At 34.1% G+C, this 72,089-nt stretch overlaps 1 protein-coding gene, 2 non-coding genes and 1 pseudogene across 8 annotated transcripts; 2 read left to right on the top strand and 2 right to left on the bottom strand.

Annotated features, from left to right (window-relative positions):
• The first annotated feature begins 5,513 nt into the window (after positions 1-5,513).
• LOC120076273 lies at positions 5,514-6,106 on the top strand (annotated as a pseudogene).
• Positions 6,107-20,467: 14,361 nt separating this feature from the next.
• TRNAL-CAA lies at positions 20,468-20,551 on the bottom strand. The gene has a single exon. It is a non-coding gene; the product is annotated as a tRNA-Leu (tRNA).
• Positions 20,552-29,286: 8,735 nt separating this feature from the next.
• TRNAL-UAA lies at positions 29,287-29,370 on the bottom strand. The gene has a single exon. It is a non-coding gene; the product is annotated as a tRNA-Leu (tRNA).
• Positions 29,371-39,939: 10,569 nt separating this feature from the next.
• Positions 39,940-67,318, top strand: LOC120075732 (30S ribosomal protein S1, chloroplastic-like). Of its 6 annotated transcripts, none has more exons than XM_039029371.1 (8): positions 39,940-40,340; positions 40,962-41,234; positions 41,430-41,510; positions 41,734-42,015; positions 42,095-42,205; positions 43,140-43,226; positions 50,806-50,903; positions 67,084-67,318. In XM_039029371.1, the coding sequence occupies exons 1-7, from the start codon at positions 40,038-40,040 to the stop codon at positions 50,863-50,865; spliced, it is 1,197 nt and encodes a 398-aa protein (XP_038885299.1). In that variant the 5' UTR covers positions 39,940-40,037; the 3' UTR covers positions 50,866-50,903; positions 67,084-67,318. The 6 variants fall into 6 exon arrangements, with proteins under 6 accessions (XP_038885299.1, XP_038885298.1, XP_038885302.1 ...); XM_039029370.1 differs by lacking the exon at positions 67,084-67,318 and adding an exon at positions 62,738-62,902; XM_039029374.1 differs by lacking the exon at positions 67,084-67,318 and adding an exon at positions 62,717-62,902.
• The last annotated feature ends 4,771 nt before the right edge of the window (positions 67,319-72,089 follow it).

The raw sequence follows: 72,089 nt of genomic DNA, 5'->3' as shown, positions 1-72,089 counted from the left end.
TAAAAAAGAACTTGTACATATTAAAACCAACTGAGGTCAAAGTTGTTTTGAACATAGAGATGTTTAAAACTGTTGTGCCTCATAAGAAGAGGAAGATTTCTCTAAATGCCTATCTTTAGCACTTGAGACTGGGTCACATAAATCTCAACAGAATTGAGAGATTGGTTAAGAACGGTCATCTAAATAAGTTGGAAGACAGTTCATTACCACCATGTGAGTCTTGTCTCGAGGGTAAAATGAAAAAAAGATCTTTTTTTGGAAAAGGTTTTAGAGCCAAAGAACCCCAAGAGCTGATTCACTCGAACCTTTGTGGCCTTTAAATGTTAGAGCGAGAGAAGGGTATGAATATTTCATCAGTTTTATAGATGATTATTCCAGGTATGGGCATATTTACCTAATGCATTAAAAGTCTGAAACTTTTGAAAAGATCAAAGAGTATAAGGTTGAGGTTGAGAACCAATTAAGTAAAAAGATTAAAACACTTCGATCGGATCGAGGTGGTGAGTATATGGACATAGAATTCCAGAACTATTTGATAGAATGTGGAATTCAGTCTCAACTCACAGCCACTGGCACACCTCAGTAGAACAGTCACTAGAAGAAATTCGGGCTTTAATGTCGGTTGACAACCGACATTAAAGACCTTCTGTGAAATTTCCAACCCACATTAAAGCCTGTGTTTTTTTTTTTAAATTCTTAACCGACATTGAAGCCTGAATCTGTCCGTTTTTTTAAATTTTGTTGCTGAATCCATTTTTTTGGTCAAAAAGTATAACATGACACATCATCATCGAACGCTGTGGCTATGACATATTATTCATGTATGGATTGTAAATCTATTACATTTAATCCACAAGTTCTGCTATAAAATTATAATTTAAAAGGTCGTACAATAATTCAGGCCTTGAAAACACAAACTATAAGTAATACAAACATTATGATTTTACAAACATTATGAGATTACTGTCCCTCTCCACTTGGTAAGTATGGATCCCTTCATAATTATTCTTGAACAAACCTCCTAGCTTCAGCAGTGTCTGGTTATGGGCATCTTTGTCTGACCATTGTTGTTCAAAGGATCACAAACAAAAAAGGTTTAAGATAAAAGATTGAAAGTGAAAATGTGATAAGAATTCATATTCAACTAATCGTGTTTGTTGGGAATGTGCATAAATGGTACATTCAAGGCAAAATTCTTGTAGTGGATGTGTTGGATCTAAAGTTCCCCAAGAAAAAGCATAAAGAGGTTGCGATACCAAATATTTACTCCTTTGTTGCACCTGCAAAACAAGAAAACTCAATAGTTGAATAAATGAGAGAATCTTCTTTTTCAAGATCTTGAAGAAGAGAAGCTTGGTTACCTAGATATGAGATACGAAGATGATGGAAAATTTTTGGTAGCACAACGATGCTACCACAACAAAACCAAAAATTTACTTTGAACTTGTTCAAAGAAACATACTCCCAAAATATTTCACAACCACTTGTTCTCAATAGAACTATCAAAATTCCCAAAAAATGAATATTCAATAACACATACATCAATAAACAAATTTACCTCACAATGTACTTCAAACCTCAAAAGTTGTCACAAAGACTACCATAGTGCATGAATAACTCACAAACTACTATAGTGTGACCTACAAACTCGAGCACCTTGAATCAAATCTAAACTATAAATAAATAGTACCCATGAGTCGTAAACTACAAACCTCCCTATGAGGATTGCACCCATCCCATTCCTATTTGCCAATGGAGTTCATAATTTCAGCTAACATGAGCTATTAGGCAAGGGGGTTACACATAGAACTGTTGTCTAGTCAAGTAGCCCAATTTGCAAGTAAATGAGTGTCCAGACAAGACAATACACATTAAAAATTCCCTAGGTTTCACAATTAGTTTCTTCAACTTGCTTGCTTCTGAAATCATAATGTTCTAATATATCTTATTTTGATGATTTTTCGTACTAATTATCAAAACTTTATATACACAACTCTTTGGGGCTAATTTTGAAATCTTGAATACAAGACTATGAAATAAATTATGATTTACCATCTTGAAAAATAGAAAAGGTGATAAGATTTCAAGTAACAACAGAGGATAAAAGCAAAGTAGATTGATTACGGGCTTATCTTCGTACTTGTAGAGAACACTACGACATGAAAAATTAATCAAGTATATCTACCTAGACAAAATGGGAAGGGTTTGGAAGTTCATGTATTGTTGGAAAGCACAATCACTAATCACTATATACCCAGGTGGCTAAAACTTTGGCATTTCTATGCACAGGTGTAGAAATCTCATCATCTTTTCCATCATAAACTAAAGGTCCATTCAAGGTCTTTTTCTATAAACATCTGAGTACGTCTATGTAGACTTGAGAAGTCACAGGCAAACCAAATAGATTATAGGAGCTTAGAGATAATTTGAAGAAAGAAGTTGGCTATCGTGTTCATTACCTTCTTTAAAAAAGTTGGATATGTATTGTCCCAAATCAACTTGTAGTCCCCAGCAATGCAAGTGCATAATCTTTAACGATACTTCCATCAATTTATGTTTGTAATTTCAACACTAAATAAAAGCAAGATGTTACCATTAACTCACTTGGTCAGACTCGTAACATTTATGAGGCAATATCAACTGCAAGAAAACAGTTCAAATCCATCATATAATTTGAAGTAAAAGAGTATGAATGGAAAAGACTCTAACAGGAATTTAAGGACCAAATTAAATGATCGAAAACAATTAAACACAAGGAAATTACTAGTATGCTTGGAACTTACAGGGTCACTAATCAATTTACTGTCTTTACCCCTCCAGGACTTTCACACTCCACACAGAATCCAATATCCTGAGCAAGCATAAAATGCAACTCCACTTTAATAAGAACATACAAACATTCAACCAAAATGACTATGATGGAGACAAACGACCATAAAAAGAACACGAATTTGGTGGATCTGAACAATGACAAAGAAAATGGCATCTTTTAGATTTGGTCGACGAGCGACGAAACAGAGGTCGAATCGACAACCAACGAAGATCGAATCAACGAACGGAGGCTGGAACCACAGCAAACCTGCACGATCGACGATAAACAGAGGCAAATCGACGAACGGAATAGTTTTTAAGAGTACCTTTACATCTCATTTGGAAAAATTTCTCATTAGTGAATCGAGAACAAAGCACCTGCAATGTAACTTTAAAACATCAATTGATCGTTATAAAATGTGTACAATATTATCATGTAATTAATAGTAACCTAAAAGTTCATAAAATACATATATCTCAAATAGAACTGTTAGAATTGGTCTTAAAGAGTTCATCAAAGATAATATAATAAAATGGATAGGAAGCATACACTTATAGCTAAAGGTAGTTACTTGGTTAAACACATGACTCATGCATAAAAATCAATGTTGTTTTGTGGTGTGAACATACCTAGTTGAAAGAATCCACCAAAATTAAGTTGATTACTTCAAGTATTGTGAAGAAAACCAAATGCTGACTACAGAAGATCTAAGCACTCAAGTTTGTAGCCATAATGAATTTACATAATACAATTGTTTGGAAGAAATTCATGGTAGAAGACTTAAGAGAATGAATTGCAGAAGACTTAAGAGAATTGTTGCTAAAAGAAGAAACAGAGAAGCTTTAAACATGTTTCCTTAGCAATGCTCATCCAAAAGTTAAAAAAAAAATGTCTTCTTAACTTTTAGGAGCTTAGATTTTCAATTTATCTCCAATTAAACTACTACTAGCTAATCCAAGTCTAAGTAAAACTTCAACAAAACAATATCCAAAGGGTTAAATCCAATTGATAAGAATAAATTCAGACAACAAATAAGATTACTTCTCAATTTTAGCCTATCAGCTTATGCACTAATCACTAAAGAAACAAGATCTTGATGGAAAAAAATAAGAGAATACAATAACCTCAACAAAGTAGATGAAGAAGATGAAGAAAATTCAACTGCACAAACAAACAATTCCAAGAATTAGAAACAAACCAATCTTAAACAGGACTCTCTCACAAAACACTTGAAACCACACAAAATCAACCTAATCTTTACCAGTTGCTTTGGTCAATAGTTGCTTATTCCAATTGCTAGAACCAAGCCCTATGAATCACTTAACTTTATGAGTATAACATATTTCTTAAACAAAACAAATGTAAAATGGTAAAGAGATATACCTAGTATAGATGAGAATGCTTTGTTTCGACATTACATGGTGGAAGACTATCTAGTATGTATAAGTACAATCAGGAAACATACAAATGTAAAAATGTTTCAGAGTTTAAAAAATACAAGTAGCCAAAAGAAAATATAACCAAATGTTCTAAATTTAATTGATTTAACATATAAGGGTAAGAACATTCTTAATGAATTTTTTCCCCACTCGACTCTTTTACATGGAGAAGTATACTCACCCTCTTTCAAGATTCAAATCCAATCGTTGTCCAGCTATGACTCTATCAATTTCATACCTACACTGTAGTTAAAGGTCTTTGCACAAATAAGATTAATTTAGGAGAGTACAAGATAATGTCTAGATTCAAAGCTAGTATACATTTGATACAAACTGAGGTACAGTAAAACATACCTCAACTCACTACACATCTTCTCAATATTGAGTTTTTCAGACCTCAACTCATTGCACATCTTCTCAAATGTAACTAAATATAACAAAAAGATAGCATTATAGAGTCAACCTTGCATTCAATGAATCAAAATTATAAATGCACTTTACCAATAAAATCTATGGAATATGACCAAGATTTTTGAGTATGTAGTTCAATTAAAACGAGTTTTAATATTAAGATGAGTACTTGCACTTATTGAGGAACCATATTCCAATGCATTGTTAAATTGTTTATTTTGCCAATGTAGCTTATATATTTAAAATCCGAGATCGACTTCCAATATGCTATATTTAAAACAAGCTAAATAGAGATGAGTGAAACCTTTTTAGGTGTGCTTATGGATCATCTTTTACACAGCGCATGCTTCCAGTAAAAATATGCACTCCATATCCCTTTTGTTCAACTAAAAACTGTGGGAAAATATGCAATCCATAAGATAAAATTGTATGGGAATTTTAGGGGCATAGTTAAAATTTGCCTTTACAAGGAGAGAAGAAATACCTGTCCTTATAAGTTGAAGATAAATTATCATGAGCTTCAGCCATAGTAGGCCGAATATTGGAGTTTAGGGCAAAAAGAGACATAAGAAAAGAAGAAATGGGAAAGGAGTTCTGAAGTCATAATATTGAAATAACCCCTTGTTTAAAGCCAAGAGATTGAGCAAAAAAATCGAACTAGAAACAAGCTACAAACAAACTCACCATGTTGTTGAAAAGAAGAACCACGACTTTTACTTGAGCACAGAATGGTCAATTTGTAGTTGGATAAAAGGATTAAAAAAGAGATGCGTAGATTCGAACTAACCGGTAGGGTGAGATCAGACTTCAGAGAGAGAGAGAGACAGAGAGGTGCTTCTCACTCCTTAATCATGCCCGTCTTTAAGACTCACTTCAATAGCTACTTCATCAAGTCTATCCCCTTCTACGAATCCCGCATTGTCGTCGCCACCGCTCAAAAATTTGGAATCCTTGGATATGGTTGCCATCAAGTCCTCGATCTCAATCCCGTCGGTCCCATATCCGAGCACATCGTCTTCGACACTGCCGATGGAGTCTACGACGTCTCTTGGTCTGAATCTCACGACTTCTTCTCGTCGTCGCCATCGCCGATGGCTCTAACAAGCTTTATGACCTCGATCTTTCCCCCACATCTAATCCTATTCGTTCCTTCCACGAACATACTCGCGAGGTTCACTCTGCTGACTACAACCCCGTTCGTCGCGACTCCTTTTTCACTTCCTCTTGGGATGATACCACCAAGCCCTGGACCTTAGACCGCCCCACCAGTGTTACAACATTCAAAGAGCGTGTCTATTGCATCTATTCCTCCGTCTGGAACCTTCGTCACGATGATGTCTTTGCTTCCACCTCTAGCGATTGCACCATTCGCATTTGGGATGTGAGAGAACCAGGCTCCACCATGGAGAGACCTAAGAAGATACCCAAACGTGATGGAGACTGATAGACGGCAGACACCCTGATTCGCACAGCCAAGGAGAGATAGGGTTTGGGTAAGAGAGAAATGAAAGAGTTTGGGTAGGAGAGATAGGCGCAAGAGTGTTGAAAAATGAAAGGGATTTTTTAGTAAAGTAAGAGAAAAAAATAAATACATTAGACCTTTAATGTTGGTTTAAAACCGACATTAAAGCCCATTTTCAATGTCGGTTTAAAATCGACATTAAAGATCCGTTTTTTTTGTATAAAACCGACATTATACATCTGATTTCACTTTTTCCAACCAACATTAAAGCCCAAAATTCTTATAGTGAGTGTGGCAGAGAAGAGAAACAAAACCTTGTTGGGTATGGTTCATTCCATGATGAGTTATACTCAGTTACCAAATTCTTTTTGGGGACACACAGTTGAGACTGCGGTGTATATTTTGAACATAGTTCCCTCGAAAACCCTTTTTGAAATGTCTTACGAGCTCTAGATGGGACGTAAAGGAAATTTATGTCACTTCAGGATTTGGGGTTGTCCAGCACATGTGTTGGTGCAAAATCCTAGAAAGTTGGAACGCCGTTCATAAGTGTACCTATTTATAGGCTACCCAAAAGAAACAAAAGATGGTTTCTTTTATGATCCCTAGGAAAATAAAGTATTTATATCGACAAATACAACCTTCCTAGAGGAAGACTATATAAAGAATCACTCACCTCACAGTAAGCTAGTAATAGAAGAAATGTCTAGAGAAACGAAAAATGTATCAACAAGAGCTGTTGATAGGGCAGGTCCTTCAACAAGAGTTGTTGATCGAGCAGGTCCATCAATAAGAGTTGTTGATGAAACTGATACTTCACATCTTTCTCAAGAGTTGGGAATGCCTCGTCGTAGTGGGAGGGTTGTGCAACAACCTGACCGGTACATGGGTTTAACTGAAACTAAACTCATCATACCAGATGATTGTTTAGAGAATCCATTGTCTTTTAACCAAGCAATGAATGATTGGATAAAGACCAATAGATTAAAGCCATGGACCTTGAAATGGAATCTATGTATTTCAATTATGTCTGGGATATTGTAGATCAACCAGAAGGGGTAAAACCCATCGGTTGCAAATGGATCTACAAGAAAAAACAAGACCAAGCTGGTAAGGTACAGACCTACAAAGCTAGACTTGTGGCAAAAGGGTTTACCTAAAGAGAGAGGGTAGATTTTGAAGAAACCTTCTCTCCAGTTGCCATGATAAAGTCTATTAGAATACTCTTGTCCATAGTCACATTTTATGATTAGGAAATATGGCAAATGGATGTCAAGACAGCTTTTCTGAATGGCTATCTTGAAGAGAGTATCTATATGTCTCAACCAGAAGGGTTTATATAGCAGGGTCAAGAGCAAAAGGTTTGCAAGCTTAATCGATCAATTTACGGATTAAAATAAGCTTTTAGATCTTGGAATATAAAATTTGACGCTGCGATCAAATCTTATGGCTTTGAACAAAATGTTGACGAACCTTGTGTATACAAGAAAATTGTCAACAAAATTGTCGTTTTTCTGGTGTTGTATGTTGATGATATTCTACTCATTGGGAAAGAGGTAGAATATCTAGTTGATGTTAAGAGATGGATGGCTTCACAATTCCAAATGAAAGATTTGGAAGAAGCACAGTATGTTCTTGGAATCCAAATAGTTTGGAATCGCAAGAATAGAACATTAGCATTATCTCAAGCATCTTATATAGACAAGATGTTGTCTAGGTATAAAATACAAAATTACAAGAAAGGATTTTTACCTTTCAGGCATGGAATTCACCTATCTAAGGAACAGATTCCTAAGACACCTCAAGAGCTTGAGGAGATAAATCGAATTCCATATACATCTACAGTTGGGAGTTTGATGTATGCAATGTTGTGTACTCGTCCCGATATATGCTATGCCATAGGAATTGTCAGCGGATTTCAGTCCAATCCTAGTCTTAATCATTGGATTGCTGTTAAAAAATTTCTTAAGTATCTTCGGAGAACGAGAGATTATATGCTCGTGTATGGTGCTAAAGATCTGTCCTTACTAGATACACTGATTCTGACTTTCAGACCGATATTGATTCGAGGAAATCAACTTCGGGGTCAGTATTCACTCTTAACGGAGGTGCAGTTCTGTGGAGAAGCATCAAATAAAGTTGTATTGCAGACTCCATAATGGAAGCTGAGTATGTAGCTGCAAGTGAAGCAACAAAAGAAGCAATATGGCTCAGAAATTTCCTGACAAATCTAGAAGTAGTTCCTAATATGCACCTGTCTGTCACTCTCTATTGTGACAACAGTGGAGCAGTTGCAAATTCAAAGGAACCACAAAGCCATAAAAGGGGAAATCATATTGAGCGGAAGTACCATCTGATCAGGGAGATTGTACACAGAGGAGGCGTAATCGTCACCCAGATTGCTTCCCAAGATAACTTAGCTGATCCATTTACGAAGGCTCTCTCGGCTAAAGTGTTTGAGGGTCACCTAGTAAGACTAGTTCTACGAGTTTTGTATCACTAGGCCAAGTGAGAGAATTTATGGGTATTGATTGTAATGCCCTAGTTTATTGTATTTGTACATTTTATTCTCTCCATGTAAACTCAACATTGTATATATTTATATATATTGATCCACTGGAGTTTTAGTCCAAGTGGAAGTATTGTTGGGTTTTATGTCCTAAAACTCGCAGTTTTTAAAATGATAAACATTTTCTATAATCAATATATTTATTATTGATTTCATAAATTATATGAACGTCTAAATCCAATAAACTAAGACCTATGACTATTGTATGAGTATTTGAACTTTATGTGGAGACATAAGAGTATATCAGATTTGAGTAAATAGACAAAATGATCTATGGTACATGAATAAGGTTGGGTACCTTATTCTACCTTATTTTAGTAACACCATTGGATGCGGTCTACTCTGTAGTTGTTACAAAAAGTTGTAAAGTGCAACATACGATGTGATCCTAATTCATACATGTTATGACATGAGGAGTGGGTGCATCCTATGCAATGAGTCACTCTTACTTTATAACGTTGTTTACTGTTTAAGTCTGACTATTTCGCCTAGATGACCTAGGTAACTTGATCTTAATCCTAAGCTAACTATGAATTCCTCTTTATTCAGGATTGCCCTTAGATTTGCATAGGTGAGGGTTGGCTCAACAGCGCCGACTCAATAAGACTCCCATTTCATGGGTAAGACCGGATAGATAGTTGGGGATATAGGGTACAAGACGGAGTTCACGCCTACCCGATTTAGGGATAGGAGAAAGGTTGTTCTCTCAAGTACTGAATCCAGGACTTGAACAAGGGGCCCCACCCTCTCACTGGGCTAAGAGAATTTGATTTAGTGATTGGATCACAAACCAGTTGTTCATTAGAGGATTAGTAGGGACTTGAGGAATAAGATGTAATTTCGAGGGTAAAACAGATATTTGACCCAGCCGTTATTAAGAACAACCTGTGAAGGGTCGACTTACTGATTATGGTTAAATCATGTGGACATAATATATCTACAATGAAAGGAGTGCAACTATGGGCTTTAGTGGAGTGACCCATTATTTAACGAATGGGGATTAATATGGTCTAATGAGTTTAGCCAATTAATCTCAGATCGTTGGAGCCCATGATCTGTAGGTCCGCAAGGTCCCCCTACTAGCTCGTAATGGACTAGCTCTATAATAACGTGATAAGTTAATTTGAAATGTTCAAATTAGAATTAAGGGAATTAGTAATTATATGAGATATAATTACGTGTCTAATTTGAGAATTAAACGGAATAGGAGAATTTATATATTTAAATATGATTTAAATATATAAAGATTGATATGTGTTAAAATTATGTTAATATTTGATATTAAATTAATTAAGTTTTATTTAATAATTAATTTATGAAATTAATTAAAATTTTTAGTTTTAAAATCGAAATAGATTTTATAAAATAGAATTTTTATTTTTGATAAAATTAGAAAATAGAAGATCAAAAACACAAATGGAAAAACCTTGTTTTCCATTATCCATCTTTCAAGTTGCTCACACAAAATGCATTCAACTTTGCCTTGTCTTCTCCAAGCATGAGCTGCAACTCATGCAACTCTCTCCTTTGCATGTTGATATGCAATATAATGAAGAGTTTGGAGTGAAATTTTGTGATGCAATCTATAGTGAATTTTAGAGAAAGTTCGGGTTGAGGAAAGGGTTATTCGACAAGATTACTGCAGTGAGCATTTCTCCTTCATCCGTTGATTCAAGCTTGTTTTGAGTCCCACAACTCAATCTAGAGTACCAAGAGAATAGTGAGGAAGATCTTGAGGTGGTCTGCAACAAGATTTGGAGAAGATAGTAGCTGGAGAAGGAGTTTTGAAGACGTTCTACAAGAGGTATGTCTTGAAACTCACTTGTTTTCTGTAAGAGCATGCTTTATATTTTTCCAAAATTAGTGAATTAAAGTGCTTAGATGATCCTTATGCTTCTACTGTTCCTGGTACAATCCTACAATTGGTATCAGAGCATCATATAAGCATTTAATTCGGTTTAATTTTGGTTTGGTGGGTGTTTTATATGAGAAATATGAAACTGATGCACTGATATGGTTTTCTGAGATTTGGCTTTTTAATTCTCTTTAATTTCTAATTTAATTTGTAATTGGCTCTTGTTTGATGAGCTTTTATGTGTTAGCAAAAGTCTGTAATTTATTTGGAGTCATTAGAGTTGAAATTAAGATGTAATAGAAGAAACAAGTGAAGGAGGTCAAGCTGTTGTTCCAGTTTTTTCAGCTTCTGCTCAAAATCGTTGTTGAGGTTCAGTTGCTAAACGATCGTCTAGCTCCAGATGCTACACGATGTGAAGAAAAGCTAGACAATCATATAGCAATGGGTGCTGGTCGTTGTGATGTTGATGAAGGATCTCTTAATGAAGAGTATCCATGAGCGCATTCGGATCTTTCCGATTTCATTATGATCGAAATACAACATATACATTCTAACATATAGTTATGCAAACAAACAGTAATTAGTGGCATGCTTTGAACACTAAAGAATAGAGAAAGAGTTCTCATATCAGTTGAAGACCCTCTTCAAGCTTTAGAACTCAGATGCAGGGAAGAACCTCCACCCGTACTCTATCACCCAGTAAACGTGTCTTTGGTAGCAGCACGATCAGTCACAAACAAGTGAATGCAGTGGGGACGACACCACCAAAATGGAGCCCTTGGTATTCTCGGAGTGAGAACCCAAGGTGTGGTCTTTGGTGAGTTTGGTAGAGGTTGGAGAATGAACTAATCGTGTAGACGATAAGCAAGTGGGAGAGAAAAGGAAGCTAATGTATAGCTAAGTGCTTATCATTTAGAAGAAGCTACACGACCGTGTAGGTTTTACTAAGCGATCGTTTAGTAAAAAGTGGACAATCGTTTAAAAAATATGACAAACTATGCGATCGTTTAGGAAAGCAAAGTGATCGTTTAGGAACTAGCGTGCGATCGTTTAGGCGCGAAGTGTGCGACAATTAGGCGTTGAGCGACTATCGTATAGGCTCACGACTTATGCGATCATTTACGTTTCCACACTGATGCCAAATTTTTTCGAACGTTTGTAAAATGAAATCAATTTTTATTTTATCCTTCGGTTACAATGACCGAAGTGGCTTCTCCCACTAACGCATGTCCGAGAGAACTTTTAGGCCAATTATCAAATAATTAACCAATTCAATCATTAATAAATATAATCATATTATATTTTTACCCTATAGTTTGATATCACATATCTACTATAGTAATTTCTCCTCTACTTGATATAAATTATATTTATATCTAATTTTCTCCAAAATAATGTATCTCATACATTTAGTTAATTATATCATATATAATTAACGAGTTCGATTAATATAATCGAAATCCCTCTTGTCAATTTGAACATTTCAAATTGACCCAAATATTGATTCTCGACTTTATCCAAGCTACCTAGGGACCTAATGGACCTGTGGCTCGAAGCTTCAACGGTACGTGAATAGCTGACTAAACTCTTTAGCCACAAGATCCACCATCCGTTAACTGTCAGGCATTCCACTAAAGACCAACAGCTAAACTCTTCTTACCATAGATGTATTTTTGTGTCCATCGGATATAACCAATCATGAGTACGATGACCCTTCACAGATGCCCATAAGTACAGCTGGGCCAATTTACCATTTTCCCCTGTAGTTACATCTCACTCCTTAAGTACCACTGATTCCTCTAATGAACAATACAACATAGTCCCATGTAGTTACATTATTCAAGCCCTGGAATCAGCCCTTAAGGGAGCTATCTATCTACTTGTCCCTGCCTCGGGGAAGGAGTGAATTTTATCTTGTGTAGCTGAGTTCCCAGCTCCCAAATCAGACAAATCCCCAAAATGGTAGGTTTGAATCGGCGACCTGGCCGCTCGCACTCATACAAGTCAAAGGACCGCCCTCAATGGCAGGAGTTCCCAACTCACTCAGGATTGAGGTCATGTTACCTATGGTCATCCTAGTGAAGTGAAGTCTCTGTCATGAACGGTGTTATATAACGAGACGTTAACACTTCGTGATCAGGTATTATACAAACTCTTTGTATAGGACGCCACCGCTCGCATGTCCCCAACACGAATGATCAAGATCAGATCATCTGTGACAAGTCATAACATTTGTGACCATTCTACAAAGCGGGTCGCATCCGTACCATTACCAGGATAAGGTTTCCATCCCATATCCATATACTACAGACCATTTTGGTTATCACTCAAGACATGATCCACTTGTATGTCACTACATACATGCTTGAGTTACATAAAGATAACCAAGGATTTTATGTTTATTGGTTTGTTGTAAAGTAAATAAAACATGCAACTGAGTAAAAAAACAAGATGTGAAGTAAATATCATGTATTATACAACACAAGCATTCCTACAAACTGTTTACAAACTACAGAACACGAGACTTTAGGGCATCAACCCCAACCAACGCTAGACGATCGTGTACCTGCGGGACCTAAACGATGCGTTCCATTTGCTATACAATAGCACTAAGCGATCGTTTAGCTTTGCGTGGGAACTAAATGAACGTTGAATTTACTATATGATGGTACTACACGACCGTTTAGCTACAATGCACGCTAAGTGATGCGATGAAGTGCTATGCGATAGCGCTGAGCGATCGTTTAGATGCGAAGCTAAGCGATCATGTAGATGAAATGCTAAGCGACGCGATGATCTTCTATACGATGGAGCTAAGCGATCGTTTAGCTACGGTAGATACTAAACGATGACATGAAACGGTATGCGATGGTGTTAAATGATTGTTTAGTTCTATACGATAGAGCTAAGCGATGGAGTTGAGGGATTGTGTAGTTCTATACGATAGAGTTAAGCGATCATGTAGTTCTATGTGATGGAGCTAAACGGTTATTTAGTTAAGGCAAACACTAAGCGATCGTGTACCACTTCACAACATAAGGCGATGGAGCTAGACGATTTCCTTCAGCGCTACACGATCAGCCTTAGCAAGACTTTGAGATTAGATCGAGAGCAGCCAATTCGACCGATTTTCTCAAGGTCCAATCCAGTTCAGCCTGAAAGTGTTTTTGGCTGGTCCGGTTCAAACTCATCCAGTCCGGTTCAAGGTGCTTGGGTCCGGTTTGGAGCGGTTTGAGCGGTTTAAAGACGGTTTGAAGCTGATTGTAATAGTTAGGCTTTTGTTTGCTTGATTTTGCCAAAACTAAAACCATATCAGTCTGTGTTTAATAGATTTATAAAAATTTCAATTATGAATGAAAGTCATGGTATTTAATGTGTTATGAAGTATTTAATATGTACGGGTTGAGCTCCAGTTAGGAGTTTAGTTTTAACACAAATATAAAAACTGATATACAAATTAGGGGCCTTTTTAAATATAAAAAAATATCTAAAAATATTTATACATTATAACAAAAAATTCTAGAGTACAAACCACTTTGGGATCTTTTTTTTATAAAGTGTAAATATTTTTTGAATTTTTCTATTTATAAGAATTTTCCTACAAAACTACTCTTGTTGAGAAAAAAAAGTGTACCTTTTATAGCCATGAGCAAAGCTATAACAAAATTTATATAGTGAACAAAAATGCTATCAAAAGATTATTATAGTAATTATAACTATTAGAAAAGACTAAATAACCTTACTGAACCATAAGATTAAAGCTATAAATACTATATTATAATGTTAAAAAATGTGCTATTATAAGTTAAAGATAGCATATTATTTTAGCTATATTAACATACTATAGCTTTAATAAAAGGCGATATTAAATGTTTTTATAGCAAAGGAAATAAGCTATACCTTCATACTTTATTATAGCTATATAAAAACGCTACAAAAATTCTCAGACTTTTAATGACATGGGTTGTCAAGACCTTTGAAAAAGGCTATAAAAGATCTTTTATAGCCTTTTTCATCAGCTATCATATCCATTATTTCTTGTAGTGATTCATACCTTTTCGTCGAAAAAAAAATAAGTTTATGGATTACCTAGATTTCACTTCGTCATGATCCAATATTTTCTTCACGATTAATGAAAACTTCAATTATCATTATACAATTCTTTCTATCATGACATTCTTAAAATGGAGATAATGCCAAAGAAAAGAGGAGAACTTGTATTTATTCTTTAAAAAATATTTAGTTATTATGTGAAAGGTTGTGTACTATTTTGTAAGGGATGTGTCTATTTGAATTTTAGTTTTTATATAAAGGGTGTTGGGGTTGATGCCCTAAATCTTGTAGGGTCTTGTAGTTTGTAAACGCCTCTATGAACAAACACTTGTAATGTAATAATATGAGATATTTTCTTCATTGTTGTCTATGAAATATGGGATATTTTAATTGCATTAACGATAAACCAATAAACTAAGATCCTTGGTTATCGTTGTAACTTAACATGTATATGGAGACATACAAGTGGATCATGCCTTAAGTGATAACCTAAATGGCATGTGGTATATGGATAAAGGAGGGAAACCTTATCCTAGTGACACTACGGATACGGCTCGCTTTGTAGATGTTACAAGTATTATAAAGTGCTACAGGTGGTCTGATCCTGATCATTCATGTGGAGACATGCAAGCGGGGGTATCCTATACAAAGGAGTTTGTATAAGATCGGACCATAAAATGTTTAGTCTCGTTATATAACACCGTTCATGACAGCGACTTTCATTTCACTAGGATGACCATAGGCAACATGACTTTAATCCTAAGTGAGTTGGGAACTCCTGCCTATAAGGGCGGTTCTTTGATTTGCATGGGTGTGAGTGGCCAGATTACAGACTCAAACCTACCACTTTGGGGATTCATCTAATTGGGAAGCTGGGAACTCAGCTACACAAGATGGAGTTCATTCCTTCTCTGAAGCAGGGGTAACTAGATAGATTGCTTCCTTAAGGGCTGATTCCAGAACTTGAATGATGTGGCGCACACACTTTCTCATGACCCGAGAAGTGTTCACTCATAATAGGACTATGATGTATTGTTCATTAGAGGAATTAGTGGTACTTAAGGAGTTAAATGTAACTATAGGGGTAAAACGGTAAATTGGCCCAGCTGTACTTACGAACGATCTGTGAAGGGTTATCATACTGTTGATTGGTTATATCCAATGGACATAGAAATATATCTGTAGTGAAAAGAGTGCACCTGTCGATCTTTAGTGGAGTGTCCAATAGTTAACGAATGGTGGATTTCGTGATTAAAGAGTTTAGTCAGTTATTCGCATACCGTTGGAGCTTCAAGCTACAAGTCCATAAGGTCCCCTTGGTAACTCAATGGATTCATGTTGAGAATCAGTTTGTGGGTTAGTTTGAAGTGTTCAAATTAACAAAAGGGAATTTGATTATATATGATAAAATTAAATTGGTTCAATTATGTGATATAATTGATTTGATGTATTAGATATTGGGGATGATGCCCTAAACTCTCGTTGGGTCCTGTAGTTTGTAAACACAGTTTTGAACAAACAATTGTGATGTAATAATATATGATATTTTCTTCACTTTTGTCTATAAATATTGGATGTTTTTAATTGCTTTACCACAAACCAATAAACTAAGATCCCTAATTGTCATTTGTAACTTAAGCATGTATGTAGAGATATACAGGTGGATCATGTCTTAAGTGATAACCAAAATGGTTTGTAGTATATGGATATAGGAGGGAAACCTTATCCTGGTAATGCTACGGATGTGGCCCGCTTTGCAGAATAGTTATAAGTGTTGTGAATTGCTATAAATGGTCTAATCCTGACCATTCATGTGGAGACATGTGAGCAGGGGCATCCTATACAAAGAAGTTTGTATAAGACTGGATCACGAAGTGTTATAGTCTCGTTATATAACGTCGTTCATGACAGAGACTTCACTTCACTAGGATAACCATAGATAACATGACCTCAATCCTGAGTAAGTTGGGAACTTCTGTCTTTGAAGGCGGTTTTTTTTTATTTGCATGGGTACGAGTGGCCAGATCGCCGACTCAAACCTACCACTTTGGGGATTCGTCTGATTTGGGAGCTGGGAACTCAGTTACACAAGATGGAATTCACTTTTTCCCCAAAGCAGAGGTAAGTAGATAGATTGCTCCCTTAAGGGTTGATTCCGGAGCTTGAACGATGTGGCGCCACACATTTTCTCATGGCCCGAGAGGTGTCCACACATAGTAGGACATGTTGTATTGTTCATTAGAGAGATCAGTGGTACTTAAGAAGTTAAATGTAACTACAGGGGCAAAACGGTAAATTGGCCCAGCTGTACTTACGAGCATCTGTGGAGGGTTATCGTACTGTTGATTGGTTATATCCTATGGACATAGAAATATATCTGTGGTGAGAAGACTGCAGTTGTCGGTCTTTAGTAGAATGCCTAGCAATTAACGAATGGTGGATCTCGTGGCTAAAGAGTTTAGTCAGTTATTCACATATCATTAGAGCTTTGAGCCATAGGTTCATAAGGTCCCCTTGGTAGCTCAATGGATTCAAGTTGAGAATCAGTTTTTGGGTCAGTTTAAAGTTTCAAATTGACAAGAGGGAGTTCGATTATATATGATATGATTGAACGTGTCAATTATATATGATATAGTTGACATGATGTATGAGATACATTAATTGGAGGAAATGGATATAAATATGATTTATATCTAGTGGAGGAGAAAAGAATATGGTTCATATGTTGCATTTGATATGATATTAAACCATAGGTTAATAAATATAATATGATTATATTTATTATTTAATTTTGACAATTATAGGATATTGTTGTTCGGATTTTTCTCGGTAACCGAATGAGATAGTGGGAGGTTTCTTTCAGTTTTCGTAACTGAAGGATAAAAAAAAAAATGTTTTCATTTTGCAATGAATCAAACAATTCGCTCACGAGTGGTGTATACTACCTATCGCATAGCAAACTGAGAGCCTACATGATAGCTCAAAGTTTCTAAACGATCGTATACACGCACACGGTTTACTAAACGATCGCATAGGTTTTACTAAACAATCATCTAGCTTTTTCCTACACGATCGCACGCCCGAGCATTTACTAAATGATCGTTTATACGATCGTGCCCCTTTTACTTAACAATCGTGTACCTTTACTTAAACGATCAAGCATCGTCTATACAGTAGGCACCCGATATTCTCCCACTTACTTGGTTGTGATATCCGATCATCTCTTCCTCCTTCCCTCTACCAAATCCAACAGAGCCCACACCTTCTGTATTTTCACACCGAGAATACCGAGGGTTCCAAGTGGTGGTTTCTTCCTTGCTGCCAAGTTTGTGAGGAGTTCGTTCGTAGGTAGACGATTTGGTGGACGATTGCGACGATCTCAGCGAGAGCGAGAGGAGCAGTCCTTGGACGAGAACGAGATTTGAGGCGAAGAAGGGTTCTGGTATGTATTTTGTTCTCTTGTTGTTTAAAGTTTCAAAGCATGCCTGTAATTTGTTATATATTGCATAACTAGTCTATTTGATTGTGAATGCGGTAATTCTGTCACAATGAGTTTAGAACGATCTTACTTCCGCTCGGAGGTACTCTTTGATAAGAGTTCCTTCATTAGATACATTTATTGGAGGAATTGATATAAATATGATTTATATTAAATAAAAGAGAAAAGAATTATGTTTTAAATATTATAGATGATGTGATATTAAAACTATAGGTTATAAATATAATATGATAAGTTAGTTATTATATTTATTTATAATAAAAACAATTATAAGATAATTGTTTTAGTTGGTTATTCTTTTCTCCAATTAACCATGCAAGTGGGAGGTTAATTTCAGTTTTCAATAACTAAAGAATAAAATGAAAAGTGTTTTCATTTTATTGAACGATCGCTCCATTATTGATTTACTAATCGATCGCTCATGAGAGACTATACGATAGTCCTCACAAGAGACTAAACGATCGAGCAAGAGACTAAACAATTGAGCGAGAGATTATTAGACGATTGGCTAGATGATTGCTCACGAGAGTGAGAGATTACTAGACGATGTTAGACGATTGACTAGACTTGTTGTACAATCTCACAAGAGCGAGAGATTTCAAACGATGCTCATGAAAGCGAAAATATACTAAACGATCAAGTACCCACTGTCTATACGATAAACAAAATCTTTCTCCAACTTACTTGATCGTGTAGTTCGATCGTATACTTCCTCCTTCCCTCTACCAAATTCACATAGAGCCCACACCTCCAGATTCTCACTTCGAGAATACCAAGGTTGCCGAGTGGTAGTGTCAAGGGTTGTTTGTTCGAGGATCAGATAGTTCGTGTAGCGAGGGTTGCTAGACGATTGCTCACGAGAGCGAGATATTGTTGGACGATTGCTCACGAGAGCGAGATATTGTTGTACAATCTCACAAGAGCGAGAGATTTCCAGAAGAAGGGTTTTTCAAAGGTATGTCTCTCAATTCCTTTTGTTTTAGTAAGAAGGCATGCTGTAATTTTTCTCTATAATGCATAACTGTTCTTGTATGTTTGTGAATGTGTTTATTCTTTCACAATGTGTTTGGAAAGATCTTGCTTCCGCTCACTGGTTCTCTTGAATAAGAGTTCCTTCAAAGGGATACACTAAGAAGATCCCATGACATATGAAAATATGTGATTATTATTTATTTAAAAGATATTTAGTTATTATGTGAAGTTAAAATTAAATTACTTATTCACAGCACAAAGTGATACAATTTTTTTAATTATTATATTTTTCTGAATGTATAAAAGTTGGGAAAAAAGTTAAAAATATCAATAAAAACTTTGCGGGGTACAAATAAAACTATTTTTAATTATAAAGGGGAATATAATTTATAGTTAATTCTCTCCCCTCTTAATATTGTTTTCCTCTCTTCTCCACTCATATGATACCTCTTCCTAGAAGGCTATTTGTTGAAAACAAAAAAATAATAAAAAATAAAAAATAAATTTTAAAAATTATAGGAGAAAAGGCACATATAATTAATGGGAAGGGTATAATGGCATTTAACAAAAAATGAAGTATAAAATGGGAAGAGCAAGATTCTCTCCATATTACCCCTTTTAATATAGTAGAGATATGTAGGACATATTAACTTAGGGGTAAACATAATCCAGGAATGAAAGTTCTTAATTGTGGGACTCATGCAATCATGTTCCAACTAGTGTTTATCAATAGTATGCAATCAAAATCAATTATGGGCTCCATATAGTCTGATTACGCCCAATCCCTTGATGGGATTCACCCAAATGTAGGTGTGAATCTAACTCCCATTCTTTGTTACAAAATTCCTGCCATTTTTGTGTTAACTTTACACCATTTTTCATTTCTTTCTCTTTTGCTATTCTAGGTGAATATTTTTCTTCTTCTTCTTCCTTCACTTGGATTTCTCGGGTTCAACTCATTATTTTGACAAGTATGCTCTTCTTGCTTCCAATATTTTCCTAATCTTTTCACATATTTTACCTTATAAATAATGTTTAGATTTTTCCCTTGCTCTATTTAATAATGTGGTTTCTTTTAAAATGAAGGGAATCATATATGGTTTATGGAACTAACATGTGCTTAATAAAAGAAATTATATATGATTTCTAATTTTGTTATGTAGTAAGTAGAAAACATGGGATTGGAGTTTGGGACGATAGTATGTTAAGTAATATGTGATTAAAAGAGATAGTAACTTAAAAAATATGTGATCCAATGCGATAGTTTACTTTAATTCTCACTTTTGTTATTTGCTTAAATGTAATATGTTGACTATCTCAAAATAACTTATTTCTAAGTAAATCACTTTATTTGATAATAAATGGTTTCATATTTATTTATTGAAAAAATGTGAATGTCAGAAGTGGGATTTGAACCCACGCCCTCTCTCGAAGACCAGAACTTGAGTCTGGCGCCTTAGACCACTCGGCCATCCTGACAATTTGTTTACAAAATTTATTGTTAATATAATTATTTTAGTATTCTTTTACTTATATTAAAAATAAATTGTTAGTACTACCATTAAAACTTACATCTGCTTTAAGTATTCATATTAAACTTAAGATTAACGCTAATTTGGTTTTTTTTTTTTTTACAAATCTATATATTATAAGTAAATAGATGTTCTTGCTTAGTGTCTTCCAAGAAATGTCTTTCCCCATGCGTCCTAAAAAATACAAATGGTTTATCTCCTATTGTTCTATTTGTCTCAGGGCATATAATCTATGTGTCTTATGAGTACACATCCTTAGTATTCAAGTAATTTCACCTCCTACTTACTAAATTATCTATAAACATTGGCTTTTGACAGTTTTTTATGGTATGTAATTGTGAGAGGAAATTTCAAAGAAAATGCTTAATTTGACATCCACTTTCAATTTTCTACAATTTCCTTTTCAATTTTCTTTTCGTTTATTTTGCTATTATATTTATCATAATTTCTTTATTTGAAGGAAATAAGAGATTAGATTTTATGATATCTGAGAACAAATACAGAAAAGACATATGATAGGTATATCAAAAATCTATAACTCAATCATGCTTTTCTAGAAGACTTATTTGGTTGGTCTTGTCATTTGTAGAAGCTAGAGCATTGGAAGCTCCGGCTATTTTTCCTTATGCTTTTTCTTTATAGTATAGTAGATGATATTGGGTGTTGTTCGATTTTCAAAGTTTGGTTATTGTTATTTATCATAGGTTTTTTTTTAAGATGCAGTGATTGTTATGTGCTTTTTCTTTCGTGGATTCCTAAGAGGTAATCCATGCAAATCATGGGCATCAATCTACTTTCTATGTTATCTAAGGTTGTTATGTTTCACTATTTAATTACGGTAACTATAAAATACGTGCAATATACATTGCTAAAGATCTTTAGAGCATGAATGTTGTCGGTGAAATTTCAATAACAAATTAATATAAATCTTATTAAGTTTAAGTAATAAATATCTGACATAAAAATTAAAAATAGTAAAATAGTTAATAGTCAAAACTATATATATATATATGTTAATTCACAATAAATATAAAAATGAGTTATATGTGTTTGAGGATCTTTGGAATACTTAGAACATAAATTTTTATGGTCACATAAATTTTGAATCAATATACTTTTGATGAGAGTAATATAAATTGTGAATTTGTTATAAGAAATTAAAAGGTGATGGAATAATAATATAAATCATCAACTAACTCAAGAATAATATCTTTGATGAATGTTGGTTTTGTAAACATGCTTGTGTAGTTCAAGGTTAGAGATATATATGATACTAATACCTTTGTTTTAGATATTTTGAATCTATAAAATTTGATTTTGTTGCTCATTGTGATAGTTTTCATGGGTAATTCTCCTAACACAATGAATAAACATGTTAAATTCAAATACATGAAAAACTGTTAAAATATATTGTTCAAACAAATAAATAAGATATCTAAGATTTTGATAAAGTTGAAACTATAGAAATCTAATCAAGGATCTAATTCAAACTAATAAAATAATAATGATATAAAATTTCAAGTGCTAACAAAAACTATATACTCAACATTTAAATTTTAGAATAACACAAATATGTAAATCTTGATATGGTGGAAAAGGAATACAGTTTATATTATTTCTTACAAATTGAAAATTTAAAAGTGCTACCGCCCTTTGATTGAATTCAACTACTATATTTCTAAATCCAAAATAATAGTCATTGTTAATAACACTCCCTTCTGAACCTTTTCCTTTAGTTTCACATCCGTTCTTTTCCCCTTTCTCATTCAACAAACCCACTCACATTTCTTATCTACCGAATAATTCTTGTTTTATTTTTGTTTCTTGTAATTTATCTCACCCGTTTCTTTATAAAAGAAATTTAAAAAATAAAGAAAATTAAACTAAATTTCCTATAAAATCAAATTTTAAATTTGAGAATAACCTAAATATTTCCATCAAATATAACGATAAATCAAAATTTAAATATGAAAATAACATTCACCACGACAAATTTAACTCGTTATAGCTTTTGGACATAGCTTTTTTGAAAATAGGCTATGAAATGTCACCCAAAAAAAGCGGAAAATGATTAAAAATGAATTCTCAAAATTTGGGAATTATCTGCCTGACGCCACTAGCCTCAACCCATTCTCCAGTGCGCAAAATCCTTCATTTCTTTTCTTCCTTCTCTCAAATCTTAACCATTAATTCTCTCAAATCCCAACTTTCAGAACTTGAAGCACATTCTTCTTCTCCTAGAACCCAACCTTCATCATCGATATGAGAACGTTAAAGTTGCAACTGAACCCACAATGGACTCCTGTTTCTGCTACTTCTTTTTTAGAGCAGCCATCACCACCAATCTTGGCAGCGGTGCGATTGTCCACTTTTGGGTGCTAAAATTCAGAAGAGAGACGAAACCTAATTGCACCTCCTCCATGGATTTTGGAGCCAACGCAATATGGCAATGGAATGAATTCATATCACCATTGATTCGATTCTTCAACATCAACGTTTCTGATCTAATTTTCTTTGGCATTTCCTACACAACTCACGCGAGGAGGTCCGTGAGTCCTTTCAGGCTCTCTGTATGATATCATGGCTACCAGCCTCCAACAAACACCAAAGAAGCTTCTTCCGGCGTTGATATTCATTTTCTAAAGTCAGTGTAATCCATCTTCCTTGTCACCTTTCAATTACAATAATCTTTCAGGTATGCCTTCATTCTCCGTTTGTTTTCACAGTTTCTCATTGCTATAGAAGCACACCACCTCCATCACCTCTTGTTTACCTGTGTTTCGAGGTTCACTTGCTTTGTAATTTCATTATTGAGTTCCTTTATATTTTGATCGATGAAGTTGTGGATTGAGTATTTCTTTGTATTGTATTGAGCTTGTAGATCATTTACTCAAAAATCAGAGTTGTGATGTGACAATGATGTTCTAACATGCTCAGTTTATGATTGATACTAGAGTTTGCTATGTTGATATTGTTTAGGGTTTAGTAACTTTAAACTATGTTCATGATCTTTTACCGTTTCTTATAATTTCAAAACCAAGTACTATTCAACGTCCTCTGTTTTCTCTTATTAATCATGAAAGTGTTTCCATATGTCGTGTTTTCTTCACTTGTTTCCCCTGATTTTCTGCGTTTTATTCGTGTGATTTTCTGTGTTTTATTCGTGTTCCATTTCAATTGGCAAATGAAGATACTGAGATTGGGCCGCCGCATGATAGATTTATTGGAACAAGAAATTTGATTTCCAAAGAATTTGTCACTTCTAGCGGTTGTAGAAAGTTTGAAAAGCTCAACTTAGGCTGATATGAGTTAGACTTATAGAGAAGTGTTTGATCGTGCTTGCAACTTTGCATCTGGGCTTGTTAGGTTTAGCCACTATGTTGATACTCATGTTGCCATTTATATAGAAACTTGTGCTGAGTGGTTTATTGTTGTGTTGAGTGGTTTACTGCCTTTCAGTTTTTCTTATTATTGTGCTCCAATATTTTTTTTCTCTAGAACTTGCACTTGGTTTCAAGCATTAGATCTTTAATTTTCTGTTCTATTCTTAGACTAATTCAGAAATACAGTTGATCTCTTTCCGGTATGCTTTAGACAGGACATTAGTTGATGTATACTAGGCATTCCAAAACTTGTTTATGGGTATTGTTCAATTTCTATTCAATGCTTTGCATTTGCTCTATTTATCACCTACCAGTTTATTTTTTTTCAACCTCATTGATCTCTTTTCTTTAAATTGACACCCATTTGTTTCTCTTTTCAGTTTGCAAAGCAAGTGGTTTGTACCTCAACGTCCACCCTAAGGTAGGTTTTATTCAACTTCGTTGTACTGCAATCATTGAGAATAACAATCAATTAGACGTAATAAGGGTTAGGGTTGTACCAGTAGCATTTGAATGTGACATTTTTGTTTCAGAATCCAACTTTTCTCTTCATAATGATACACAATGCACATGTTGGTACTATGCATGTAAATTTCTGTTAGTTTTGATGTTCTCCTGTCTCTTATTGAATCCCCCTTAAATGATTTTTTGCTTCTATCCGATGTATAAAAAGGTCCTCGATCCAAAACCATATTTCCTTTCTCGTATGTATACAAGTAATTGAATCATTTATATGAGTATTTATGAAGGTGTTTGTAAATGGTTTGGTTCTCATTCCAAGTATTTTTTGCAGTTTCCAGGGTTGAGAGCTAATAATGTTGGTCTAATCCATCTTTTTCTAGCCACACATATCAATGTGGTTGTTGAAGGCTTTGCTTCTAAAGAGCAAGAACTTCTTTGCCTGTCTCATTCAAACTTTTGTTCTTTATGGGCCGTTTGGATTAAGGTTTTCTCAATGCCCATAAATTAAGGATGCCTGGAAATTATATATCTGGGAATAAAATTACTGGAAATCAAGAATGACTATATTTGGTTGTGCATAGAAAAACAATGTTTGGGAGGAAATGTTATCAACTTTTCCTGAAAATAAGTAATATATGTATTTGGTGTTGCATGGAAATATTATTAGATCACCCAAGTAAATGTTATTTTTGTTTAAATTGTGTGATCACTTTCAAAATTTTGTACAATTATAAAGCATATAACTAATTAAAAAAACTTGCCTTAATTGATTTTAAATAATTAATTTGTGCAGCTTTTTTATTATACAATGGAAGGCAACACTAAGCTGCTGGAAGGAAGAAAATGGTGAGTGAAAACCTACACTTCTCAATGGGTATGTAATTCCTTTACTTATGTGGTTAAAATATATCTGGGAATTGTCTTTTCTAAGATAAATAAACAAAGCCCACCAACCAAACATGGGCTTTATAAGTCCATTCCCATTCCCATTCCCACCCTCTTTTCCCTCTAACCAAACAGTCTATGTTTTAAGTTGCATATTGAACTGTTGTAATTATGTTGATTTGTTTGGAGTAGTGAATCCATTTGATGTGCAGACATGGTGGCACCTTTTTTTCTAATGTGGTGGTTGTCTTGTTATTTCAGTAGTGACCACTGATGTGCATTGCTAGTGCTAGTCCTTTTTTTTTTCCATCTTAAATTTAAGCTTTTCTCAAGAAATGCTCATGCTCCTCAGGTAAACAATAATCTGATTTATTTTATGTCATTTCTTTTTTGATGTTGTAGTTTGATTCTTTCTTTCACTAATTCCGTTAATTAGTATCTTAAATTGATTCTTTGATCATGTTTTGTGTATTAAGCAATAAAAATACTACATGACATGCAACATGATATTGTTAAAGACTAGAAATTTGATACACAAGAAGGAAAATGTCATTTACGACTTATTTTATTACAGATCGATTTTATTTTGAATGGCATGACATGCCAACAATTCAAGAAGGTTACATGACATGCCAACAACTCGTCCATAAGAATTGTTTAATACTTTGAGTTTACCAATTTTATTTTGAATTCTTTATTTGTTTACTTATTTTCTATGAGAACGTGATTGGAAAGATTGTCGATTCCCTCACTGTCTCTTTCATTTTTCCTTCTTTTATTCATTTTCTTCGCTTCTTAAGGTACAATCCTCTTTCAATTTGCTTTTGTTTAGAGATTCCTTACCTTGGGTTCAATCAAGATTTTGATTTGCTTTTTGCTGCTATTTCTGTTTTTTTAGCACTCTTATAAGCTTTGATCTGGCTATTATTATTATCTTTTTATCAATGTTTGCTTTGGTTTTCATTTATGATGAGATTTATTAGGTATATTTTTTTTAGTTTTGTGATGTGAATCATTTGATTTGTATATATAATGTTGTTTCTTTTGCGGCCATCAATATGGCAGTGGGAAGTTGAATCTTGTTGTGAAGGGAAGCATAGGGGCATAATTAGTTGGCCTCTAAATGAAAGAAGGGGAATACAAATTGATAAAAACCAAGTTCAAGACTATGATGGAAGCAGAAACAACTTAGATTTGGCCTTGTGCTTGAATGGTAAAAAGTAGAGATGCAAGATTTTATCGGTAATAATTGTTTGAAGTTGTTACTGTATAGATAATAAAACTGTATAAGATTGTTAAAAATGAGCGATGGCATACTCGATTAGGAGTTTTACAATATGCTTGGAGCAATGGCGCATGTGTTTTGTGGAAAAATTAACATGAGCATTTTAACATTTACATTTTGTTGGAGTTTTAGGTGTTAATAAAAATGTGTTGGGTTTATAAGTCTGAGATGTTCAACTATGTAATTTCGTGTTTTGATTTGATGTCAGTGGATTTTTAAATGACTTGTGCTATTAATTCAATAGGTTTCTTTTGTTATGTTTGTTTATTTAATATATGTCTATATTTTTTTATTTAATAGGTGTCCATCAAAAGGTACAAATCAACCTTTAAAAGAAATGTCCATTGGCAGATCAAGAAAATCTTAGGAATTACAAGTGAACAATGAAGGCTTGCAAAATATTTTATGTACTTGCAAAAATAAACATGAAAAATATATTATTTTATTTTGTGTCATCTATATAGTTTGTTCTAGGAAATGATTACATTGTTTTTTTTTGTAATGTTAACTAATTTATAAAAAATTCAATTATGAATGAAAGTCATGGTATTTAATGTGTTATAAAGAATTTAATATGTGCGGGTTGAGCTCTAGTTAGGAGTTTATTTTTAACACAAATATAAAAAATGATATACAAATTAGGTGCATTTTTAAATATAAAACAATATCTAAAGTACAAATCACTTTTGGAACTTTTTGTTATAAAGTGTAAATATTTTTGGAATTTTTCTATTTATAAGAATTTTCTTACAAAATTACTCTTGTTGAGAAAAAAAATTTGTATCTTTTATAGCCATGAGCAAAGCTATAACAAAATTTATATAATGAAAAAAAAGTGCTATCAAAAGATTATTATAGTAATTATAGCTATTAGAAAAGACTAAATAACCTTACTATAGCATAAGATTAAAGCTATAAATACTATATTATAATGTTAAAAAAGTGCTATTTTAAATTAAAGATAGCATATTATTTTAGCTATATAAACATACTATAGCTTTAATAAAAGGCGCTATTAAATGTTTTTATAGCAAAGTAAATAAGCTATACCTTCATAGTTTATTATAGCATCCAATATAGCTCTACAAAAACACTATAAAAAGTCTCAGACTTTTAATAACATGGGCTGTCAAAACATTTGAAAAATGCTATAAAAGGTGTTTTATAGTCTTTTTCATCACTATCATATCAATTATTTCTTGTAGTGATTCATACGTTTTCGTCGAAAAAAATAAGTTTATGGATTATCTAGACTTCACTTTGTCATGATCCAATATTTTCTTTACGATTAATGAAAACTTCAATTATCATTCTATAATTCTTTCTATCATGACATTCTTAAAATGGAGATGAGGCTAAAGAAAATAGGAAAAGTTGTATTTATTCTTTAAAAAATATTTAGTTATTATGTGAAGGGTTGTGTACTATTTTGTAAGTGATGTATCTATTTAAATTTTAGTTTTTATGTAAAAGATACACTAATAACATCCCATGACATATAAAAAGGTGTGATTATTATTTATTTAAAAAATATTTAATTATTATGTGAAGTTAAAACTAAATTACTCATTCACAGTACAAAGTGATAAAAAAAAATTTAATTATTATATTTTTCTGAAAAGTATAAAATTGGGAAGAAAAGTTAAAAATATCAACAAAAACTCTGGGGTACAAATAAAACTATTTTTTATTATAAAGGGGTATAATATAATTTATACTTAAGTTACTTTTTCACTTTCTTCTCTCTCCCCTCTTCATATTGTTTTTCTCTCTTCTCCACTCATATGATACCTCTTCCTAGAAGGCTATTTGTTGAAAACAAAAATCTTTCCAAAAAAAAAAAAAAAAGAAAAAAAAAAGAAAACAAAGAGGAGAAAAGGCATACATAATTAATGGAAAGGGTATAATGGCATTTAACAAAAAATGAAGTATAAAATGGGAAGAGCAAGATTATCTCCATATTACCCCTTTTAATATAGTAGTGATATGTAGAACCTATTAACTTAGGGGTAAACATAATCCAGGAATGAAAGTTCCTAATTGTGGGAGTCATGCAATCACGTTTCACTAGTGTTTAACAATAGTCTGCAATCAAAATCAATTATGGGCTCCATATAGTCTGATTATGCCCAATCCCTTGAGGGGATTCACCCAAATGTACGTGTGAATCTAACTCCCATTCTTTGTTACAAAATCCATGTCATTTTTGTGTTAACTTTACACCATTTTTCATTTCTCTCTCTTTCGTTATTCTGGTGAATATTTGTGTTAACTTTACACATATAGGTGAATATTTTTCTTCTTCTTCTTCCTTCACCTGGATTTTTCGGGTTCAACTCACTATCTTAACAACCATGCTCTTCTTGCTTCCAATATTTTCCTAATTTTTTCACTATCTTAACAAGCATGCTCTTCTTGTTTAGTTTGGGACGATGGTATGTTAAGTAATATGTGATTAAGAGAGATAGTAACTTGAAAAATATGTGATCCAAAGTGTTATATGTTGACTATCTCAAAATAACTTATTTCTAAATCTCATTTTTTTAAAAGTTATTGCCTTTGGTACTTATTTTCTATTATAAACTTGAAGAAGACAATCCAAATTGAAGTCTAAAAGTCATTTATCAGATAATTAATCGTTTCAAATTTATTTATATAATATTTGATTGTCAGAAGTGGGATTTGAACCCACACCCTCTCTCGAAGACCAGAACTTAAGTCTGGCGTCTTAGACCACTCGGCCATCCTGACAATTTGGTTATTAAATTTATTGTTAAAACAATTATTTTAGTATTCTTTAGCTTATATTAAAAATAAATAGTTAGTACTACCATTAAAACTTACATCCGCTTTAAGTATTCATATTAAACTTAAGATTAACGCTAATTTGGTTCGCTTTTTTTTTTTCATTTTTTTTTTACAAATCTATATATTATAAGTAAATAGATGGTCATGCTTAGTGTCTTACAAGAAATGTCTTTCCCCATGCGTCCTAAAAAATACAAATGGTTTATCTCCTATTGTTCTATTTGTCTCAGTGCATATAATCTATGTGTCTTATAAGTACCCATCCTTAGTATCCAAGTAATTCCATCCTACTTGTCAAATTGCCTATAAACAGTGGCTTTTGACAGTTTTGATGGTATGTAATTGTGAGAGGAAATTTCAAAGAAAAAAATTGTCATCCACTTTCAATTTTCTACAATTTCCTTTTCACTTTTCTTTTATTTTATTTCTTTATTATAATTATCCTAATTTCTTTATTGGAAGGAAATAAGAGATTAGATTTTATGATATCTGAGAACAAATATGGAAAGGACATATGATAGGTATATCCAAAATCTAAGACCCATTCATGCTTTTCTAGGGGACTTACTTGGTTGGCCTTGTCATTTATAGAAGCTACAACATTGAAATAGAAGTATGAGTCTTCAACTATGGAAGCTCCTGGTTGTTTTTCCTTATGTTCTTTCTCTCTCTCTCTCTCTCTTTTTTTTTTTTATTGATTTTTCCTCTTTAAATTGTAGCAATCTCTCATAAGATTGAAGGAAATGAATTCCCGAAGTAGAAGTGTGTGAACGCATTGTGTCTCTATTTTTTTTTTTATATAGAACTTTAAATATGCAGTCTGATGGAAACAACAAGATAAACAATAGACTAATAACAAGTTTCTACTAAGAAAACACAGAGATGAAAGGGAAGAGATATCACATATCCTTTGAAGGGATCAAATCCAGCAATGAAAGCATTTGTGTGAGAACGCCTTGCATCTCGCAATTCGATTTTTACATAAAAAAATCCATTATACTAAAACAAAATATAAACATGTAAATTCTCATGCTTTGAGGAAAAGATTAGAACCATTCCTACTTTTGTAGATTCCCAAGCTTCATGAACAATCCTCTTGAAGTTCCAACAAATAACTCGTCCTACGATCTTGATCATGAACGATTTCTTGAACAATTTTGAACATTACCACGAGAGTAACCTCGTTATTCTCTAGGATTCCAATAGAGGGATAGATGGTATCCAACTATTGGGAGAGGAGGAGGAGAAAAGGGTTTTGAAGGGTAGAGAGGATTCTCTTTGTGACTTAGGAAAAATTTTACACAATAATACATGTGTGTTGTGTATTGTTAGTATATCCCGAATGGGCCATAAAAAGATCTTTATATGGAGAAGGATCAATCTCTTTTTCTAATCCTTTTCCTATTTCCCTTTTCCACAATTAATTAATTAATTAATTAATGCTTATTTAATTAATTAGCCCAATTAATTGAATAAAACTTATTTAATGAATTAGCACAATTAAATAATACTTATTTAATTTAATTTTCACCTTAATTAAATAACTATTTATACATTAAATCTAATTTAATGTATATACATTTAATTATCATAAACATAGTATGTATATGTGAAATACCTCTCTATTAATTAATTCTTTGTGAATCTAATTCACTTGATTAGTTAATTGAATTTTATTAAAATATTACTTTCCAATTTAATTTGAATTATAGATCATATCAATAATCAATTATATATTAATCACATAAATATATAGTTTCCTCAAATTAATTTGAACAATTCAAATCATCCTCTTAAATATCCTCTAGTGAGCTAACAATGGGATCTGGGTGGACCTATAGATCAGAAGCTCCAATGATATGAGATTAATTGGCTAAACTCATTAACCAAGTTAATCAATATTCATTAACTTTGGGTACACTCCACTAAAGACTCACAATTGCACTTTTCTCACTACAGATATATTTTTGTGTCCACGCATATAGATCAATAACAGCAAGCTAGTCCTTCACGAGTGTTCTAACTTCAACTGAGTCAAATTACCGTTTTACCTTGGGTTACCTCTAACTTCTTAAGTATCAATGCTTCTCTAATGAACAACCTGTTTATGGTCCAACCAATAAACAAAAATCCCTCTCTGGCCAATGAGAGGGTAGGGCTTTTTATTCAAATTCCAAAGGCACCATTTAAGGGAACACTCATCTACTTACCCTTAAGGCAAGAAGGAGCGAATTCCATCTTGTATTATTATGTTCCCAGCTTCCCACTCGGTCTTGTCCCCAAAATGGTTGACATATTAGGTCAGCGAACTAGCCATCCTCTCTCATACAAATCAAAAGACAATCCCTCGAGAATAGAAGCCCATAATATACCCAAGATTAAGACTAAGTTTCCTAGGTCATCCTATTGAAATAAGAACCTAACTAGTTAACAGTGTTACATCTAATGGTTACTATTATGCGATTCAGTCTTATGCAAACTCATTACATAGGATACCCCCACTCGCGTGTTAATTATACGAACACGTTGGATCATTGCGTTTGTATCAAATATAAAGTGGGTCATATCCATAGTGTTACAAGGATAAGGTACCCAACTTTATTCTTATACTATAGACCCTTTAGATTGTATCTTGAACATTGATTCCTATATGTCTCCACATACAGTTCAAGACTCATAAGACAGTCTTGGATGTTAGTTTATTGGATTTAAGATTATTAAGACAAAACAAACAAACAACACAAACAATAACATTTATTGAATTAACATCTATAACTCTTTATTGATGACGGTTAATTAATAACATTTACTATTTGCGAGTTTTAAGGCATAAAACCCCACAAACTCCCACTTGAACTAAAACTTTAGTCAATGGGTTGTACATAATATCAGAATCTAAAAGGCAGGATTATTGTAAATAAAGACAATAAACTAGGGCATCCATAAACTCATTACACATTTTCCACTTGCCCTAGATTATACAATGTACATGTCTCATAGACCTAGACTTTCTAATTGACCCTCAAACATTTACCCAAGAGAGAGCCTTCATAAATGAATCAGTAATGGCTATTGCAACGTTGTTGTCACAGTATAAGGTGATGGGTAAATCCATATTTGGAACCACTTCCAAATCACTTAGGAACTTCTTGAGCCATATTGTTTCATTTGTTGCTTCACAAGCAACTACATACTCAACTTCCATAGTGGAATCTGTAATACATCCTTGTTTAATGCTATGCCACACTACAACTCCTCTGTTTAGGGTAAACACTGATCCTGACATGGATTTCCTAGAATCCTTGTCAGTTTGAAAATTAGAGTCAGTGTATCCTGTAAGGATCAAATCCTTGGCTCCATACACCAGCTTATAGTCCATCATTCTCCTAAGATACTTGAGGATGCTTTTAACCGCAGTCTAGTAGTCTAACACTAGATTAGACTGGTACCTACTGACTATTCCCACTACATGAAAAATGTTTGACCTAATGTAGAATATAACATATATTAAGCTGCCCACAATTGAGGCATATGGAATACATCTCATGTCCTTAACTTCTTGAGGTGTTTTAGGATACTGTTCCTTAATGTTAGTAAGGTACCCTACATCATTCCTTATGAGTGGGATATCGTCTACCTAAAGTACTAGAAAAGCTACTTTATCGTTAATGACTTTCTTGTAGATACAAGGTTCATCAACGTTTTAATCAAAACCAAAAGATTTGATCGTTGTACCAATTCTAATATTTCAAGATTTGGATGTCTGTTTCAATCCATAAATGGATTGGTTCAACTTGCAAACTTCTTGCTTCTGACCTTGGGCTATGAACCTTTGGGGCTGAGACATAAAGATATTATCTTCAAGATTGTCACTTAGAAAAGCAGTCTTGACATCCATTTGCCATATCTCATAGTCATAATATGTGGCTATGGACAAGAGAATTCTTATAAACTTAAGCATAGCAACAGGGAAAAAAGTTTCTTCATAGTTAACCCCTTCCCTCTGAGTATAACCCTTTACTACAAGTCTAACTTTAAAGGTCTGTACCTTTCCAGCTACATCTCTCTTTCTTTTATAAATCCATTTGCACTCTATGGGTTTCACCCCTTCAGGTGGATCTATAAGATCCCATACTAAATTAGAGTACATAGACTCCATTTCATGGTTCATGGCTTTGACCTATTGGTCCTTATCTACGTCATTTATTGCCTGTTTATAGGATAATGGATCCTCAACACCATCATCTAGAATGACAACCTGAGTTTCAGTTAAACCTAAGTAGCGATCAGGTTGCATCACGACCCTTCCACTGCGTCGATGGACTCTCAACGATTGAGAAGGATGAGACTGACCTAAAGTGTTGGCTTCTTCATTAACTTCTGATGAAGGACCAATTGCATCGACAACCCTTGTTGATTCTTCAGTAGTTTCACTTAATACCATTTTCCTTCGTGGTTTATGATCTCTCATGTGGTATTCCTCTAAAAATGTAGCATTTGTTGTACAAACTCTTTATTTTCTTGAGGGTCATAGAACAGACCACCTCTTGTTTCCTTAAAGTAACCAACAAATTGGCATAATCTTGAACGAGGTTCCAACTTCTTGAGATTTGTCACTAATACATGTACAAGACAATGTCAGATTTTGAAGTAACGTAAACTCGGTTTACGCCCTCTCCATAACTCGAAAGGTATTTCAAAAACACTCTTCGAGGAAACATTCTTCAATCAGATAGTCCAGAAATTCTAGATGTGAACTGCAGTCTCTACTGCGTACCCCCAAAACGAGTTAGGAAATTGAGCATAACTCATCATAGAATGAACCATATCTAATAAGGTTATATTTCTCCTTTTTGATACACCGTTCTACCGAGGTGTACCAGGTACTGAGAGTTGAGATTGAATTCCATATTCTATCATATAGTCCAGGAATTCTAAACCCATGTACTCTCCACCCCGATCATATCGGAGTATTTTAATTATTTTACCTAATAGGTTTTTAACTTCAGCCTTATACTTTTTGAACTTTTCAAAAACTTCAGACTTATGTTCCATTAGGTATAAGTAACCATACCTTGAATAATCATCTATGAAAGAGATGAAGTATTCGTACCATTCTCTGACCTTTACATTAATTGGACAACAAAGATTCGAATGTATGAGCTCTAAGGACTCGTTGTCTCTATAACCTTTTCCACTTAAAGCACTTTTAATCATTTTTCCTTCGAGATAGGATTCACATGAAGGTAATGAATCATCTTCTAACTTGCTTACAAGTCCATTCTTACCAATCTCCCAATCTTATCAAGATTTATGTTGCCTAATCTCAAATGCCGAAGATAGGTATCATTGTTACTTGGAGAAATTCTTTGCCTGTTTGTTTGAGTATTTGCAGTTTTAAACATCTCATGATTTAAAAGTACTTTTGATTCAGTTGGTCATAACACATGTAAGTTGTCTTCTAGTTTAGCTGAACAAATAATCACATCGTTTTTCATAATGAACGCTACATTTGAATTCAAAGAAACAAAGTACGATTGTTCAATTAAACAGGAAATAGAAACAAGGTTCCTCCCCATCTAGGGAACAATGTATAAATTTTCTAAAAACAAAAATCAACTTCCAAAAAACAACTTAGCAGCTCCCACTGCACGAGCTGAAACCTTGAGCGTCATTTCACCCTCTCCGAGCTGCTGGAAGGAACTAATTCCCTGTAAAAAAAAAAAAAAAACAAACAAACAAACATGATTAGTGGCTTCTGAATCAAGTATCCAAGAATCATGGTCGTTTTCCACTAAACAAGTTTTTAGAACAAGTAAATCATATTTACCTTCTTTCTCTTTCTTCTTCTCAACAAGGTACTTTAGGCAATTGCATTTCCAGTGATCATCCACATTATAATGGAAGCATTTTTCCTTATCAGCTTCAGCTTTGCCCCTGCCTTTCCCAGCAACGAGAGTCTTCCCTTTCCCTCCTTTTTTTCTATGGATCTTCTTAGAACCAGAGCTAGAAGGAACAAACTTAGTTCCAGAGGATAAACCCTTATGGAACTTTTTGGAATGGGTAACATTTGCCTCTCTTTCTATTGGTCTCTCACCTTTCATAAGAGAATCAAAGTCTGTAACTCATTTAAAAAGGTAGTCAGATTGTATTGTTTTTTGTTCATAACCGCATTGCTGTGGAATTGAAGAAAACTCTTTGAAAGAGATTCTAAAATAAATTACACTTGATCTGCTTGTCGGTGACCACACCGTTCATTTCGGCAACATTGAACTGAACCATTAGGCCAAGGACATGTTCTCTTACTGATTGACTTTTTTTTCATGTGCACATTGTAAATGTACTTGAGGGTCTCGTGTCGAATCTGAGTGGATGGTTGTCCAAACATCTCTTGGAAGGACTCCATGATCTGACGTGTAGACATCATGGCCTCATGCTTCTTGGTAAAAACATCAGACAGACTTGCCAAGATGTAGACTTGAGCCTTATCATTGGCCTTCGTCCAACAATCATAAGTATCCTTCAACGCTTAGGATGCATTTCGAGTGGGGATTGGAGGATATTCCTTTGTTAAGACAAACCACAGATCATCAATAACTAGAATCGTATTCAAGTTAGATTTCCACGTCACATAGCTTTCACCGGTTAATTTCTCATTTTCAAGCAAAGATATGATTGTGGAAGACATACTGAAACATACAACAATCAATTGACCATATTAGTTATATTTGTCATAACCCATTACTTAATGATCCAATCAATTTAGCAAAAAATATATGAAATCATATAACCCTAATTAAACTATTGATTTTCGTTTTTGCAACGATACTTCAAAGGTTTAGAGCAACAGCCACAAAGGGTGATCGACTCCCCTGAATTGAAACAATCTCAGCCAATCACTGACACCAGAATAACTCTTATTTCTATAGTTTTAGCTACCGTTGTTTCATTCAATGATTTATTAACTAACTTAATTCCTCCCACAAGTGTGACCCTCCCATTTCTGGATCCCATAGGTACGCTTCAACAGGCTACCGAAGGGAAAGATAACTATTGAAGATTAACCCAAGAAACCCTATCCATTGTTGGAGTTTGCGTTGTTCCAACCCCTATGATCAAGCCCTCCGAAGGGATGGTCGCTCAAAGACGACACGCAGGTGGACCATAGGAATTTTACGGTGCAACCTAATGGAGGAGACCATAATATACGTTGACACATGTCCCTTTTCTACTACTATGAACACTTTCCCCATTCACCTTGTTATTGACCCATGAAAACACTTTCCGAAGAGAGGCCGCGCCCAGGGCGACACGAAACCGAGCATGAATCTCACAGTGTGAACTCTTAGGGATGCGAGACCTGAAATTTGATATATTACATATACCAATATCCTCCCACTAAAGTATTCAAATATTTTTAGGCTTTTATTATACTTAGTTCAAACCTTGCTAATGAATTTATCTATAGTCCTTTTAGTTTGCTTAATATAACATTTATATTGAATAATTTAACAATATTTGATTCCATTTATTAAACTCATTTAATAAAATCAATCATTTATTGCATGCTTATAAAATATTTTCTCAATTCACCTTCTAGGTCAGTTCTCGGGTGGAGATGTTCCGTTTCCGTCAGCTTAAATACCCTCTCCTAGATAGAAGCTTCCTTAGACAAAGGTCCCTTATGGGCAATTATTTTATAAATTTAATATTTTAATTAAATTCATTTTAATCCTACTAAAACAAATTAAAAAGATTAACATATTCTTAATCCCATTAGAAATAACATAAGTCTATGGTGATTAATTTTAAACTATTTAAAATTAATTTGGACCTATGTTTACATGCAACTCTTGATTATAGATTTCAAACTCATCTCATTAAAACTATAACACTTATATTTTAATAATTTATTAAAACCTATAGATTTGCATCTAAAGACATCGATTAAATACATCAATTATATTTATTTAAGTAATATCATGCTCAATGCAAATTCAATTTTCACTTGATAAATATAACACTCATATAAATCATTCATGAAAAACAAGGATTCACATACATCATTCCACTATTTATTATAACAATTTTAATCTATAGTATGATGCATGAACATGCTTAGGTTGATCATACATCACTAATATAACACTTATATCATGATGCATGAGCACGCTAATTTAAGCATACATCTATAAAATATAACCCTTATATTTAATTATGATGCATGTACATGTTTATCCTTAGGTGAGTATTTTTGAATTTATATGACATACAATATGTAATATGAATTTAAAATTAATTTAAACATACATCCAATGTATAGTTAAATTAAACAGCAAAAATTGGACCGATTTTGACACTCTAATGCAAAAATAATTGATTAGATTAATATAAATATTATAATAATTTAATTAATTAAAAATAATTTAAAAAATATAAACAAAATTAGGGTAAACTGCTCCAGCCAGATGGTCTCACGTGCACTTCTGCTTTTCGTCAACACTCGGAGCTATGCAATGTTGCGACTACTACACGTTGTGTTTGCCTTTCAGCATTGCAACGTTGCGATAGTAGCGTCGCGATGCTGAGCGGTAGAACGCTCATGTTCTGCACGTTTTCAGCTCCAAACTTGTCCCGAACACCTCATTTTATTCCCAATCTCCTCAGCAACAGTTGCTCTTTCAGTCGATAGGGACTTACAGACTCAAAGCAAGAATTAAATTGCCCAAAAAATACAACGTGTCTTCACAATTTAATCAAATTAAAAGTAATCTAGTGTCAAAATAAAAAATATCCAATTTTGCAAACCGACATTCAAACATTCCAAATACATAATATTAAACCGACCTCTAAGCTGATTTTGTTTTGAAAAATACGAAGAATGAAGATGCAAGAAATTAGTTCTGATACCAATGAAGGGATTGGATCCCGCAACGGAAGCATTTGTGTAAGATCCTTGCATCCCACAATTCGATTTTTACATAAACAAACTCATTATACTAAATCAGAATATAAATATGTAAACTAACATGATTTGAGAAAAAGATTAGAACCATTCTTACTTTTGTTGATTACCAAGCTTCAGGAGCAATCCCCTTGAAATTCCAACAATTTTGATCACAAACGATTTCTTAAACAATCTCGAATACTACCACGAGAGTAACCTTGTTATTCTCTAGGATCCTAATAGAGGGATAGGTGGTATCCAACTATTGAGAGAAGGAGAGGAGGGGTTTTGGAAAGTAGAGAGAAATCTCTTTGTGGGTTAAGAAAAATTTTGCATAATAACACTTGTATATTGTGTATTGTCAGTGTATCTCAAAGGGGCCATAGGAAGGTCTTTATATAGAGAAGGGCCAAACCCTTTTCCTAATCATTTTCCTATTTCCCTTTTCTACAATTAATTAATTGAATAACATTTATTTAATTAATTAGCACAATTAATAACACTTATTTCATTTAATTTGCACATTAAATTACTATTTATACATTGATAGATCAACTATAACGGGCCTAAATCGCAAACGGAATTAGATTGCTTTTGATTGCATTTATTAAGAATTATGACTTTGTCCCATTTACTGTTACCGTTATCTTTACTATTACTGTTTGACCATGATGGTAAATATAGCAGTAAATGTAATAGGTTCATAATTCTCATATTGTTACAATAATAGTATTAGTAACGATAACGATAAAGGTAGCGGATCCCACGTAATTTTCAAACACAATCAAATTGAACACCATCAATTTCTCAATTAAATTGTAGTTTTGATTACAGATTTGGAGGTGGGCCCCACAGTTCATTACGATTATGAAACATGAGTAAACAACAACTAAGGTAATCAAATGGAGCACACTTTTTAGATTACTATTAATGACTTATGTTTCACCTGAGGAAAACATTTATCAAATCGTAATGAATATTAGTGTAATCGGAATGAGATTTCATTGATGGATGAATTGTATAAGCCTGAATCACAAACATAATTGGATTAATCACATTTACCTAGAATTATGAATCTGTCACATTTTACTATTATCGTTATTACTATCGTTACTGCTTGACCTTAACGAGGTAATAATAATAGTAACCGTAATGGTAAAGGTAAAGGTAACAATAAATGTGGCAAATTCATAATAACAATATCTGGTAACGATAAAGGTAATAAGTCCCACATAATTTTTAACCACAATAGATTGAGCATCATCATTCCTCAATTAAATTACATGATTTAATTACAAATTTCAAGGTGGACCCTACATCTCATTACAATTACGAAGAGTAGGTAAACAACAATAAAAGTAATCAATTGGGACTCATTTTCTACATTATCATTGATGGGTTACCTTTTAACAGGTATAAATGTGGTAGAAAATATGTAGCATTTTAAAATTTAGGGATAAAATAGAAATTAGAAAGAAAGGAATATTTTTTCTAAAGAAAAAGAAAAAAAAAATTATACATTTTACTTTCAAAATGTATGTTAAAAGCGCATTTGGTGGTGAAATTTGGGTCGACACTTTCAATATCTAAACAAAGTGGGTCCATTAGCAACCCTATAGTGGAGCCTGGGAAACGCCGCGGAAGGAAGACGAAGACGCCATTGATGGCTCAGCAATGCACAGGTCTGAGATGTGAGCCTCGGTTTTCAATCTCCTCGTGTTTATCTAAGCCACTTCGTCCGAGCCATATGCAAAACATGGTGGTCCGTTCATTCCCTGTTGTGGCTGCAGTAATATCGGGCCCTATTCCCACTCCTCAGACCACAGAGCGTTTCAAGCTCAAACAGACCTTCAACGATGCGGCCGATCGCTGCCGTAATGCTCCCATGGAAGGTGTCTCCTTCACTCTCCAAGACTTCCTTGCGTCTCTTGAGAAATACTACTTCGATCCTCAGTTGGGAGCCAAGGTTTTTTCCCCTTCTCTCTCTTTTTTTTTTTTTTGGTGTTTTGATCTTTTTATGTTTTTTTAGATAAATGTTATAGTGAGAAAGGATGTTGTGATTACTTATTGGAATTGGGAATTTTTTTCTTTTGAAAAGGTATTATAGTTAAGGTGTGGGGTGGGAGATACTTCATAGATATGAAATAGAAGTATTTTAATATTTGATAGGCCTCAATTGTAAGTTTGATTGCTGAACTTTTGTGGATGTGTTTATCTATTCTTTGGATTCTAAACAGTTTCTAATTAAAGCTAATGAAGTTTCAATTTTGTGTCCCTATAACTTGATCAATTCACCACTAATGCCATTAAACGCCCCAAATTAACCTATTACATAATTTTTGAATAATATAATCAGCATATCACATCAGCTTTAAACGTTCGGAGCTACTGATAGGAGACCTATTAGACATAAAATTGGATGTTGAAAGACCTATTAAATGCAACTTTTGAAATTTCAAGTTGAATCTTATTTGATAGTCTTTAATTTTATGTTCCAAGCTGTAATGTTATCTAGAATATCAAGGTGAAATGTTGCCTTTTCATTTGAAGCAAATGGGGTTGAAATTTGAACAGTGTGTGTTTATAGGTGAAAGGTACTGTGGTCTATACAGAAGCTAATGGAGCACTAGTGGAGATTGCTGCCAAGTCACCTGCATATTTGCCCTTGCCGGAGGCTTGCATTCATAGAATAAAACGTGTAGAAGAAGCAGGAATATATCCTGGTTTTAGAGAGGAGTTTGTTATTATAGGTGAGAACGAAGATGATAGCTTGACTTTGAGCTTGAGGTCCATCCAATATGAACTTGCTTGGGAAAGATGCAGACAGCTTCAAGCAGAGGATGTCATTGTCAAGGGTAAGGTGGGCATTTCCACACCAATTTTCCATTCTTTTATTTGCCCCCTTAATACCCCATGGGCACGTTTGAGAGGGGCCAACATCACTTTAAAGCAACCATTAAAAAATGTTTATTCTAAAATCACTCCCAAACGTGTCCTAGGTCTCTTTTTCTTTCTGATTTGTTCATATGTAGCCATTTTCTGATAAAATATTCAGGTGGTTGGTGCGAACAATGGGGGAGTTTTGGTAGTTGTGGAAGGCCTAAAAGGATTTGTTCCCTACTCAGAGATATTAATGGTATTTTCTATAAGCCCTTTGAGGACTTTCATCTTGATCAGTACTAAAGAAATACCCTTCTTTCTTCTCTGTGTGAATTCCTTTCCATTCTGGTCTCAGGAATACTGATGTCAATATCTTTGAATCATTAGTATTCTTGTAGTCTTCTTGATGTTAATTATGTACTGCTAATTTACATTATACCTCTTTTATCGTTTTTTTTTGTTTGGTGCAATTATTTCAGATATCAACTGCTGAAGAGCTTATCAACAAGGAGCTTCCTCTGAAATTTCTGGTGGTTAATGAGGAAGAAACGAGGATTGTCCTCAGTAACCGTAAGATCATGGCTGACAGCAAGGCACAGCTTGCAATTGGAACAGTGGTCACTGGAACAGTTCTAAGACTTGTAAAGTTTGGTGCCTTTGTTGACATTGGTGGAGTCCATGGTCTTCTTCACATCAGTGAGATAAGTCATGATCGCATACTAGATATTGCAGCAGTTCTTAAGCCTGGAGACATTCTCAAGGTAATTTTCAACGACCTTCAAGTGCTTGGTTATTGGGCTCTTACATTCATGATACCTACAGTGAATTCCTTTGGCATAGGTCATGATATTGAACATTAATCATGAAAAAGGCCATATTCGTCTTTCTACCAAGAAGCTGGAGCCTAATACTGGGGACATGATTTGCAATCCAGGGCTTGTTTTTGAGAAGGTATTCTCTTTGCTAGCTGGAGTGGTCTTTTCCTGTCATTTGTATGGATGCTTCTCTTTTTTGTTCCTCCTCGTATTGCCCAACAAATGCATTTATTGTATTTCAGATACTATGTTTCTATTAAGATGAATGTCTCTATTTAGAGTGCAACTTTGAACATTGCCAGGATCTAACGGCTTGCTAGGATGGAGTCTATTGAGACTAATGCTTCTAGTTCTCCTTCACGTTTTGTAGCATTTTCTTTGTTCTTGTTTTCGTCATTTTAAAGCCATCACTATATCAGACTTTCTCTTTCAGAGTTGTGGAGGTTGTTTCATGAATGTTGAAAGCAAAACATGGAGTCATATGGAGGAAGGTTTGGGAATCTATTTAAAAATAAGGGCAAATATCAATTTATACCCTTAAACTTTGGGGGTTGTATCAATTTAAACCTTAAACTAATATTTGTATCAATTTAGATCCTGAAGTTTCATAAATGTATCAATTTAAACCCTCAATTTTCATAAGTGTATCCAAATAAAACATAATAGAGGGTTTAAATTGATACAATTATGAAAGTTCAAGATTTAAATTGATACAGATATTAGTTTGGGGTTTAAATTGATACAACTCTCAGAGTTCAGAATTTAAATTGATACAATTATTAGTTTAGGGTTTAAATTGATACAAATCTCAAAGTTTAGGGGTATAAATTGACATTTTTCCTAAAAACTAATAGTAGATATTTGGACAATAAAATGAGATCTTGGAATTTCTGGTTGTTTCTACTGGAGCGCACTTGGGAATAACTTTCTTTTTTCTATTTTATTTTGCTTTTCTATTATGCAGTTCATTTGCTAATTTCCTATCAACCAAAAAATTTGGAAAAAAAAAATGGAGGAAGAAAAAATAGCAAGGAGTAAATTTGTATATGTGGCTTTGTTTCTATTGACAGGCTGAGGAAATGGCACATAGATTTAGGCAAAGGTTAGCTCAAGCAGAGGCATTGGCACGTGCAGACTTGCTTAGTTTTCAGCCTGAGGTATTTTACAGCCATTTTATCCTTGAGATTTTTTAACTTTACCCTTGGAATGAAGAAAAAGGGTTGTGGGGGAGAGGAATTAAACTAAAATTTACGTGCTGGATATCTGAATTGTAATGTGGAAGGGTACATCAGTTGCCAGTAACCCAGTTATAGAAGTCTAATTATTTTGTTAGCTTATTAGTGCTGGATGCATGATTGAGGGATGTCGTTTATATGATGGTTTTAGCAGGTTGACATACTTTTTAGTTTAAACACCTTTTTATAACAAATTTGTTTGATTGCACTACATTTGAAACTGACACTGCTAATCACTAATAGGCTATTTTTTTTCTTACTACATTGGAGTGACTTTCCGTTAATCACTTTAAAGTCATATTTTGGTATTGATAATCATCTCTCCAAGTGTTTCTAAAAAGAAATGTTTTAAAATCAATGTTTTCTTCTTAAAAAAAATGTTGTATATTTATGACCAAATACTGTAGATGTTTTAACAGTTCTGCTCGTCTAAAATCACTCTAAATTGATAGATCTTCTAAAAGTACTTATAGAAAAAGTGATTTTACTTAAAACCATTATTTTCATAAGTTATTCCAAAACAATACGCTGTTGAACTCTCTTTATTAACCTGATCAATAATATACATCTCTGCATTATTATTATTGTTATTTTTTTTTTGGTGTCTAATGGAAAGAAAATGATGTAGACTATTGAACGGGTAGTAATATTATCACTGATAATGAAATATTTATAGGCCCTGGCCCTAATGTATATGATTTTGTGTAGTTGGATACTCTTTATGTCTTTTTAGTTCTGCTATTCATGAGGATTCCTAAGGTGTATTTAGCATAATTTTCAAACTAAATAAAAGTGTTTATAACTGAGCAAAAATAAAACTTCTCAATTGGTATAAAATGTTATGCCATACAGTTAATAGTGTTTATCCAAATATTGAATTTTGCCCCCTATCTATCTGGTGGTGAGAGTACTAGTTAGGAGTATATGGGTAAGATTAGTATAATATGATATTAGTATGGGGTATTATGAATAAGTAAGGTACTAATATACTCTGCACTCAGAAAAACCCTACAAGTACAGGGGATCCTCCCTGTGATCTTTGATATAAGATAATATGGAAATGACAGACCAATAGTTTTGGAATTGATAAGAAAAAACAGAACACGAAAGATAAAAGAAATAGCATGGAATCCTGCTGGCCGATTCGAGAGCGCCATTCCCTCCTTTCAAGCTTCCCAACCCAAAAAACTTCATTAAAAGCGATGGACTATGTTAGGCCTCCTATAATTCATACGTACTAGAGGAGGGGCAAACTTGGTAAATCACCTAATATTATACCTGCAGAGATAGTGGGGGGCATCTTTTTGGGTAAGAAATAGAGCAAGGCTCTAAGAGGAGAGTTACAACCCTCTCGAATTGGCTGAGTATCCTTTTCCTTTTTCCTACAATTATTTCCTTATTGTACTACTGTCCTTGAGTATCTGTGATCTTCAATCTGTAAGCTGGATACTCTTCTTTTCCTGAAGAATATATATAAATAATTTTGTGGTTCTTGTTCCTTTGTTGGTTGTTGTGGGACTTGTCTGTGTGTAGGTGAAGTAGGTTCCTAACAAATTGGTATAAGAGCCATTAACATCCTGGGACGAACGAGGCAAATGGCGCAAAGACAGTTGGAGGGAAGGTTGGAGGTGAACGAGAAGGAAATAGCCGAAATCAAGGGGTTGATCATCGACCTTTGCAAAAGCTTTGAGAAACTGGTCGAAGAAGTCCATGACATTAGCAAGGCGAGAAAGAACGAAGAATCTGAAGTAGTTGAGGAGTTGCACACGAAGTCAAAAGGGAAGGTGGATGTAGGGGACTCAATTGCCGCCCAAGGGACTGTCAATGACAAAGGAAAGTATAAACGGCTGGAGATGGTAGTGTTCACCGGAGAAAATCCAAAATCGTGGGTCTACCGGGCTGAGCACTTCTTTGAGATACACGAGCCAAGCAACGTAGAGAAGGTGAAGGTGGTCATGATAAGTTTTGCACCAGATGAGGTGGATTGGTTTTGTTGGAGCCACAGGAGGAAACCGATCGGGTCGTGGGAAGAGTCGAAGAAGATGTTTGAGAGTTTTCGACACACTGCAAAGGGAAGCTTGGGCGTGCGCCTACTGAGTATCAAACAAGAAGGTTCCTATGCCGATTACGTGAAGAAATTTGTCAAATACTCTGCGCCATTGCCGGACATGGCAGAGGACGTGTTGAAAGACAACTTTCTAAATGGGTTGGGATCGGAGCTGCAGGCGGAGGTAATTAGTCGTCGTCCAGTGGGCCTGGAGGCCTGCATGAGGGAGGCCCAATTGGTGAGTGACCGCAACTTAGCCATCAAGTTGGCCATGAAGGAGTTGGGTGAGGCGGGGCCCAATCGGGAGAGGCCCAATCGGGAGTTAAAATCAGTTCATTGAGTAAGGGTAATTCCAAGGCGTTGGAACCACACGTCAGGTATCGATACCTATTAAGGGGAATTTTGGGAAGAGGGATCCTCCGATGAAGCGTTTGACGGACGGAGAATATCGAGAACGGTTGGAGAAGGGACTATGCTTCTATTGCAACGTTAAATACGCTCCGGGTCATCGGTGCAAGGTGAAGGAGAATCGGGAGTTGATGCTATTCATCACCCATGATGAATCTGACGAGGATGAGGAGGAGACAACGAAGGATGAAATTCTCCCAGAGTTAAACACTTTTGAGGTCGTGGAAGAAGGTGAAATCTCTTTGAGGTCGATGCTTGGGTTTTTGAAACAAGGGACGATGAAATTAAAGGAACAATTGGAGTAAGGGAGGTAGTTGTTCTTATCGATTGTGGGGCCATCCACAATTTCATCCGTCAACGGATTGTGACAGAACTGAAGATTCCTCGAACGGGAACAACTAAATACGGAGTGGTTATAGGGAATGGAGCTTCGTTGAGAGGGACAAAAGTCTACAAGGCAGTGGTGTTGAATCTGCCAAAATTTGTAGTGACAACCGATTTTCTCTCAATTAAATACGGAGTGGTTATAGGGAATGGAGCTTCGTTGAGAGGGACAAAAGTCTACAAGGCAGTGGTGTTGAATCTGCCAAAATTTGTAGTGACAACCGATTTTCTCTCAATTAATCGGGGAAAGATGGACGTGGTATTCAGAATGCAGTGGTTGTTTACAATGGGATTCTGGGGGTGAACTGGCCATCCCTCACAATGTCATTCGCGGTGGATGGAAAACAAGTGACTCTCCAAGGAGATCCATCGCTCACTACATCAGAAGTGGCTTTGAAAGCTCTGTCCAAGATTTGGGAAGATGATGACCAGGGATTCTTGATCGAGTTTAAGAACACAGAGATTGAAGGAGAGGCTGAGATGGTTCAAGGGTCAGTAGCTGACAGTAGGGAGACCCTTCCAGTGATGATTCAAGCGCTCCTAGCTGAAAGCGAGGATGTATTTGGTGTCCTGAAGGACCTCCCCCCTAGGTGCATAGTCGACCATCAGATTGTGATTAAAGACGGACAAGCTCCGGTCAACGTAAGACCATATAAGTATGGGCATGCCCAAAAGGAAGAAATCGAGAAGTTGGTTGAGGAAATGTTACAAACAGACATCATAAGGCCGAGTCGAAGCCCCTATTCAAGCCCAGTGTTATTTGTACGAAAAAAGATAGATTTGGAGGTTCTGTATTAATTACCGGGAACTTAATCAAGTGATCGTAGCAGATAAGTTTCCCATCCTGGTTATTGAAGAATTGCATGGCTCGGTAGTATACTCGAAGTTGGACCTCCGATTAGGTTACCATCAGATCAGAATAAGGCCAGAAGATGTCGAGAAAACAACTTTCTGTACCCATGAAGGACACTATGAGTTCCTAGTCATGCCTTTCGGATTAACGAATGCCCCTGCAACATTTCAGTCTCTTATGAATCATATTTTTAGATTGTTCCTCTGTCGGTTTGTTCTGGTATTCTTCGATGACATTTTATTTTACAAGCCTGATATCACCACCCACGAATTACACTTAGTAGTAGTTTTCAACATATTGAGGGATAATCACTTATTTGCGAATAAAAAGAAGTGTGTATTCTGTCAATATCGCATCCAGTTTTTGGGACATTGGATATCACAGCACGGGGTGGAGGCGGACGATGAGAAAATTATGGTGATGTTACAGTAGCCTCGGCCTAAGAACGTGATTGAATTACGGGGATTTCTGAGATTAACCGGTTACTACAAGACGCTTTGTAAAAGGGTATGGAGAGACAACCGTACCACTGACTAAGCTGCTGCAGAAAAACGCATTTAAATGGGATGAGTCAGCCTCAATGGCCTTCGAAGAGTTGAAGACGACCATGGCAACAATCCCAATGTTAGCATTGCCAGACTTTTCTCAACCCTTTGTAATAGAGACATATGCCTCGAGGTTTGGTTTAGGAGCAGTTTTATCACAAAATGATCAACCTATCGCATTCTTTAGCCAACACTTATCAGAATGAACTCAAGGGAAGTCCATCTATGAAACGGAATTGATGGCTGTGGTACTTTTGGTTCAGTAATGGAGACACTACTTATTGGGAAACAAATTTATAGTGATATCTGACCAGAAGGCGTTGAAATTCTTATTATAGCAACATGAAGTGCAACCTCAATTCCAGTGTTGGCTAACTAAGCTTATGGGCTATGACTTTGATATCCTCTACCAGCCTGGGTTGCAAAAGAAAGCAGTAGATGCCTTATCGCGTTTTCCCCTAGATGTCGAGTTATTGGTATTGTCTTCTCTTGCCTTAGTAGAAGTGGAGACAATCATGAAGGAGATTGAAGAGGACAAGGAACTACAACAGATTGTTAAGCCCTTGGAGGCTAATCCGGACGGAGTACCCCATTATCAATCGAGGAAGGGGAAGTTATTTTATAAGGGAAGACTAGTACTCTCAAAATCATCTTCACTAATTCCCTCATTACTCCACACTTTTCATGACTCGGTTTTAGGGCGACATTCCAGTTTCCTTCGCACATACAAGTGAATGTCTGGAGAGCTGTTCTGGCAAGGGATGAAGTCTGACGTTAAGAATTATGTAGAGCAATGTGTGACATGCCAACACAATAAAATAGAGGCCACTACTCCAGTCGGATTGCTACAACCTCTTCCCATTCCTTACCAAATTTGGGATGATTTAACGATGGATTTTGTGGAACGATTGCCCAAGTCGAGTAGTTTTAACGCTATAATGGTGGTGGTAGATTGCTTAAGTATGCTCATTTCGTCTGCCTCAAGCACCTTTTTTCAGCTAAGGAAGTAGCAGACTTGTTTACATGAAGTGGTGAGACACCATGGAATTCCAAAGACCATAACAACAAATCGAGACAAGATTTTCCTCAACAACTTTTGGAAGGAATTGTTCACCAGGATGGGGACGGTTCTGTAGAGGAAGCACGACATTTTACCCCCAAACAGATGGACAAACAAAGAGGGTAACAGATGTTTGGAAACGTACTTACGTTGTTACGTTGTTTTTGCAATGAGCAACCCACTAGGTGGAGCACTTGGATACCTTGGGCCGAGCTTTGGTATAACACAACTTTTCATGCTTCCACCAAAACAACACCCTATTAGGCAGTTTTTGGGCGTGCGCCCCCACCTCTCATATCCTATAGAGAAAACAAGACTTCCAACAATCTTGTCGAGCAAAAACTAGTGGCAAGAGATGCAGCCCTCAGGGCCCTGAAGAAATACTTAGTGATAGCTCAGAGTCGAATGGAAAAGGAAGTTGATATGAAAAGGTGGGAAGTAATCTTTCAAATTGGGGAAGAGGTATTTCTGAAGCTCAGACCATATAGAAAACGTTCTTTGGCAAAGAAAAGATGTGAAAAACTCCAACTCTCCCCCTGGTTTTACGGGCCCCACAAAATTCTTGAGCGAATTGGGGAAGTAGCGTATAAGTTGGAGTTGGTCCGATGAGGCCAACATACACAACGTTTTTCATGTATCTCAGCTAAAGAAGGAAGTAGGAAGTCAGACGCATGTACAACACCACCCCTTAGTGCTAACAAAGGAATTCGAGTTACCGATTGTGCTAGAAACAATACTGGGAGTCCGTTGGAATAGAGAACTCACATAAAATGAATGTTTAGTAAAATGGAAAATTTACTTGAAAGCGAGGCAACATGGATCCGGTCCATCAAATGAAAGAATAGTTTTCTACACTTCTCCTTGAGGACAAGGTGCATCTAGAGGAAGGGGGTATTGTTAGGCCTCCTATAATTCATACTTACCAGAGGAGGGGCAAACTTGGGAAATTACCTAATATTATACCTGCAGAGATAGTGGGACGTGAGAGTTAGTTAGAATAAGGGACCTCTCTTTGGCTATATAAAGAGGAGAGTTACAACCCTCTCTAATTGGCCGAGTGTCCTTTTCCTTTTTCCTGCAATTATTTCCTTATTGTACTGCTGTCCTTGATTATCTGTGATCTTCAATCTGTAAGCTGGATACTCTTCTTTTCCTGAAGAATATATATAAATAATTCTGTGGTTCTTGTTCCCTTGTTGGTTGTTGTGGGACTCGTCTGTGTGTAGGTGAAACAGGTTCCTAAAGAACTATGAAGCACAAATACTTCATGTGAGGTAGAAAATCAATATTGGATACATGTCAAATATTGATATTCTCAGATACTTCCTAGATATATATATGATACGCGATTTGGTGTATCTATTTTCTTTTTTTTAATATTGGATTTGTGTGCCCCCTTCCAGACTTAAGCAAGCTATTTGAAAAGCATATTGTCCCATCCCAAAACTAAAAGAAAAAAAAAAATATAAAAAACCAAACTCTAGAATCATGTAATCTTTATCTTCAAGCCTGGGTCCCTATAAAGTCACGCAAAAGTAACCCACTTGATTATCAACAATTCAACCAATAAGTTCTTAGTTTATCTTTGTACTTTGTACTCCTCCCTCTAATCTTCTTCTTCGATTGATCCTACTCCAGTATGTCACCAACCTTTGCTTTGATATTACCTTTTGTATCATATTTCAGTGTTTATATTGTATTAACTTCACATTTTATGTTTAAAGTGGATTACTTTTAGTATCTTTATATTAAATTTCTATATATTCTTTGATTTTTTTTTTTATATAAAAAGTATCCCCAACATATCCATATTCTAGTTTTTTTAAAATTGATGTATCGTCATATTCGTATTTGTGTTTGTGCTTCATTGACGAAGGATGCCCCCAAAGCCCTTCATAAACCTCTTGGCTGGTCCCCACAACAAAAATAACCAAATTGTTGTCCTCCTACATTGCCCACTGTAATGCTCCTTTTCACCCTTTCGTTTGTGATACATAAAAAGTTGTTTGGCATCTTAGGGATGAGTCATTTTGGTGAGTTTCTACCATGGGACATTTGGAGCTCTTGACTAGTATATTGTAATTTCTTCACTGATATTGCAATCTAGTTATGTTTAGTGTTTACTTATACCAACAATATTTTCTCATGACTGCATTATATTGAATTGGAACTTTAACCTTTGACCTGTTTTCATAAACATTCAGGGCAGATTAAATTTGAGTAGTGATGGAATATTGAGTCCAATTACACCAGAGTTGGCTTGAGCTTCAGCTTAGTCGTGGATGGCTACACGTTAATACAGGTATTCGATGTTGTATCTAAATAGTTGACAACAAAATAACATCAAAGACCAAAATTATTATTATTATTTTCTTTTTTAACGTAGGTAGATATTTTTAAAATTTAGGGTTGAAAATTATTTTTTTGGAAAAAAGTTTGGAACTATCTTGACCTTATAGAAGTTCAGGGACCAAAATTATAGAATAATGTTGAAAGTCGAAGGATGAAATTGAAATTGAAATTGATTCATCTTCAATATATATATGTATATTGAAGTTAGACAATTTATCTTCAATATATAGGGGTATTCGATGTTGCATTATCCAAATAGTTGACAACAAAATAACATCAAAGACCAAAATTATTATTATTATTATTTTCTTTTTTAACGTAGGTAGATATTCTTAAAATTTAGGGTTGAAAATTGTTTTTTGGAAAAAAAGTTTGGAACTATCTTGACCTTATAGAAGTTCAGGGACCAAAATTATAGAATAATGTTGAAAGTCGAGGGATGAAATTGAAATTTAAATTGATTCATCTTCAATATATATATGTATATTGAAGTTAGACTATTCTAGGATAGAGGATCGAATGATGGACTATTGAGATGGTAATTGATATCTTATTCATTGGCTTTGTGACTGGTAAACGAGCCAAATTACTATGTAAAATAATAGCTTTTTTCCTTTCTTTTTTTTGAAGATAAAGCTATTAATAAAACCATTAAAAGGGTAAGAGGAGGTGAAATCCTTCCTTAAATATATTTGATAAATATTTACTTTCTGTCTCTTTAAAAACAATGATAGTTGTTTATTGTTTATTGGCTTTTTTATAATTGAAATAACATTTATAACATATAATTGTAATAAATTTATAAGAAGCATAAAAATAAATAATAGTTATGTTCATTGTTTATTAATTTTTTTTAATTGAAATACCATTTATTACATGTTATAAAAGATTTAAGGAGCATTAAAAGAAATATATAACTATTATAAAGAGCTTGTATAGTATTTAGTACATTTTCATATCAAAAGTGCCATTTTGATCTTTATACTTTGAAATTTATTCAATTTAGCCATTATATTAGGGAAATTTGTATGGATCACCCATTTTTTGAACCCAAAATGTCAAATGACCAATTTTTTGAAAATAATGTCAATTGATCCTCTGCTGACATCATTGTCATACCCAACTACGTAAATGTCCGCACCTCTTTCACTTGAGAAATTTGTACGGATGACCAATTTTTTGGGCTAAAATGTCAAATAATCCATTTTTTGAAAATAATGTCAGGTGACCCCCTGTTGACATTATCGCAATACCTGATTATGTAAATTGTCTTCACAAGTGCCCCACGTTATAAGTCTCGCTCTCGGCTGGTCAAACAATCTCGTCCTCACTTTAAATTCCCTGGTTTGATGTTAACATAATAGTAGATTTCTTTAAACTCTAAACTCCAAACTCCATTTCAACAGTGATTTCGAATGAGGATTTCCAAGATGAGGCTTTTTCAGAATGGAATAGGTTTTCCAAAATGGTGTTTCATTATTTAGGTGTCTGTTTCATTATTTTTGTTGTATTATTTCTGGAAAGGTAGGACTTGAGCATTACGAAATTTTTTATTGGGAGAGAGCGAGAGCGGTAGAGTAAGAGCGAGAGATCATTAGGGTTTAGAGTTTTGAGAGATTAAATCGAAGATAGGAGCAAAACTAGAGATAAAGCGAGAGTGAGAGAGAGTGAACGAGAGTGAGAGAGAAGTACACTAACTTAATGACAAATGTTCTATTGCTTTGTAGGATGATAGAAAAATGTCTACATATTCAATATAGAAGTGATTGGGATGAGAATGAAAATTCGTATGTTGGAGGTGAGTTAACAGAAATCATTTTGCTTGATACATTGAAGTATGAAGAACTTAAATCTTACATTTATAGGGTTATAAATGTCAGTTCAGTTTAATCTTATAATGAGAGTTAAATATAAGCTTGAATACGAAGTCCCTTCATAATACATAAGGAATGATGATGATGTTCGTTTTCTTCTTTTTCAAGAAGAGTTTAGTAGACTTCAGTTATTAATGCTAAAATCAAATCATGATGAAAATATTAGAATGAGATTCAGACATGTGAGATATGATGATACGACTGTGGATAGACAATACGAGGAATCATGTGAGATTTGTCGGGTAGAGGATGATATTCCATTGTCTATCAACATTGTACCATCAATATTATCACTAGACAACGACCGCACTAATCTAGTAAGATTGAATTCAATGAATTATGGTGATACAGAATTGAGCGGTACTTCAGTTGTTGGTAATGAGAGATCATCTAGACTAGATTATATGGATTGTGATCATTTAGAGTGACGTTGTGGTCCTTTAGTGGATGGTAATGAGCAACTAGCAGGATTGAATGAGATACGCGTTGTTCTACAACGACTTCTGTAGTTTCATCATCTGTGTCTTCAAGTCATAGGGGAGAATTGACATCCTTTCATTTCACTACGATTATCTATTTTATCCATCAACAAAAAATTTGAATTTAAGGCCAGGAAGTCAACCAAATCTTTACTATCCCTAAACTAGTAAACGTCTAAATGTTTAAATAAATTGTTTAATAGCTTTGAGACAAGCCTTAACTAGTAAAATTTTGGCTAAGTATAACCTATGCGTTGGAAGTTAGAAAAAGATGACCAGGGATTTGTCAATGCGTTGGCTTTATGCTGGTGTTGTGCCATGTGTTGGCCATGCTCCTTTGAGAGGTTATTTGGGCATTTAGGGAAGCCAAAGTGTGGCCAAGAGGAAAGGCTATGCGTGGGCAAGCATGCAACAACCAAGGTCTTGAGAAGTTAGCAAAGCATGCGGTAGCCTCAAGTGTGTGCGAACATGGGCGCTGGGCATTGGAGTTGTGCGCGCTAGACGATCGTGTAGCAAATGAGTGGCACTACACGAGGTAGACGATCGTGTAGCATTGTGCGGCGCTAAGCGATATGGTAGACGATGAGGAAAGTCGCATCAAACGATAGCGCTATGCAATGGGCGATAGCATTAAGTGATGAGGCGTTGGCATTTCACGATCGATATCAGCTCTAGACGATGACGCTGGGCGATGATGCTAGACGATAGCTGTGATGCACTAAACGATAGTTGTGATGCGTTAGACGATAGTCGTGCTGTGCTAGACGATGGGCGTCAGCGAGATCTGCATGATGAGCAAGAGCTGTGCGGTGGGCTATTGTACTATGTGATAGGCGCAGATGCTATGCGATGAACTATGTGTAGGAGGATGAGCAGCAACATTGCTAGACGATGAATTAGGCGAAAAGCGGAAGAGCTAGATGATAAGCTAGTCGACAGGACAAGCCATGGTGGATGCATAGTGAAATGTCTTTGCGTTGTTAAGGCTGGTGGTACATAAGACTTGTGGGGTCAGTGTGCGTTGGTCTTGAACAAGAGACTAAGGACGTTGATAAGCAACAAGGACATACTGGCGTTAGTCGTAGGGGATGCATTTGCAGAGGCTAGGCGATGGTAAGCTATACATGGGGCGTCGAACTAAGACCTAGCTTGACCCAAGGATTAGTATGCGTTGGTAATACATTGTGCGCCAAGGATACTCGAGGACATATGGGCGCCTAGAACGGGCTTGGGCAGGCGCCATGGATGGAAAGGACTTAAGGATAGAACGCATATGCCAGAAAATAAGCTGGATAAAGAAAGATCTGCGTCCAAGAGAGGACTTGCGATATTTTGGGAATTAGTATTGTCTAAATGGTGCATTAATAATAGGCTATGGGCAAATAAGACTGGAGCCACATGGCCAGGCAAGCACACGACCAAGTTAGAGGGAGTGATGTGTAGATGAGGTAGAACGTGGAGGATAAGTCGGAAGAATCAACTTGTCTGGACATGTGGCGAGTTAGAGAAATCAGAGAGCTGATGCAAATGAAGTGGACGGCTGAGGATACATGCAAGAAAGGACTTGTATGCTGGCTAAGGGAAAATGAGACAATTCAGGGGTGTTGTGGCAAGGGGATGCGTTGGCCACAGGAGAAGGAGACGACTGGCCATGCAGCCAAGTAGGAGGTGTCGCGTTGGGGGAGATTTTGGACGCCTATAAATAGAGGGGCTTGGGGCAAGGAGCTCTCACAATTCACTCGGGCTATTGGAGTGAAAGCAGAGCAAGAAGATTTGGAGAATAGTGTGGTGAGGAATATCGGGTTGCAACTACGGGTGGGCGTTGAAAGAGGGTGAAAACCTGCGTTGAAGGTGAACAGTGGCAGGCTTAGGCTGTCAGCAGTAGCTTTGTCGTGCGTTCCAGTCCACCCCGCGTGCGCACTTCGCAGGACGTATCACCAGGCAGACGCACGCCGCATCTCTCACCCGGTCGGCTAGACGCACGCCCAGGAGCCCACGGCTGTCTGTGCAGGGAACGATCGACTAGAGCATCCCTCTCTACCCATTTGTGCGCATCGACGCATCCCTCTGCTGCCCAACGCCTCCCAAGTGTCGAACTAACCTCTAAAGAAGCTATTTTTTAGTAGCTCAGCCTATCTGTGGGTTATTTTAAGTGGGTAAGCTGGCTATTATGGTTTTTAAGATTAATTATGAATAAATTGAGTTATTGAAGAAATAATGAATTAAATTGAAATTCTTGAAGAAGAAAGAATCCAAGGAGCTAGATACGAAACAACCGAAAGGAAATCTTACAGGAGAAACTGTAAGTGGTTATGTTTTATTGATTTCTATGTATATATGTGAATATATATAGGTTATATTTGAAATATTGACATGATTAGGAAGGATAGTTCGTTGAGATTTGTTATTGTAATATTAGTATATTGCATGGTTGGTTGTATTGGGGACTGGATTTGTATCGGGATATTGTTAACATACTTTGGGGTCGCCTGACTGGATTGCCAGGGTATCTGGCTGGGATTGTCAGCGTACCCAAACATGTCTAACAGAGAATGTCGACATGTGCACATTCGGCGGGTTATCAGGGTACTAAGATTGTTTCCATATCGGACAGTTCGGGTTATTCGTGGAGAATACCGGGGGACTAGGATCACATAATCTTGCCAAGAATATCTAGCTGACAGGTTGGGAAGGTTACAATTATTATATGTTTTGCATCCGTTTCTAGAACTGTATGTTCAAATAAAGCATTTCTGGAATTAAACTTGATTTTGTACAAAGGCACCACTCATTGGCTTATAGCTCACGTTTTCTATGTTTTGTTTCCTTTCCCCTCCTAGGTTACGGACATAGATTGGTTAGGGAAGCCACCAAAGGTCTGAATTAATTCTATCTCACCGGATGAGACTTGGATTATAGTAATTGAAAGTTAATAGTTAGAAACATATAAAATAACATGCCTAAGTATTTACGTTCATTACTAAGTCTTAAAGACAACTGTCAAGCTAACAGAAGTCGGATAACTGATGCCATAAAAGGTTGGTGTTGGCTGTCTTCACATCCTCTTTTGGGTCTTGGGGAGGGATAAGATTTGGGAGAGGGTGTGGCAAGGAGTGAATTCCATTTAGTACCTTTTGTCCCCAGTTATCTACCCAGTCTTACCCCTGAAATGAGAGGCTTATTGAGCCGGCGCTGTTGAGCCAACCTTCATCTATGCAAATTTAAGGATAATCTCGAATAAACAGAGGAGTTCATAGTTCGCTTAGGATTGAGGTTAAGTTACCTAGGTTATCGTTATGAAATAGTCAGTCTTAAACAGTAAACAACGTTATAAAGTAAGAGTGACTTGTGACTTATTCTTGGTCCGATCTTATGCAAACTCATTGCATAGGACGCCTTCATTCCTCATGTCACCATATGAACAAATTGGGATCACTTCGTTTGTAGTACTTTACAACTCCTTGTAATAACTACAGAGTAGGTCGCATCCGATAGTGTTACTAGAATAAAACACCCAACCTTATTCGTATATTATAGATCATTTTGACTATTTACTTGAATCCACTCTTATGTCTCCATATAAAGTTCAAGTATTCATGTAATAGTTATGAATCTTTTTAGTTTATTGGATTTATTTCCAAAACTAAATAAACAATTCATATATTCAATAACAATTTACAGAATGAGTTGATTGTGTACAAACCACGAGTTTTAGGACATAAAACCCAACAAACTTCCACTTGGACTAAAACTCTAGTGGTAACATAGATATGAGTACATTGAGTTTTTGAGTTTTACAGGGAAATATAATAATAAACTAGGACATCACATACCCATGGTTTACTTTGCTTTTAGGTATCGTATCACATACCCATCTTTAGGTATCACATAGGGTGGAATCGGTTCGGGTCGGTTCGGTTTGGAGGCCAAACTGAATCGAACCGATTTTATTTATACATGAAACCGAACCGCATCGTTTGTGCGGTTCGAACCGAATCAAATCAAATCGAACCGGTTCTATTCGCTTCGATTCAGTTTCATGAATCGGTTTCATGTTTTTTTTTTTTTGCCTATTTTTAAACTTTTTTTTTTTTGTTTCTTCCTCCTTTTATTTTCCTTCTTTCTTCCACTCTCTCTTGCCTTTTATTTTTCTTCTTTGTTTTGAAATCTGTATATTCTCTTTTTTTATTTTACAAAATTTTCACATAATTTAAATATCATAATTTAAATTGTCTTTTATTTTCCTTGTTCCTTTTTTTGAAATCTGTATATTCTCTTTTTTTATTTTCCTTCTTTTATTCTCTTTTTTTTTATACTCTAAACATAATTTAAATATCAATCCAGTAATCCACAATAAGAATATGTCCAAAGTACACAATGCACAAATTTCTTAAATATCAATCCACAATAACTCATAAAAACATATCAATCCAAATGGCTGTAATAAAAAGTTAAAAACTAAAAAGTTCTCCAAAGTACACAATACACAAATTTTTTTAATATCAATCCATAATAACTCATAAAAACATATAAATCCAAATGACTAAAATTAAAAGTTAAAAACTAAAAAGTTCTCCAAAGTATACAATACACAAAAAACATATCAATCCAAATGGTTAGAATAAAAAGTTAAAAACTAAAAAATTCTCCAAAGTACACAATACACAAATTTCAAACAACTACCTTCAAAGTTTAAGTCACATAAAAGCAAATAACAAGCTAAACATTAGTGTTGAATTCCAAAAGTTCAATCAATACAAACAAATTTGTTCGCTTGTCAATCATGATTCTCATTCTCCTTGTTTTTTGTATTTGCCGCTCCGTTCAATCCCGTTATGAAGACTAAGAAACTAATCATAAACTTGTTAGTAGTTAATATAATAAATATATGAATAAATATGTTAAAATATATATATATAAATATGTTTAGAATATACGAACCTTCCTCTTCATCTTCAATTTCCTCCAAGTATTGTTGTAAACCAATGCTAATTTGTTCAGAACGTAACCAGTTTTATGCACATACAAGTGACTCAACAGTGGTTGGAGATAATGAGGTACGAAAAGGATCAATTACTCTCCCACTAGTGTTGAATGCGGACTCAGATGCAACTGTGGATACCGGAACTGTTAAAAGATCTCGTGCAATTTTGCTAAGAATCTTATATCTAGAAGAATTCCCCTTCCACCAATCTAAGATATCAAAGTTATCCTCACGTTTAACACGAGGCTCCAGTAAGTAAATATCAACTTCTGAAACCACACTTTACGAATCATCTTCATCCAAATCTTCAAAATCAAAATAGAAAATCTTTGAAGCACTTGCACTTGTAGTTCTAAATGGAGAACTTTTAATGGTACATGGAGATTGACCCTTATTAGCAACTGATAGTGACAAATTGTATTCATTGAACAGTGCTTTCAAACTTCCTACGATTTTTGCCACATCAATATCAAAAAATTGATTTAGACAATGCAAAAGAAATTTCATCTTATAACGAGGGTCCAAAACGAAGGCAACATACAAGAATAAATTTGTTCCATCTTTTTTTCCCCAATAATTATCAAACTTTTCTTGCATTTTCGTTGTCATTTCTTGCAAAAGCACATCATTAGGACCAGTTGCACTTGAATATTTTTTTTATGCAATTCTGAAAAATACTAATCTCATGGAAGACTGTATTGGAAGTAACATACAAAGACCCTGAAGCCTAACAGTTACTTCATAGAACACTGACAAGAATTTGGTAAATATTCTCGCAATTTTCCAATCTCTGGTGGTTGGTTTTTCCTCCTCATTCATGTAGACTGTGTCATAGTCTTCTAACCTCTCAAATGTCTTTTCAAATTTTACAACGACCTTAAGCATCAAATAAGTAGAATTCCATCTAGTTGGAACATCAAGACACAACATACTTTTACTATCTATGTTCTCCTCTTTGATACACTTCTTAAATGTGAAAGTCTAGCAGGAGAAGATCTAACAAACCTCACAGCGTCTCGAATTCGAACCAATGAATCCTTAATATCTTTTAGGCCATCGCATACGATTAAGTTCAATATATGTGCACAACATCGAACATGCAAGAACTCACCATCTAACACCAATCCATGCTTAAAATGCTTCTTCAAATAAGCAATGGCAGTATCATTTGACGAAGCATTATCAACTGTCAATATCATAATCTTTTCAATACCCCACTGTTTTAGACATTTCTCAACCTCTTTTCCTATCGTCTCCCCTCTATGATTTTCAATTTGGGCGAAATTAAGAATTCTCTTATGTAATTTCCAATCTTTATCAATAAAGTGTGCAGTCAAACCAAATAGTTCATATTTTGGATTGATGATTACGTATGGGTTGTGAGTGACACTCTATATTCTTCTTTTACAAAAATGTCCTTCAACATCTCTTTCGTGCTATCATAAATTCCCAATGATTAATATGTGTTGATTGCAAAGCAACTACAGATGTTTTACAAAATGATGTTAAAATTTTTGCCAGATGACAAGCAATACTTTCTTGTTTTGACTTCAAAATTGAAGCTATAAAAAGAAGTAAAATCTCCCTTCCTGATTACCTCATTAGAGAATTTCTTCAAGACAAGACTAAAAGAGAAGTAAGAGAGAAATAAAAGAAAGAAGAAAAACATGATCATGATCAAGAAGAATAACAACGATCAATACCTCTACAAACTAAAGCTTCGTACTCTCAAGTGTTTCAATTTCTCAAAGGAGAATTATCACCAGTAATGGAGGATCGAAAATGGAAAAATTCTCAAGCAATACCGTTATCAAATAAATTTCAAATTTTGGGATCTTCCATCCCTTCAAGGCCTTCTGCCTTGACAATCAACTCTTCCTCTATCAAAACCAAGGAGTCATCCACTTCTCCAACCTCTTACATCCAAGCCATTACAAACTCAAACTCTCTAAATATCGACCATCTTCATCCACTTCTTACCATAGTAGGTAACTCTATGCTTGAAACAATTCAAAAAATATTTCCATCAAATTTTCATTTATTCTAAATCATTTACAAAAAAAATTGTTTATTCTATGAATATATTCTTGTTGATACCGACTCAATTGAAATCATTCATAATAAAAACAAAGACGACCCTAATAAAATTGCATTTTCAGAAGTTAGAATTCTTCATGTTCTAATTCTAACCAAATGGAATCAAAGTATTTATACCGAAAAAAGATTTTGTCGTCAGTGTTCTCCACAAACTTATTCATACATCGATTATCGAAATGCTTAGTACAATATGTTTTGATTAAACAATTTTAATCATTCTTGGTTTATAATGTTTGACAAAACATGTATGCAAAAATTTTCATTATAGTTTAATGATTGGTGGGATATTTTTGGCATTAGCTTTAATGAGGCTATCCTACCATACCCAATTCTTAAAAGTTTTAAATACTTTTCAAATAATATTTTCTCAAACTTTTTCAACTTAACTCTACATTTTTTTCAAATTATTTTCATCTAGCATGAATCTTTTGCTTGAATTAACTCAGTTACAAAAAATGGTTCTCTATCTATCCCCACAACATGAAGTCAAACCTACAAAAAAATCAACAATTCTTGACTAAAAAATCAAGATTGATGATGGTTGCAATACCACAAGTATCAAATAAAGAAGAACTCAATATTATCCTTCAACAAATTCCGTCTCAATACCAACCAAGAAGAAAATACATCCAACATTCAAGAAGAAGAGGATGACAATAAATTTGCAAATTTTATGCATCACATCCACACAACAACTTAATCCACTGATCCAAATCCATAGACGAAAAAATCGAACTGAAGACAAAATGTTGTATGTGTGTCAAACTTAAGTTTCAATGTATTGTATAAATGTTTGGCTTTTAGACTTTTGTCCTTATGGAAATAACGTATCTAGCTAATATAATGCATGGTAAGCTTCCTATCTTTATATAAAGGAGGCTTAGTATGAATCTAGAGATAAAAGTTTTTCTTCCGAATATTTTGAGTCTTGGCCTTGAGAAAAAGAGAACTCTCTTGAAATAAAATACAGAGTTCTTCATTTCTCCAACAAAATTCAAGGAAGTTCCTAGTATTTTAATATTTCCAATAACTACTTTATTTACATCAAATTTTATAATTTCAACTTCTTTAGTCTTCTTTTATTATCTTTCGATTTGCCAAAAGTTTTCATCATCATTTCAAACACATCTATTATATTAAATTATTGTTTCATCAATACCAATATATTCATCATTCTTCATCATTCTTCATAATTTTTCATTCCATACAATCATCATATCTCTCCAAATATTCTTCATAATTTTTCATTCCATACAATCATCATTTCATTTCATTTCTCTCTTTGTCACGTGTCAAGCATGCATGCTTCCATCAACTCCATCTACATCAGCTACATGCACATCACGTGTCTAATTCAAAATGTCACATCATGTGTCCAATCCAAAATGTTTATATCTTACCACTCTTGAGCCATAATTCATAAATATTACTAATGCTCTAATACCATTAAGGTTGGTGCATGTAGCATGAAGACATTTTGAATTGGTACATGTAGCATGAAGTAGATGAAATAGATGGAATTGGTGGAAGCATGCATGCTTGACACGTGACAAAGAGAGAAATGAAATGATGATTGTATGAAATGGAAAATTATAAAGAATATTTTGAGAGATGATGGTATGGAATGTAAAATTATGAAGAATGATGAATATATTGGAAACAATAGTTTAATATAATAGATGTGTTTTAATGATGATGAAAACTTTTGACAAATCGAAAGATAATAAAAGAAAACTAAAGAAGTTGTTGAAATTATAAAATTTGGTAAAGAAAATTTGATGTAAATAAAGTAGTTATTGGAAATATTAAAATACTAGGAACTACTTCAATTTTGTTGGAGAAATGAAGAACTCTTTATTTTATTTCACATAATACAAGTTCTCTTTTTCTCTCAAGGCCAAGACTCAAGAGACTCGGAAGAAAAACTTATATTCCTAGATTCATACTAAGCCTTCTTTATATAGAGATAGGAAGCTTATCATGCATTATATTAGCTAGACACGTTATAGGACATATTTTTACATAAGATGACACTAAAGTCTAAAAGCTAAACATTTGTACAATACATTGAAACTTAAATTTTACACGCGTACAACATTTTCTCTTGTTGGATTTTGTTGTCTATGGATTTGGATCGGTGGATTAAATTGGCGTGTGGATGTGCTGCATAAAATTTGCAAATTCGTTGTCATCCTCCTCTTCTTGAATGTTGGATGTATTTTCTTCTTGGTTGGTAGTGGATTGAGACAAAATTTGTTGAAGGATAATATTGAGTTCTTCATTTGATATTTATGTCAATGCAGTCATCAGTCTTGATTTTTGAGTCAAGAATTGTTGATTTTTTTTGTAGGTGACTTCATGTTGTGGGGACAGATGGAAAACCATTTTTTGAAGCAACAACTATATTGAATTTATCCTACCACTTGATTCTTATCGAGAAAGGCGGGAGATGTGATTTGATTCTGTAACTGAGTAATTTGAAAAACATAGAGTTAATTAAAAAAATTTGAGAAAATATTATTTGAAAAGTATTTAAAACTTTCAAGAATTGGGTATGGTAGAATAGTCTCATTAAGGCCAAATATATCCCACCAATCATTAAACTATAATGAAAAATTTTGAATAATACGTGTTTTGTCAAACATTATAAACAAAAAATGATTAAAATTGTTTAATCAAAACATATTGTACCAAACATTTGTTAATTGATGTATGAATAAGTTTGTGGAAAAAATTGACGACATAATCTTTTTTCGATATAAATACTTTGATTTAATTTGGTTGGAGTTAGAACACGAAGAATTCTAACTTTTGAAAAGACAATTTTATTAGGGTCGTCTTTGTTTTTATCATGAGTGATTTCAATTGAGTCGGTATTAACAAGAATAAATTTATAGAATAAACGAGTTTTTTGTAGATGATTTGGAATAAAATGGAAATTTGACGGAAATGTTTTTTGAATTGTTTCAAGCATAGAGTTACGAATTCTGGCTCAAGAGTTGTAATATATGAAGTCTGGGTTTTATTATGTTAAGAAGTAGATGAAGATGGTTGATAATTAAAAGTTTTGTTTGAGGGTATAACTTCCAAATTTTGAGAGTTTGAGTTTGTAATGACTTGGATGTAAGTGGTTGGAGGAGTGGAATACTCCTCGGTTTTGATAGGGAAAGAGTGGATTGTCAAGGCAGAAGACCTTGAAACGATGAAAGATTCCAAAATTTGAAATTTATTTGATAACGGTATTGCTTTAAGGATTTTTCCATTTCCGATCCTCCATTACTGGTGATGATTCTCCTTTGAGAAATTGAAACACTTAAGAATACGAGGCTTTAGTTTGTGGAGGCGTTGATCGTTGTTGTTGTTCTTGATCACAATCATGTTTTTCTTCTTTCTTGCAAGTAGAATTCATTCTTTCTTTTCTTTCTCTCTTTCACTCTTTTGTTTAGACTTGCCTTGAAGAAATTCTCTAGTGAGGTAATCAGGAATGAAGTTTGTACTTTCTTTTATAACTTCAATTTTGAAGTCAAAACAAGAAAGTATTGTAAAAAAACATTTGTAATTGCATTGCAATCAACACGTATTAAAAAACTTTTGTTCAATAAATCACTTTAGAATTTGTTGGTACATAAAACGATTGATAAAATCTCTTTTTTGATGGTTGAATAATTTTTTTGAGATCCTAGTTAGATACCCAAATGATATTTAACTAGTTGTTCGTTACCATTGATGGACTCTTTGAGAATGCCTTCATATCCTATATATGATATGTTTTACAATAAGTGATGCATGTGGATTGATGATAGATAAGCATGGAAGACTCTTGACTAGACCTTTGATATTTTTAATTATGCATACGTTGATGACCATGGAGGGGTTTTTTCTGAGTCTTTGATATGGAGGTTCACATGTTTGTCTTAATATATAATTTAAGCAACCTAAGAATCTTGTAATTGATTTTTATTGGTGATTTATCTGGAAATTTGTTAGCAAAATCTATTGATTTTTTAATTAGTTTTATTTTTCCTTGAAAAATATCGTATCCTAATAACCTTATTTCTTTTGTTGAAACAATTTTATTTTAGGTAAAAAAACAACTAAACAATTTTGTTTAATTATTTTATAAAATATTTTTAAATGTTTAAAATATTGTTTTATGGATTGGGAAAAGATTAAAACATCATCAATATAGATAATTGTGAATTCTTGATATGGGTTAAAAATGTCATTCATAATATTTTGAAATTTAAAAGGAGCATTTTTTAGTAATGTCGTTACATTCCATCCGTATTGTCCAAATGGAACACTGAATGTTGTTTTATATATCAATTTGAATTTGCCAGAATCCAGATTTCATATCAAATTTTGAGAAGATTAAGGCATTTTGTATTCGGTTAATTATATTTTTTTTTGGTATGGGATAACGTATCCATTCTAGAACCGAATTTAAAGTTTTGTAATTGATTATAAGACGAGGTATTCCTCGTTCATTTATGCTTGATTATTTATATAAAAAGCAACACAACTCCAAGGGGATTTGCAAGGTCGTATAAGTCCTTTCTTTAGAAGTTCTTGAATTTTTTTATGGCAATGTTTTAACAATTCAACATTCATCGTCTTGCTTTTGTAGGAATTTTTTATTCATGAATTTTTTTTTATATATGGTAGACTAACAATGTGTTGCTTTCTATCCCAAAAGGCATTAGGAATAGAAGTACATATATCTTTTTCAATTAATTCTTTAAAGCGATTAATTTGATTTTGGATATAAGGGTCATCTAATTGTTTTTCAATTCTTTTAAAAATTGTATTTGTTGTGTCTTTCTTTTAATGGAAGTTTTAAATATGGTGGAATTTTGAATAGAATTTATTAATTTAGTAGAATTGGATTTACAAATTTGAAAGTAATGTTTTGATCTAAAATGGGTTGATCGATTGGATTGCAATGCTGGTACATATTGTCTATGTGTACTGCATGAATTTTGCAAGGTGTAATTGATACAAATAACGGCATTCGGGATGCACCATTGTCTTCTAAAAAAAAGCTAAGGTCTTCATCGTCGATTATGTCGATCGGGGGAGTTAGGACTAATAAATTGTAACAACATTTGATGTGTATATCAAACATATCCGGATCGATATTCAGTCGTTGGTGCATCATACTCACTAATTCGCTGACTATTATTATATCATTTGACTTTCAGACCTTTAATATGACCTCAAACATATTTTCTTCTATACTTATCTTAATCCCTACCAAATCGTACAAAGATGTGAAGTAGTGTCATTGATTTGCAATGGGATAAGCAAATCTTAAGCAATGTCCCATAAAAGTTTAAGAAATCGCATAGTAATTGATAAGTGATCGCGCGCAACTCTGATAGAACAACTTCCATATCTGTGCGACTATGTTCACTTGCCCAATCTTACCACTGGAACTGCCCCCTTTCTCTCTAGAAGTTCCTAGCCACTCGCACCCATACAAATCAAAGGAGAAAAATCTGGATATTTAATTTAGGTCCCAGAGTAGTATGTTATAAAGCTGTTGACGATCCAAACTCGTGTAGTACTGTATAAATGATCGTTCAGAAATTTATACACGATCGCATATACAATACTAAGTAAACAATCGTTTATAGATTACTACATGATCGTTTATAAATTACTATACGATCGTTCATAACTTAATATACAATCGTCTAGTAATTTATGACCAACCGTTTATATTACAATGAACAATTGTGTATATATTACTATACGATCGTTCATTTAATGCTAAACGATACTTATTATGAAAGCAATCTAGGACAAGAAATATTGTAGAATAACATTCTCTCCGTTTTTTAATCTGAGGATGAAAGTGATCAACAAAGATGTTGGATTGAAACTCTGAGAGAACACTCCGAAAGAACAATGTGAGAATTTCGTGGGGAGTTCAACAGGAAGTAAATATTGAGAGAGACCTTCCATTCTGTTCATACCAATGTTATTAAATGCTATTGGTAGAATATTAGTTGGGATAAATGCATTGGTGAAATGTTGGTGTTGTATTGACACATTGAATTGTTGAAGGAAGAAGATGGAAGACTTTGGTCTGAAGGCTTTTCAAAACTGGAAGTAATTTTTGAATTTTGCATGAGCAAAAGGTCATTGGTAGAAAAGTTTTTGGTCTTTGGGTCATTTTGTGAAATTTTCCTTCTTTTGAGGTAGCTTATAAAGGCATTTTAATCATTTTCTTTTACTTTCACTATTCCATTGATTCAACAAACTATCTAAATGGCCAAAGAGAGAACTTATCTCTAGTTTAGAACCTTTAATTGTACTCGTTGATGTCAAATTTTAGATAGGAAAAACACACATGACCTTCACCTGATACGAACAACCTATTATTTATGAGATAAACATAGAATCAGGATTATAAAGGCTTCTCCCAAGTTGATAAGCACTTTTAACCGAAAATTTTCCTTTTTTTGACCACAATCCAAATAATCTCATCTTCTGAAGGGATCGAATCCTGTAATAGAAGCGAGTGATCCTTTGCTTTCGATTTTTTTATAAGTTTAGAATACATAACAGAAGAAATTTACATTCACAATGCAATTACAGTTTAAGCATTAAAATAAATTGCAGAGAAAAAGAACTCACCTTTAAAAAACATTTCTTCAAATCGTCTCGAAGTCTTCATTTTTTTTTTTGCAGCTGATCATCATGTCAATAGAACTTCTCAGGAAAAGTATCAAGACACCTCCATACCTTGCTATTCTCTGGAAAGGAACAGATTAGTGCGAACTTTTGAAAGTACGAAAAAGGGAATTGAAATGGTGTTTTTAAGGAGATTTTCCATAGAGAACTTTTCTCTATGAAAAACTTGAGAGAGATCATTATGGGAAGAAGAGTGAGTTTTCTTCTACAAAAACCTACTCCACGAATAGCCACCCACTTACATTATTTAAATTAAAATAAATTAAATATCTCATATTTAATTAAATGTATATTTTAATCATATTCAAATGCACATCTCTCTCATAACCTTTAGTTTTAATATGAATCTCATTCATATTAAATTTTAATCTATAGCTTTAATATGAATCTAATTCATATTAATTATTATTTGAATCTTATCCAAATACAATAAATCTCCTTTTAATATGTAGTTTAATTTTGAATCTTATTCAAAATTAACTTTATAATATAATGTATCTATGTACATTAAATTAATCGTATCATATACAATTAATGAATATTCCCTTAATAAATTTGAACATTTCAAATTCTTTCAAAACTAATGGTCCTTGTTTACCTATTGTGAGCTAGAAAGGAACCTAGTGGACCTAGAAATTAGAAACTTCAATAATCAAAGATCAATTAATTAAATTAACAAACATTCATTAACTACGAGTTACTCCACTAATGACTTATAGTTGCACCCTTTGCACTGTAGAATATTTTGTGTCCATGGATTTAACCATTATAACACTAAAAGAATTTCGGGTTAAACCGACATTAAAGATAGTGTTCTTAAAGTCCTTTAATGTCGATTGCCTTTAATGTTAATTTTAAACCAACATTAAAGGGCTTTAGTAACAGAGTCTTCAATGCCGGTTGCATTTGAGACATTAAATTTTAAACCAACATTAAAGGGTTTCATTTGAGAAAAGTCTTCAGTTGCAACCGACATTGAAGACCTTTACGTGTGGCGATATTGGAGCCCATAATCTATCCGGTTTTTTTTAAATTCCATTGCTGAATCCATTTTTTTGGTCAAGAAGTTAAAAACGATATTATATGTTTCGTGTTGGGTTAGGAAATGTCCGTCATTGTTTTATATTAAAAAGTATAATAAAATTTGCATGGTAAGCCATCAATATTTGATTTCTACCTATGAATTTATCCACAAACAAGAATCAATATTTCCAATCCATTACATATACTCATCAAAATATGAAATAAACACAGTAATCACCAACATTTGCATAACAATACCAGACTTTTATAGAATACTTACACCAAGTCATCATTTCTCTCATTCACAAATATCAATTAGTACTAATTCCATGAATACTTAACACCAAATACCCCATCAACACAAAAAATATTATACATAAATCTTTCAATAATAAACATGTCATGGTTAGAAAAATTTGCATTCATTCTAAGCTAGCATTTACATTCTATTGAGACAAAAAACAAGAATTACATCCTTACACAAATCGGCCAACAAAACTTGCTCATTGGGTTCGAATTACGTCAATCTCTCCTTGGGTATATATAAGCATTTTTTGTATTGAACTACAAATAGGAAAAGAAAAAAGATAAATTCAACATAAGTTTACGTCCATTTATTAAATTAAACCTAGTACTATATATATATAAAAAATAATTTACGTACAAGGCTAGCAATGGGAGTAATAGGATTATGCACTATTTTGTGTATATACTTTTGCACATAGTACCCGCATCCTATAGAATCTAATTGACGAGGGCACTGCATATAAAGATGTTGAAAACAATTATTTTTATGTTTGAATGAACATAAATTGTTAAAAAATGAATGCAAATTTACCTTTACAAATTTCCATTTTGGAGAAGATCAATGGTGTTGGAGATCGTGTTTGGCTTGCCATGTTTTCAATCCACTAAATAGTTTGAAAACATTAGTTAAACATAAAAGCTTCAATTAAGAGCTAAGAAAGTTCAATTACACTTACATATTTATAACTCCATGAAAATCCTCTTGAACCTTACTTCGAAGAGAGTCCAAAACATACACAATTTTCTTGTAGATTGGTTACAATCAATATCCAATGATAACTATAATAAGCAACAATTTTGAAATATTAGTATGTGTATAATGCAAATTAAAAATAACTTAAGAACTTGTATTTACTTACCTTGTGTTATATGAAATAAGGACTAATTGGTCTAAATTAGCCAACTAGTTTATTGGTTAAATTTATGGATTGAATATCTCAAGACTTCACGTGTGGCGATATTCTTGCTTGATCAATTATAAAAAACTTCTTTGTAATATTACGACCACATTCATCCCAAAAATACCTAAACAAAGTAAAAGTTATTATTTAAACATGAAATAAAGTATACATGAGTGAATCTAGATGAGTAATACTTACGCAATGAATGTCAAAATACACATGTAGCCTATTTCAACCATATTGCAATATTGGATCAGATCATTGCGGCCTAAATAAATAAATTTGTCTCTTCCAAATATATGCTTGTCCAAAGTGATACATATCATGTCTACATCGTTCATGTTATGCATGGCATGTCCGTTCAATAGTTTGATGGTACCATTGGCGTCAATATATTTGGAGAATTGGTTGAAGTTCTTAATTGTTGAATGGTCCTACCATAACCAAAGTTACAAAAATTCAAAGTAGGAAAAATAATAAATAACAAAACTTATATACTGAAAAAGAGACTTTTTCTCATCAACCATAACTACAAGTTCACGAGGCTATTTTACGAAGTTGCCCATTGCTTGATTTAAGGACTCTATTTTATCCTTCACAGGAATTGGTATAGGCAAATCTTCTCCAATGACAATGTCAATCAGAACTTTAATAGTTAAGCATGACACATCATCATCAAATGTTGTGGCTACTACAACAATATTATCTATAGTTCCTATAGCCAAGTGGCATGGTGTCCCCTTTCAAATTTAAAAGAACTTATGTCATGCATGGTTAAGCACATACAATATGATTAAAATTTAAAAGTCACAACAAATAAATTACCTCCAAATCTTCTTTAGGCATCTTCTCAGTATCTTCTTCTTCAGATGCACTTAGTGCAACACTTCCAACAGATGATTTGGACGGATGAGATTGTCTGCTGTGAGTTCTTTCTTTTGATACTTTACCATGTCGAACATTTTTTTCACTAAAGTCTCCTTCAATTTCTTGGCTCATTGAGGACTTTGGTTTTACTAATTTGAAATATTGGGAATGAAAAACAAAATCACTCATTCCTCTAACATGTCCCCAATGTTCCTCTGTACCCAATAGCTTTGGTTAGAACATCTTCACCTTCATAGACTTCAGCCAATTTATCCTGTAAAACATATTACAATTTTCACACAATATCTATATCATCACAAGTTCCAAATATTATATATATGTCATCTTAAACTTTGCACAATATAAACTTACAACCCGATTGGCACATTCTCGAGTAGCTTCTTCAAAGTATTCATTATTTTTTCTTTTTCTTGCTTCTTTCCATAAAGTCGCCCGATAAGAAGGATCATTCGATGGGTTCTAACATGAACATACATATTTAATTAGCATAAACACATATTAGATTTAAGTCAAAAAACTCACTAATTCTTGGGCAAGATTCGCATAACCCTTCCGAGAAATGTTATATACACATTTCGCACGTCTTTCTTTTTGAAGACTACTGATTTCTTGTACAACAAATGTAGTTGAAGTTACTTATCAAAACAATGATAATGTTGACATTTAATTTATTGTGAATGACTTACATCCCATTCTTCACTCAATCGTTCATTGACGAACGATGTCCACTAATCTTACTCTATATGAAAATATTGTTGGAGAGGAAATTGCAAGACCGAAGGTTCGTCCTTAAATGGAAGTATGAACTTTTGAGTCAATGTTGTCTTGAAAGTCCGAAACTTCCTAGATGCAGACATGAGTATACAATGTTTGGACTTAGAGTCCACATTGAACGACATCTGCACAATGAAAAAAGTAGTTAAATAACAAACTAATAAACTACTATGTACATGAATTAAAATTTTAGAAAACATACCGCTACACAATAAAAAAGTTTGTCTTTTAAATGATTTGAAATTTTTTTTCCAAGAATTATACGTTATAGGTATTTGTTATTGAACACAAACTCCTATAACTTTGCATCTTCTTTGCTCCAAATCCAATTGGTTGTCCATGTTCATTATAATCAATGTCAACCGTTGCCTAGATGTTCTTATTTATGCCAACTCAGACATTGTAGTTGGGCCACGTGGAATACCTATTCTGCTATGTTTTTGTGGGATCATATTTCTATCATCCTCTCTGCTATTTGTTGAATTTTCCATGTCAATCTACAAAAAAAAAAAAAAAAAAAAAAAAAAAAAACACATTACTCACAGTAAATGACATATAATCTTAATATTTAAATACATATAACCATAGTAGACGACATACTATGTTTATACATTATTTATCAACCCATCTACCCTCACAATCATTTCTAATGTATGTGGATGTTGTATCATCAATCTCAATAGATGTATCAACATTGGGTATTCTTTGCATACCTCCATAACCACACTCTTGTAGCATATCTCCTATTTCATCTTCATAAAAGTCATCCTCAATTGTTCGTTGTGGAGATGTTAAAACAATTGACCAACCCAAATTTGCGGGGTCTTTTACATAGAACACTTGTTTTGCTTGGAAGGTTAAAATAAATGGGTCTGATTTATGTCCAATACGATTGAGGTCTACAATAGTAAACCCAAACTCGTCTGTTTTGACTCCAATTCTATTCTCAACTCATTTACATTTGAATAAAATAAATGATAATCCATGATAGTCAAGCTCCCATATTTCTTGTATTACACCATAAAAGGTCATATCTGACATGACGGGCCTTTTGTCCTTAGAACTAGAGACTTGCATTGTGGTAGCCGTTATACTAACTCCACTATTTTG

The sequence above is a fragment of the Benincasa hispida genome, chromosome 4, assembly GCF_009727055.1.
Source record: "Benincasa hispida cultivar B227 chromosome 4, ASM972705v1, whole genome shotgun sequence".
Classification (NCBI taxonomy): Eukaryota; Viridiplantae; Streptophyta; class Magnoliopsida; order Cucurbitales; family Cucurbitaceae; genus Benincasa; species Benincasa hispida.
Note: the sequence above shows the minus strand (reverse complement) of the source record. Positions and strands in the feature narration are given on the sequence as shown.

Excerpts from the sequence above, each read along its gene's own strand:
- LOC120075732 (XM_039029371.1), top strand. The coding sequence starts at position 40,038 with ATGGCTCAGCAATGCACAGGTCTGAGATGTGAGCCTCGGTTTTCAATC. Across the intron at positions 41,511-41,733 it reads CCTACTCAGAGATATTAATG|ATATCAACTGCTGAAGAGCT; the intron begins GTATTTTCTATA and ends CAATTATTTCAG. Across the intron at positions 43,227-50,805 it reads TGCTTAGTTTTCAGCCTGAG|GGCAGATTAAATTTGAGTAG; the intron begins GTATTTTACAGC and ends ATAAACATTCAG.